A 70,531-nucleotide genomic window follows, 5' to 3' on the forward strand; every position below is an offset into this window, starting at 1 on the left:
GTTCAAAGCTACACCAGGGGAGGTGTAGGAGGAAGTATTTCTTTATCAGGAGTGTAATTGTGTTGAGGAATTGTGTTCACAATAATAAATGATAAATAAATGGTGTCTGCTGCTTTTTCTCCTTTCCAAAGTGATTGCAGTTACATGTGGGGGATGGTAGATGGGATTTTTGGCTAATGCCTGATGATGCAGTTTAAGACAGGTTTGGGCTCTTGTACAGGGATGCTCTTGGGTCTCCATGTGCAGCAGGAGCAATTTTTACTCTTAAGGCAGCCCTGGTGTTTCTCAAGCCATAATGAGAAAGCCTGTGGGGTTTTTATTGCAGAACTCATAGCTGCAAGTCTGGATTCCTTGCTGCTTATCCTTCATTTGGAGTCCAAGGCTTTCCTGTTTTTATGAAGGATGAGGCTCTGTATTATCAACACAGTTTTCAGCACAATTCAAAACACAGCTCCACACTAACTCCTACGAAGAAAATTAACTCTACCTCAGCCAAAGCCAGCACAGAATCCTAAGAAAAATTCCCACAAGAACTAACCTCATATCCCATCCTACTCCAGCTGCAAAGCAGAGGTTTGATATAAACACAGAGCAGTGTCTATTAAGACAGCTTTCCAAAACAAAACCCCCATCCAAACAGAAGGAATTGTGTATGATATTTCCAAGGGCAAAAATGAGACTCACTTCATAGGGAGAGCCATTTCAGTATTCAAGATATGCAAACCTGTGGGACACGTACTTATAATTACTTGATATTTCCCAGTTATTTTTAACTGATGTATCATCTGATGTAAATCTCTTTTTTATAAAATGCAGAGTAGCTCAAAGAATAGAGCACCTCAAATCTTGATTCGAGCAGTTTTTTATCAACCTTTGGAATTCAGCAACAAACTCAGATGAAATTAAGGATCTGTGTCAGATAAATAGGAGATGTAAACAGCTGCTGGGCTGCCTTTTGCATCCTGTAGGGATTTTGTCTCCTTTTTATAGCAGCTCTTGTCACCCAACACGGAAGGATTTTGAGCCATAGCTTGGGATCCCTCAGCACTGTTGCACAGCAGTCAGTTAATAGAAGACATTGTTCCCTGTAATGTACTGCTGTAATTGTTTCAACTGTTTTGTTCAAGTTCTTCAATCTCTCCTCATGATCACCCCCTTCTGCATTTTTAATTATCAATGCTCTACATGAAGAAATGCTGAAGTGTGAAAGATTAGATAAGGAAACATCCAGCATCCAGCAGCCCTTTGCTCAGAGGGGCTGTGATCAGGACTCTTGCACTGATTTGTTAAACCACAGCCTGTGTTTTATCGGCAACACACATATCAAATGCACTGAACACAACAAATAAATACAGCTTCCAGCAGGAAAGAGATCCTTTCAGCATGGTGCTTCTGCTTGCTGGCTCATGTGAGAGAACAAAAGGAGTGAGTGCTTTTTTGCAGATGAGGAATGATGGAATCGGTCTGTGAAAGCAAGACCAGGCTCATTTCGGGTTTGGGGGTGGCTGGTTTGCTCCTGATCCAGAGTGACTCCTGAGCTGGCACACAGATGGCCCCAGCCAGCACCCAAGGGAGAGGGCAGTGCTCAGGGGACCCTGTTCTAAGGGGGACCTGACTCTCATCCAGCTGGGACACCCTTAGGATCTTCTCCCGTGCCCTCAGGCTGGGGATTCCAACCATGCCCTGTAGAGACCACGTTCCCATTCCAATATAACTGGTGAGACTGGCTCTGCGCATACCCTGTTGTTTTCCTGCCCAGAACTGCTGTGCAGAAATGCACCTGTTTCTGACAGATTTGGCTTCATTTTATCACAGAACAATTCCTGAACAACTTGAGCCAAACTTTCCTATGGCCAGAAATGAAGTCTCACTACCCTTCTGTGCAGGTTCACCTGAGGTTAATCTTCAGAGTTTGCCCAGGTGCAGGCTCTGCTGCTCATCATGTGTTGAATGATGTTGGGCAATATCTATCAGCATCTCCAGCTGCCTGGGAGGTCTGTTCTACCTTAGATGGGGACTTCACAAATTGAAGAGGAAAGATATTTTAGCAGGGCCTGTTGTGACAGGACAAGGAGCAGTGGTTTTACATTAAAAGAGGAATGATTCAGACTCGATATAAGGAAGAAATCTTTTTATCATGTGGGTGGTAAAACACTGGCACAGGTTGCTCAGAGAGGTGGTGGATCCAGGGATGCCCCTGGATCCCTGGAAGTGTCCAAGGCCAGGTTAGACAGGGCTTGGAGCAACCTGGGCTAGTGGAAGATGTCCCTGTTCATTGCAACAGGGGTTGGAAGTAGATGGTCTTTAGGTTCAATCTAAACTATTTTATGGTTCTGTGATAGCCATGGCCTCATTTAAAATCTTCCTGTCCTGCAGAAGCAGGGGAGAAAAAGGCATACATGGGACGGTTGGAAATATGTTGAAGAAACAAGATAGAGTGTGCACAACATTTTTAAACAAAGATGAGAAAGAGCTGAGTACTGGTCCAGGAGCCCAACACAAACCTTCCCATTGCTGGTGGGAGATGGAGCAGCTCTCCTGCCCTCTGTTTGTCCATTCAGGACACTCTCCAGCTACTCCTGCTCTCTTCAGACCAGGGGGAACTACAGCTATTTCACAGGCAGCACTATCCACTGGGTTTTCTTAAATACTCTGCAGGGCCTGGCCTGACCAAGATCAGTCGAGCAGGTATGTTCTTCCCACATTAAAGCCAATTAACTCTGGATGGAGATGAGTGAGAGCAACATTTAGTCCAGTTTTGCCTTCTCTGTGGACAGATTCATGTTGGCTGAGGCTGAGTCTCACATCTTTCCTGGAGGCAGAGCCTCCTGTGCGAGTGAAGGCCGGAGCCATTAGAGCAGGGCAGGGCTTTGATCTCAAAATTGCACCACTTGAAATTGCAGAGGAAAAAACCTGAGTTAATAAAACAGCAGGCAAGCCTGCAAGTGAATCACTCCAGCTTCTCCAAAAGGATCAGCCCTTGTGCCTCTGAATTAGGGGGCAGGAGCCATGCAGGACCCCAGAGGCACACAATGCTCCTGATGGGCTCGGTGCAGAAAGAGCAGGGACGTGCCAGCTTTGGCAGGGCAAGATGCCAGCAGAGGCAGGGAAAAGCAGGACAGGGGTGGGTGGGAGTGTGCCACAGCTCTTGGGGAGCAGTGGAGGAGCAGGAGGCTGTGGAGGAGCAGCTCTGTGCAGCCTCCTGCCCTGGCCCCGAGCTGTGGAGCCGCTGCGGTCGGCACAGTGCCCGGGCAAATGGGGCTGGCTCTGCAGCCCAGTGCCATTCAGCAGCTCCCAAACCAGACCTGACTTGCTCCCTGCCAGCTCCAGAGCAGCCTGAGCAGGGTGGATAGACATGCCCTGAGGATATGTCTGCATTGCAGTGCAGAGGTGAGACCTGGGCTGGGTGAGGCAGAGCTGGGCTGGTCCCTGGGAGCCGTGGGGCTGCGGAGCACCCAGGACATGGGAGGTGTGTGCTCCTGGGCTCCAGGCTCTGGAGGAGGAGGAGGGAGGCTGTTCACCCCAAAGAGCCTCATGATGCTTTTGGGAACTGAATCTTGGTGGTGGAAGGACTTTATGGACTGGCATGTGTTGGGCTCATCAGTGGGGTGGCCATGCTGTTAAGATCACATGGGAAAAATCATAAAATTGTGAAATCATTTAGGTTGGAAAAGCCCTTTGAGGTCACTGAGTCCAGCCACTAGCCCAGGACTGCCGAGGTCACCATCAAACCATGTCCTTAAGTGCCACATCTACACATCTTTTAAATCCCTCCAGGGATGGTGACCCCATCACTGCCTCAGGTTGCCTGTTCCAACACCTGACACCTTTTAGTGAAGATATTTTTCCTAATATTCAATGTATACCTCCCAGCCAGCAGCACTGGGAAATGGTAATGCTGAAATTGGGAAAAACACACTGCTCACTTCCTTAGAGTGCCTTGGGTTTGACTGAGGACTCTCAGCCCCTGCAACCTGGCAATGGGACAAACTCCAGCCCTCAGCTGGGTGGTTCATCTCCAGGAAACCAAAACCATCCAAACAGATTTTGGATGACTCCAGAAAATATTTCCTTTTAAAGGTGTCCCATCTCCTGAGTCTGTGCTGCAAATGTGGTTGCTTATTCCTGAAATTCTTCTGTACTAGACAGAAAAAAAAAAAAAAAAAAGGTAGATAAAGAAATGATCAGAAGAAATTTTATCAACCCAAATCACAGGTGATTTTCAGTGGGGTCTTGGGAAATAAAGTCTGGCACGAGTCAGCAGCCTCTAGAAGAGTGGAGATGATTTTCCTCCTGGCAGCTCCAGGCACCTTGGGAATTTCCTCTGCTCTCAGCACCCAGCACTAGATGGCATCCAAGGTGGGAATTTGGGCTCCCAAATGCAGTCCTGGGCTCTGAAACTATAATGGTAGCTGGATTAAAAAATGAGGATTCCCATCTAGATGAGGGGAAAAAATCAGAGGGCCAAGGAGGTGGAGTTCTGCCATCTCCTGCTGCCATCTCACTGTGGTGCAGCCCCCTCCAAGATCTGTTCCACCACCTCAGTGAGTGCTGGGCCACCAGGACAGGAAAATAATGGGACAGAGGGAAGAGCAAAGGCACCATCCACAAGTTAAGGTGCATTCAAACCTCCAGGGTTGCATCCCCCCATCCTCTTTTTCCTCGGAATGCTGCCAGCACACTGCACACACTGCTGAGTGGGGTCCCTCAGTGTCACCCAAGCTCTGCAGCGTGGGGTGACTGGAAATGCCGCTGCTCTGAGCTGGAAAACATTTCCCAGTGAGGGAATTACCTTTGCATCATCCACTGTGTTTACTAAATAAACCAAACTGTCCATAGGCCGTTGATGGGATTTGGGAGAAAGCAGAAGCACCATGAGAGACAACCCTTGCCTGGGAGACTTTTCCTCCTCTTCACCTTGGAGGTGTCTGTGGGATGAGGAGGGGGAGTGCCCAGCATCTCTGCCTATCACCCATCTGTGTTCTCCTGGGTGGAAGGTGGGATTAGCCCCCCCCAGCCCTCCAGCTTGGGAAGAAGATTATTTGCTTTTATCCCCTCTCAGCTATGCCATGGCCATGAACAGGTTCCTCAGGAGAGGCAGCAGCCAGGAAGGGGCTCAAATGCACACAAAGGTGTGAGGAGCAGCCAGGTAATGGTTACATGGCCCTTGGTGGCTGCCTGGAAGTGCAGGAGCCACGGGAGAGACACGAGGCTTCCCCCCCTGCCCTGTCTGCACTCTGCAGGTGACCTTAACAACTTAAGAGCACTGTGGGATTGCCAGCTCCATTTCCTGTGCCCTGGCCCTGCTGAGGAGGGTGCCAAGGTCCAGGACCTGGAGGTGACTTTACAGCCACCTCTCCTGATGGTTTTTACTCTGTCTGGAGCTGAGCAAAGGGTTCTCAGGTCTGAATATCTCACCACTGCCCAGAAATCATTCTCCCTCTGAAACACCTTTGTGCTTTTGTTTTTCTTTTCCTTGTGTTTTCCTGGTGTGAGCACAGCATCAGGCAGGGATGCAGGAGAGCTTTATTGAGGTTCTGCTGGAGGTTGAAATACTTCTCTTCCCAAAAGTATATGTACCTACAAGGAATAGCTTCAACCCAAGCCCTGAGTAGGCAGAGGCACTACAGACTGCTGTTTGTGTGTCCATTCCCTGGGCCTGCAATTATGGGGAAATTGCCATCGTGTAAGCAGCAGCTGTATGAATAACTCTATTATTTGTTATTATTAGTCCTAGATGTGTGTTTTTCTTGAGATCATATCTGCACAAGAAGGCACATTAATAATAGCCTTTTGAACTGGCCAAGTTTAATTTCTATGGCTCGTGAAACTTTTGAAGCAAGGTGCTGTTTATTGCTTTCTTCTGAAATCAAAGCTCTTGAGCAGCAGCAGAGAGAGCTCTGTGTTGTCCAGGCTGAGTTCCTGTGAGGGCAGGCGGTCATGTTGAGCTCACCCTCCCCTCCTCATCTGGCATCAGCAAAAGGGTCTCGTGTTACAGCCTGGTGCCAGCCTATTTTAGGAAGCAAGATTCCCCTTTTATGCAATTATTTTTCATGTGAGTTTAAGTTCTGTTCTCCTTTGCTCTTTTTCTGTTTTGGTCTGTTCTCTCTCTTGCCTTCAGGTGGGGTGTGTGATACAGAGAACAGCAGATCTCAGCCACCAAGGTGCTGTCTGAGTCTGGGAAACAGGAGCAAGAATGGGTCAAGAATTAGGAAAAACCATGGGGAGTGTTCATAAAAGGACTTGGAGCTGCTGGAGCGAGTCCAGCCATGAGGATCGTCTGAGGGCTGCTGAACCCTGGGAGAGCTGTGGGTGTTCAGCCCAGAGATGGTTCCAAACAGACCTTAAAGCCCCTTCCAGTGCCTAAAGGGGATCCAAGAGAGCTGGAGAGGGACCTGGGACAAGGACATGGAGAGGACAAGAGGCAAAGGCTTCACACTGACAGAGGCCAGGGGTAGATTAGATAGCAGGAAGAAATTCTTCCCTGTGAGAGTGGTGAGGCCCTGGCACAGGTTCCCAGAGAAGCTGTGGCTGTCCCATCCCTGGAAGTGTCCCAGGCCAGGCTGGACAGGGCTTGGAGACACCTGGGATAGTGGAAGGTGTCCCTGCCATGGCAGGGGGTGGAACAAGATGATCTTTAAAGTCCCTTCCAACCCAAACCACTCTGAGATTCATGTTTTCTCTTTGAGGGCCATTATTAGGAGCTCTTCATCCAAGTACAGTAGAAAAGAGTAAAATCAAGTTCCTTAATGCCCATCATGACCTAGCAGAATTTTTTGGGCTGCTTGTGAGGTGCCCAGAGAAGCACAGGCAGTCACAGGGCCACCCAGGCTGGCAGTCCCTGAGAAAACAAACCCAAATGAAAGCAGTAAAACAGTGCCTTCTCAGACTTGTGTGATTTGTGCTTTTGCACTTGGGTTTGTCACCCCAAAAGCATTTTGCCCCACTTTCCCAGCAGCTGGTGGCACAAGGATTTGCTGAAGGCAGGAGGGTGTAAAGGTGGGAGAGTGCCTGGGAAAAAGTGGGCAGGTGAGGACGGGCAAAATGAGAACCCAAAATGCCTCTTTTTGAGGAGGGGGAGGTGTCTTTTTCTTTAATTTTTGAATCTCACTGTTTCAAAATAGTCTTGTGGTTTGGAAACAGGAGGATTTTGACATTCAGTGTTTGATGTTGGCAATTCTGATAGAGCAGATAAAGAAAGGGTCTGTGGTGGAGCACAGGAGTTATTTGTGGGCTGTTGGGCAATGACTGTCAGTGAACCTGTGTCTTTGTGTGTTTAAAGTGTAGTCCCTGACATTTACTGCCAATTTTAAAGGGATTTACTCTTTGCTATTTCATAATCCCTGATTCAGAACAAATTTGCAGATTTTGAAGATGAGAAGAGACCATTAATGCCCTAGTCTGAGTCTCTGGATAGCTGAAGCCACCTAATTTCATCTCCTCCTGTACTGAGGCAGATACATTGTGTTCAGCTGCACCACAAAGCAAGACATGAAGGCAGAAAGATCAACCACTAACCCAATACTCAAAAATGTCTTCTAAGGTTTGACCATTGTCACTATTTAAAATAGAGTGAACAATGTGCTTCTCATTTTCCTTAGTCCACCTCCGGGTAGAAGAATAATTTTTACCCAAAAATTCATGTAAAAGCAAGTATTTCTTCATCCTGTTCAAAACAAAGGAAAAGATAAGCTGGATTTATAACCCAGAGAATCTGCTTGGCTTCACAGGGAAAATAGCCTCCTTCTAGTGGTTTGATGCTGTAGTCTGTAAGGCAACTTTGTGTGTATTTGTAAAATCATTTTAACTGCAGTAAGGTAAATATCATAACTTGAACAGAATTTTTTCTTCTTTACAGACATTTCTTCAGCCTTTGGAAATCCAGTGTCCCAAGCAAAATTAAACTGGCAGAGAAAACTGAAGCAAGAAGGGAATTGTGTGCCCTCAGAGAGAAAATTAAAAAGTTTTTTTAACTGGAATTGTGTGTGACAAGTGTGACAAGGCTTGGCTATTAAAAGGCTGTGTTGCAAGATCATTTTTTGGGGAAAGAATTGCAGCTAGAGAGGGGGTGTGAAACAACTGGTTCATGCTGAGTCAGTAAATTGAGTGCTGTAGTTTTGTAATGCACTTTTAACCCAAACTGTGGATCCTACCACTCCTGAGTTTTTGGGCCTGGCTCTTATCACAGAAGCAAACAGCCCCTGTGAAAGGATTCAGAATACAAATGGGGGAGCAAATCCTTTTCAGAACTATAAAACCCTCTTGTCTTTTAAGGAGCCTGAGCCTTTCTGGCAAGACTTTCAAGGCAAACAGTGTCGAGGTCCTCTCGATGAATAGCAACATTAATATATTAGGTGTGTATTATGTAAATCCATGCTTCAGTGGAGCACTAGATAAGATAAATGGGAGCAAAGAGCAGGTTTTGAAGGCTGCTGCTGAGATTTTGTGGGTGTGCTGTGCCACTTGAAGGCTCGGTGCAGAACTCAGAGCCCACTGAAGTCCTGCCCTCCCCGCCTGCTCAAGCAGCTGCTGCTGTGGAGCCATCAAATTTTGTCACCATGTGGCACAACCTTGCTCAAACACAGCACTGCAGGGCTGTGCCTGAAAAACCTCATTTCTCCCTGTTTTGGTGCAGAGGCAGGGAAGCTCCTCCATTGCAGAACTGGCTGTGCCTCACCCTCACATCCCCCTGGCACTGCATGGCACAGAGGGATGACCAGGTTACAGCAAACCCAATCTGTGTGTTGAAGCAAATATTTGGGGAGGGTCCAGCCTGGCCCTGGCAAACACACAGAAATTCTTGAGGCTGATGGACAATGACTTATCAAGACAGAGCGGCTTGGGAGCAGATAAGCCCAGGGACTTGTGCATTGTATACAAATACCTGGCCTGGCCCTCGCTGCTCACATGAGGAGTGATGCTGGAGCTCTGCCCAGGTGAAACTCCATTTTTTGTTCTATAATTGTGCAAAATAGGATGGACAGAGGGTCCCCAAATGTGGAGCCACACGCTTCACTTTTATTTGTGCTGCTTCATCTCTTGATGAGCCCAGATCTTGCTCCACTTCTTTTTTTCTTTTTTTGCTTGTGATGTCTTTCAAAAGCCTCTCCCAGTACCATCCCATCAAAGCAGAGTCGTGATTCACTTTGGGAAGGCACAACCTCGTGTTCAGCATCCCTTTTCCTGCTGCCCCACGGTGGCCACCACACACCTGCCCCACCAGCACCCGTGTTCATCATCAGGGCTTCACGCTTTGAAGGTGATGCCAAAAGCTGTGGGGTGGGCCATAAAAATGGCTTGGTCTAGACGTGGAAAAAGATATTAATTTTTCTTTCACTTTTCACTTGCACGTGGAGCATTTTCAACCAGGTCATTGAGACAGTTTGCGACCAGAAATAAATCCAAGCCGAAAAAATGTCAGCGGACCTGTTTACTTTATAAACCACAAATGTTTGTATCCTGCAACAAATACCTGGGAAGTGCCTGGACCAGACATTACAAACGTGTTAACTACCCCGAGTTAACCAGCAATCAATTCGGGGAGAAAAACCCAAGCTGGACCTCTCCTCTGAGACTGCTCTTCATAACGGGGCTTTCATTTAGGCCCTGGCCTAGCAGCGTAATTAAACCATGGCACATTCTTGACTTTCAAACAAACTCCTGGGAGCTGGCCAGCCCCAGCACAGACCCGGATTTCACCAGGCTGGAAAGCAGGGTGATGTTCCACGTCTTTCACGAGCTGTTGTTGACGGTGGAAACGCCTGCCCGCGGTAGAAATTGGGAATTCCACAGACAGCTCTTCAAGGCTACGCTCATAAACACGTGAAGGGATTTGGGGGAAATATATGAAAATACTGGTCTGTTGAAATGCTTTTTGCAATGCCAAGGTGTATTATTGAGGCCTGAATTTTTTAATAATTAGTGTGCATCAATAGTATTTCAGACTGCTGATTTTTGATTTATTTGCTCATTTCTCTGTCGATACCGGGCCATGACCTGCAGAGGTGCTTTGATGGAGCTGGAGTTTGGCATTCCCAAGCGAATGCTGAGGAATGGCAGTAGATGGTGCTGTTATTCTCTTTTTTGAGGACAGGGATGGCAGACACAACTGTGACTGTACACAAGGTGTTACCAGTCCCCGGTGTCCCCAAATTATAAATCAGACTCCTTCAAATCATGGGATTTGGTCTTTAGAAAATCTTAAATAATGTCCTCTATTACAGCTTCTGTGTTTTGATCTTTCAAATGAGATTTCAGGCTCACATTTTCATGCTGTTTATTGTGACTATGTAATTTGAAATTTATTTCCTTTTTTTTTTTTCATTTTTGTAATAACGTGAATTGAAATCCTCCAATCATGTCAAGAGCCAGCAAGATTTAGGGGAACTAAATTAAATTAGGGAGAAACATCAGGGTTGTGAAACTTTGCGTGAATACAGATGCTGGTTTCAAAACAGACTGGACTTTAAGTTGTTGGCAAATTGAATGTTGCTGACCCTGAGTGATTTGTGATGCCAGGAACGGGTCCCTGACCACAGAATGTCCCACCCCTCGGGTCACTGAGGCACGTGCCTGAGGGCTGACCCTCCTGGCCTGCATCAGCCTGGATCCCCAACTTCCTGGACAGCACCAAACGCTGCATCAGGATGACATTTATCAGCTAATTCTTTTTAATGACCTGAAGGTTTATGAGGCTTGATCCTTCCCAGCTGCACAGGGGAGGGCAGAACTGGGCCCCCTTTGGATTTCACTTTTATTTGCCTTTCTCTGCAATGACAGGTCTAACTCCAGCCTTTGTAAAAATTTAACAGGGCAATGTTGACTGTGCAGGTTGGACAACCTGGCGCCGGAGATGGTGTCCAGCACGGGGACAGGGGCAGGGGACACAGCAGGTGTCCTGCCCTCAACCTCCTCCTGCCATGGGCTGGGCAGGGCAATGCCCCCACTCCCAGCCCCTCTGAGGGTGTTTTCTCCAGCAGCAGCAGCTGGTGATGCTAAAAATACCCCTGAACAGGGTAGTGGTGGTTGAGCTTTGGACTTTTCAGAAGTTTACTGGTATTTTGGCCTCGTGACTCCAGGCCAGGCCACCTGATGTGCAGCACGTAACCCATGCTCCAATTTTCCCCCTCGTGGGGAACAATCTCAGATAACGGATAACAATCAGCTCACTTTCTTATTTTAGGATTGCTGTAGCCATGGTCATTAGCAGCTCCAAGAAATACAATAGGCAGGGCCTGGTCCTCCCACACTGCGTGTCCCCTCTCCAGAAGAGCTGCTGCCAAAATCCTTCCTGTGACAGAGAAGCAGAGTGGGTTCCCAAGGAAGAGCTGGCTGTTGGTCTGAGGGGGAAGGGGTGGCATGGCACTGGGCAGTGCATCAAAATGAGCATCCCAAAGGGCACACTGCAGGCATCAACTGCTCTGCAACAGCATCTCTGTTTGCAGCACATCAGGAAGAGCAGAAGAGTTGCAACCTGAAGAAGAGAAGGCTCCAGGGAGACCTTAGAACCACTTCCAGTACCTAAAGGAGATCTGAGAGAAATGGAGAGGGATTTTGGACAAGGACATGGAGTGATAGGAGGGGGAATGGCTTTGAAGTGACAGAGGGCATGGTTACATTAGGTATGAGGAAGAAATTCTTCCCTGTGAGGGTAGGGAGGCCCTGGCACAGACTGCCCGGAGAAGCTGTGGCTGCCCCATCCCTGGAAATGCTCAAGGCCAGGTTGGACGGGGTTTGGAGCAACCTGGGATGGTGGAAGGTGTCCCTGCCCATGGGGAATGAGATGATCTTTAGGGTTCCCTCCAACCCAAACCTTCCAGGACTCTGGGACACTCTACACCTGTAAGTGGAACAGCCAGGAGTGCCAGAGCCACGTCCTGCCCAGCCAAGGAGCAGCCCCAGGAGCACAAGGATGGTGCTGACCAAGTGCTGCTGCCCAGCTGCCTCTGCACCCCAGAGCTAGTGCTGGATGCTGCACTGATGGAACCCATTGTAGGGACATCTTAAAGCTGTGCTGGGCCAAGGGGAGTGGGATGGGGTAGGCAGGAGCACAAGGACAAGCTACAGGTTCACTCCCTGCTCCAACAAATAGTTCTTTTATTTTAAATAATGTGTGGGATAAACTACTTCCATGAGCCTGAGAACAGAATCTGGAGTCTTCTTCCTTCCCTTCTCTCTCCCCCACCAACCCTGTGCACCTGGTGGAAACACAAGCTGTCACAACCTCTCAAGAAAGAGGTTTGGGTTCCTCTTGCCCCAAACTGGACCTTACTGTCCCACTTAAGCACCCTCTTCTATGGAGAAGAAAGAGAAAAAAAGGAAATACAAGAACATTTTTACTGTTGTTTTTTGGTTTGGTTTGGGGTGATTTTTTTTGGCAGATACTCTTTTCACCAGGATCATGTTGGCTGCCCATGATGAGTGAGTAAGGTACAAACCTCCTCTCAGTTTTTAAGTTCTTGACATGTCATGAACAGATTTCCACATAGTCCTGTCCCACTGATACAAAGATAAAAGGGGCAGCAACAAGTTCATGCCCCTTCACCCATTCCAGGAATAGCCTTAAAGAGATGATTCTCTTCAAATGACGAGACTGACTGAATAAAATTCAATTCCTCTTTTCAAATTGTTGAGTTATGAAATAAATCTGGAAAGAACCAGTGGTACAACAATTTTTGATCTTCTCGGAAACTATATCAGCGTATTCTTTGTTTACCAGAAGTTGGGTCCAGCTGGGGTGGGAAGGTGGTGAAAATCAGTCCTTCTTCAAAAATGCAGAGAAAAATTCACTAATAATACAAACTCAGTTAGTTCAAATTATTTATATAAAGCAAAACCTCAGTCCACAGTGAAAATTTCAAGTCTGACTGAAAGGAAAAGCTGAGGTCTTGAAGGACACTCTTGCATGGTGTATTTGATAATTCCATTTATGAATAAACAATTATTACCAAGGAATCTCTTGCATATTATTGACAAAGGCACAGAAGCTGCTTTTTGGCGCTGCTGACTTACCCATTGTCAAATGTGAACTGGGCAATTGTGGTGGCTGCTGCTCCCTTAAGAAATTGTCCAAGATTCAGATTTGTGTGTCCTGGCTTGCATCAATTAACAGCACAATCTTTTTGTTATGAAAACGCAAACATAAGTAGCCTGAGGGGTCTTGTAAATGCAAATACAAAACAATAATTTCAATTTCCCTGAAAGTACAAGAAAGCCTCTTTTTTATTATTTTTTATTTGCTGTTACAATTATAAGTCTCTTTTTTAGTGTGTGTATTTTTTTTCTCCCTGCTTTGAACACAAAATGGAATTTAACCCCTGGAATCAGCAGATTTGGGAATGTGGGGAGGATGGAGCCAGCTGCTGGAATTTGTGGGCTCCTCTAGGCAGGGCCAGGCTCTGAAGGGTGAGGGGAAGGTGGATGCTTGGCCCCACAGTGGACATGAGCTGGGCTGGGCAGTGTGCCCACAGCTGGGGGAGAATTCCCACGTGAAGATTCTTTCCACTTGCTCCAGGCATCCAAGCAGCCTAAATTAGGCACCCACACCTCTGCCACGCTCAGGGGAAAGACAGAGAGACCTTGAGATGTGTCCTTCGCAGCCAGTTTGGTCCCCTGGGTGGGTGATTGGCACAATTTTGGGCCAAAAGTGATGCTTTTGTATTCAGTGCTATGGGGTGATAATGGGCAAAAGAGTCCCCTCAACAGCAAGGTGGGAGGTGGCACCTGATTTCACATCAATGAGGCATCACTGAGGCTTAATGAAAAAATTGGGGGAACGTCCAAGGTGTGTTTTCCTCTTTCTTTTTACACCACACATATAAAAGTAAAATTTGAAAACAGCCGCTTCACTTTCTTCCTCCCTGCCAGGCTGGCCTCAGTATGCCCGTGCATGTGCCTAAACAGATTCCTGGAAAACCTGCCCTTGCCCAGGCTTGGGCTGCAGTCTGCAGCTCCGGGAGGAGCAGCAGGGAAGGGTGGCCTTGCTGGGGGCTCTCCCTGCCCGGGAAACACCAGGGATGCAGCAGGATTTGTACCAGCACACAGGTGAGAGGCTGAGGTCAAATGCACGACCCAAAACGAAGAGGAGAAGTGGTTACACACCGTCCTGAGCAGTTCCTGGGGTAGCAGCTCCCTCCCCACCTCCTGCACCCCTGCTCAGAGCACAGCATTGCCCTCCTGCCAGCTCGGGCTCCTGGGAAACCTTTCCTTTACTTCCTTGATGATTTTTAATTAGACCAAACGAGCGATTAACCAACACAACAATCCCTCACCCAATCCCTCTCTCTCGTTACGCTCATTTGATGAAGTTGCTGCTGCTGCTGCGGGAGGGCAAAGTTGCCACGGTTCGGCGGTGGCACCTGGCAGGGTGGCACAGCCAAAATTCAGCCCAGGGTCGCCCCGCTGGCGTCTCCCAGGGTCTGTGGGTACCCCAAACATCATGTCCCCTCCCCTGCTTCAGCACACGGAACAGAGCTGGAGGGCAGGGAGAAAAAAGCACGAGAAAAATATTTATAAAGTTATTTGTTGTTAGTTTTCTGCCCCTTGCACCGTTCCCAGCTTTCGGGAGTCCTCCAGCCTTGGATCGGCTGGTTGTTTTCCTTTCCCCCCTGCACTCCTGTACGAACGAACGCTAGAGGCACCCTTCTTCTGGTCTGCGAGAGAAAACTTAGCTCCTAACTTTTCTTTTTTTTTTTTAACTTCCCTCAGGAAAAAAATGTGGACTTAATTATCTGTGTAAAATGTCAGATGCAGGAAAGGGGCTGTGCTTACTTGGATATCCCATCTGAGGCGAAGTGACTGACTTTTTTTTTTTTTTCTTCCCCCTCTTCTTCTTCTCCATTTTTTTTTTTTTTTTTTTTTTTTTTTTTTTTTTTTTTTTTTTCCTGAGGGCTGGAAAGCGCCTCTCGAAATAAAAGTGCAGAACCGAGCCGGTGGCTCCCAGAGCGGCCGGGGCGGGCGCGGCGGGAGCCCCCAGCGCAGCGCAGCGGAGCCCAGCGCGGAGCCCACCTGCCCCCGGGGCAGCATCGCCCCGCACCTTCTCCCGGACTGAGACCTTCATACATACACAGAAACACACATATATAGATAAATATATATATATATATATATATATATATACACACTTTTTTTTTTTTAATCCTTCCCCCGGCTTTTCCTCCAGGACTTTTCCACCGCCTTCGGGACAACCCGCAAACTTCTCACTCGCTGCCCCTTCGCTGCTTTCCCGGTGATTGGGGTTTGGTTTTTTTGGGCTTGTTTTGGTTTTTGTTTTGCTACTTTGATTTTTTTTTTTCCCCTCCTCTCGCCTTGGGAAGACCCGCCTGCCTCTCTCGCCTCCCGTGCCCCACCGGAGAGGCCGGGAGCGGCTCCGGCGGCGCGGGCAGCACCTCCCCGGCGCACGGCGTGCGAGCCCGGCGGCGGCGCAGCTCGGCTCGGCTCGGCTCGGCTCCGAGCGGCTCCCTGCGGCCCGGCACGGCCCGGCTCGGCTCGGCACGGCTCGTCCCGGGCGCTCGCCCCCGATAATGCAGAGCTACAAGTACGACAAGGCGATCCCGCCGGAGAGCAAGAATGGGGGCAGCCCGGCGCTCAACAACAACCCGGCCAAGAGCAGCAGCAAGAAAGCCCTGCTCATCTGCCTCGACTGCCTCTGCCTCGTCATGGGTGAGCACCGCGGGCTCCGCGCCCCCTCTCCCCGCTCCCGCACCCCCTCCGCTCCCCGGGAAAAACTTTTGGGAAAGTTCGGCGGCGGGCGGGCAGAGCTCGGCCGTGCCCCGGCCGCGCCGCTTCCCAAACAAAAGCGCGGAGCGGGGCCGCCGGGAGAGCCGGGCCGGGCGGCGAGCGGGGCAGCCGGGGACCGGCCGCGCCTGGCCGGGGAGCGCGGGGGGCGGCCGGGGGTCCCCGCGGGGAGAGCCGGGCACGGCAGCCCCGCACCCCGGCGCACTCAGTGCGGGTGATTCGCTGCTGTTGGTGCCTCGCTGCCCCCGCGGCCCCTCTGCCGGCGGTGGGGAGCGGCCCGGGCGGTGCGCAGGGGGCACTGTGGGCTCGGGGATGCGCCCCGGGGCTGCCCCCGGCGCGGGCCCCGCTCCCGGCGCTGCCTCGGCGGCACCTCGGCGGCGCCGGGGCCAGCTCCAGGTGGAGGCAGCGCTCTACGCTCAGCCCGGCTCGTGTTTTGGTTAATAATGGAAAACAGCAACTCTTGCCGCTCCGGCTGCCGTGTCGCTCTGCTGGCGGCTTTACCAGCGCTCCTCTCTTTCTCCCGTCTCCCTAAACTCATTCCGGAGCGCTCTCGCAGCCCCTGGCAGAGGTTTGGGTTTGCCTGTCTGATCGATTTTTTGGAGATGCGATGGCTTTTTGGAGATGCTGTAGCGTGGAAGGGAACTGTCAACAGCGCGTCTCAAAAAAACTTTTTGCATTCCAAAACATCAACCCTTCCATTGTGGCTGCGATGCTGAATGTTTAATTTACAGACACGGGCAGGGGAAATCAACCGGCTTCCAACAAAGAGATTAATAACACAACAGCACGTGAGTTTAATACTCCAGACACCACAGTCTTTAAACAATTGTTTCTGCTTAGAGCCCATTTTTTAAAGACTGTCAGTTTGATTTAATTTTTATGCAGTTTATTGATCATCTGGTGTATATTAGGGGGCACTAATACATTAGGAGGGGAGGCATGGTTTTCTCTTTATATTCCCACAAGAATAGGGGCCAGTGCAGAAAGCTTCATCTTCTCGGATCTGGAAAAAATAAAAATACTTGCTATCCCCTATATGAAACTAATATAAGTAGGAACATAACTCACTGGACTTACCTCACTTATTTAAGTAGATAGTCGAATTCCTAGTAAAACAGCTCCTAGGAGTCAGAACTTTTAAACTTTTAGTTACCCAGGTTTTCTTAACTTGGGGCGTTCCTGGCATGAGTAGGTGCTATTTGAATGGGGAAAGGGTTTTGCTTCCCCTTCTCTGGGCTAAGGGTCCTAAATGAAAAAGCAGTTGGTTGACATGTGTTATTCTACTTGTGCTAGTTTGGGTAAACAGGACTTATCAAGCATCACTGGAAAGTATTGTTAGCAGAGAATTATGTGATACAGCAAAACGGTGATTGTTGCTTTGTTTCAAGTTGCTACAGGTGGAAATCAGGAAGTAAACACCAGAGTTGGCTTGTTTAGGGGTTTTTGTTGGGGTTCTTCGTTGCTGTTTTGTTGTTTGAGTTTTTTTTAAGGTGAGGAGTGTTTAAATGCAAGAGCATGAATGCAACAGAAAGTTTAGGTCAGACTGGTCACTGGCAGGTGAAGGGCATGGGTGGGACATGGTGAGGGAGATGATTGTGGGATGAGAGCCCATGATTTGTGTTTGGGGATGGATAGCCCATGGTGTGTGTTTGGGGATGGGCTCTGCCAATACACCCGGACCAGGACCAGGAGTATGGGACCTGCCAGTGGATGACTGGGCATGAGCTGCTGTCAAAGCTGCCCCACTCATGGGAGGCTTGACTTGCTCTTCCCTCTGCCTTTTGCTAGAGTAGACTATGAGCTTATGGTTTGCTAGTACTTGATTCCCATTTTCTTGTTTTAAAAATCCCCAAAAAACCACTTGGAAAGTGGAAAAAAGTTGCCTTAGCTGAATCCTTCCTGTAAGAGAAAGGTGGACAGGTACAAGTTGATGGATATTTATGTATACAGTGGGGAAAAAAAAACCCTAGGTAAGATAAAAAGGAGCAGAATTGGGTGAAATGACTTCTTCTGAGGTGGAGGGACCAGCAGAGATCTAATGCTGGTGCATGTGGGCACATGGCCAGTGGCCTCCAGTGCAGTCAAAGTGAGTTACGCCTCTTGAGCAGCTGCCCAAAGACATTCAGAGAAGCAGGGAAACAGAAGGCTTTTTCTCATTTGAGGACCACTTTAGGAAATATTAAAACTGGCTGTTTGATTTGCAGAGGCCTGTGACGCTGCACTGGCTCCTGCTGCAGGTAATGCCATAATTCGGCCTTGAATTGGTTTTCTCTGAGGGGAAAATAAAAAGAGGGAACTATGGCTGGAATGTTTTTCAGAAATGACACACTCTGTGTGAGGCTGTAGATGTGTACAAACCCTTTGTTTACACACAAATTTAAACAAATTACCCAGAAGACAATTACCATAAACATCTAAGAAAGTCTGAATTAGTAAAGCGGAGCTATCAGGAGCTTCCTTCAGCTTTAATTTGGTGAGAGTAGTTAGAAAGATCCACTTTTGTCTTTCATCCTTAAGCACTACAATGGTTATCTTGATAGCAAATGCATAAAAGGAAGATTTGTATCTTTTTCTTCTTGAGGAGCAGAGTCACTGAGCCAGAGGCTGGTGGAGTGGGTTGGATGAAGATCCACTGCACCAAACCCTCCATTTTTCCTGCATTTCCAACTTGAGTTGAGTTGGCAGGGAGCTGGATGTTCCTGAATGACCAGCCCACTCCTCTAATGAGTGCACTTGGCACTCATAAATCCCTGGGCTCTTTCATGAACAAGAGGTTTGATCGCCGACACTGAGAACTTCCCAGAAATTCTGTGCCCGTGCTTAACTCAGTAAAAAAAGGCAGAAAAGAACTGAGTGTGCATTTATTAAAGCAGGTCATGCAAGGGGGGAAAATAACTTTCTCCATCTGCTTCCTCCTCTTGGGAGGGCTCTGTTTAGAGGATTGGAAGATGCTTCCTGAAATTGTTAGGGCCACAGGCGAGCTTGGTGGTGTGGAAGAGTCCCTGCTGCCCTGTCCCTGTCTCCTGATCACTGCAAAAGATCTGAAAATGTGATGGAGGGGGTCTGGGCAGGTCTGAAGTTCCCCCTGCTGAGCTGGTTGGTGTCTTTACTTTGTAAAGCAGTGGGGAACTCTCCGAGCAGCAAAACGAGAGGCGTGATGGGTGGACCTCACTCCATCCACCTTCATCTGATCATCCACAGCCCATCCCTCTGCCAGGAGTTTCCTGCACCTCCTACCTGGAGTTTGGAGGTGTTGTCTGGGGGAACTGGGGTAACCCTGGCTGGGGCAGATCTCAGGGGACAACTTTCCCTGGTGCCATGGGGTTTTGCTATCCTGCAACAGCCTCCAAACCTTCTCCTGATGCAGGAGACATGGCCAGGTGAGGAAAAGCCTCCTGCCCTGACCCTTGAGGTGAGATGTTTTGGAGCCTGGCCCCACAGCTGTAGCATCTAGGGTTAAATTTACTCCTCTCAGACCTGCTGTTTTCCCTTGGCAGGGGCTCCTGGTGTTCAGCAAGCTCTGAGCAACCACCTGTGCTCTGCTGACGGGTGCTAAGTCAAGCATTTAATCTCGGAAGAGGGGAAGGCTGTGTCAGCAAGGGTGACAGGCCAGATGAGGGTCTTCAGTAGCTTGTATTTGTGCAGCTTGTGCAGGTAAAACAGCTTCCAAAAAGTCCTGCTTGTGCCATAAAACAGAAGGATTTCATCTGGCATACCTGCTTCTGAGGCTTGTGGAAATTGGCTTTATGGGAGCATGTGTTTCAGGCTGGTGGGATGTAAACTGCACATAATTTACTGCCCTTCTTCTTTTCTGCCTCTAATTTAATTTTCTCTCTTCTGTCAATCCCAGTTAATCTGTGCAACACAAGTTTTACTGCCTTGGGAAGCTTTCTTGAAGCAACAGATGGATAGACCTCTTACAACCTTAATATCTCTGCAGCTTTCTCACAAATTTGGCATCTCCTGTAGCGAGCTTGATGCTAAAATGAACTTTGAAAGTAAATGTTTATGTTAGCTGGACCTTGACATGTTTATGTAAGTGGGTATATAATCTTATAATTTGGGCTAACAGTTTAGATTACTCTTGACTTCCCTCTTCTGTGTAGAAAATTGTGTAGTCCTCCAGCTCTAGAAGCAAAAAGGATTTCAGCTCTGCCAGGGGCCCTGTCGCTTCATCACAAAAATTGGTGCAAACAGGCCTGGGATTGTCATTGAAGTGTAAGGTGTGGGAGGAATTGGAGATGAGGAGTGAGGTTAGAGTTATTTGGATGGTGTAAAGCTGGATGTGTTGAGCTAAGCAACTTTACTTTGTTTGGGTTGGGGCTGTTGTTTTTATTTTTAGGACTGCCCTGCTGCACAGCCCTCACTTGTTGCATGGGTGACATCTTTCTGTGCACCTGAAGAAGACACTGAGCCAACCATTTCTTGTTTCCAGCAAGGGACAGCAATACCTGGCTGTACCAAACCAGCTGGACAGTCCCAACCCCTCGGTGGTGCCTTCTCCAGGCTGTGTCTCCGTGTTGAGCCCACAGCACATGGGAGAAGCTGTGTGGGTGGAGAGTTGTCATCATGTTTTGAGCATCCCTAGGTGGGGTTTGGTCGTTAATGTTTATGTATCTCTCCACAACCTGTAGGATCTCCTGGTGGCAGCAAGCTCCTGGCCAGGGATGGCTGCTCTGGAGGTGCTCTGGCAAAGGCAGGTTGGCAGAAGTGGCACCTCGGTATGAGGTTGTTGTGCAGTTGGACTCTGCCAGAACTTGGGAGTTAAAGGAGCTTTTTTTTTTTGAGCCTGGAAAAGCTTCTTATTGAACCAACAGTCAGCACCTAAAGTGTGATACCCATCTGTTGTGCCTCCCTTGAAAGACCAAAGGAGCCAAAGATGACTGGAAGTAAAGGGGAGAGAAATATTTTGGAGGTGTTTGAAATCCACTTTTTCTGCATTTGCTTTGTGAAAACAAACAAACAAACAAAAAAGAGAACCGACCTATCAAAAAGAGATTATTAGTGACAATTATACTTGAGGTGTTAATTGCAGAGCAAGGAAATGCTGTACCTATGGCAGACTGAGTCCTCAGGGGTATAAATCTGTTGGCTTTCCTGAGTTGGTGGAACTTGGCCAGCCTGAAGATGTGTCTCCAGGAAAAGCAGAATTACGTGCAACTGCTTCATGGCCAGGAGTGCTTTGAATCCTGTGTACCTGCTGCTGAGACAGGCAGGAGATGGGAATCACAATTACAGCAGATGACATTTTTTTAATTGTCTGTTTGTAGTGAGCACGGAAAATAATATAAACATCACTCCCAGATCAAACGGATTATTTTTATACCCTTTAAATCTCCATTTAATATGCATGCCTTTCCTAGGCTGCTTTGGTCTGACTCTGTTTGTCTGGATACAGGCTGGTGGTGTCTTCTCCAGATGCGTGTACCACCCAAAAATGGTTTGCATACCACAGCTGGGGAACCTCTGGCAAACCAGGGCCCCTCTTCAGCATCTGAGATAGGCAGGGTGTTTGTGTGGCCCCATCTCTGCCTGAAATGCCTTCAAAGAGGGGGAGGCAAAGGCCCAGCTCTGCTCTGGCGGAGCAGGCTCCATCCTCCCCGTTCCCTTCATACAATGCTCCCACTTCATCCATAGTAATCCAGAAGGGACCCTTGTGGTCTCCCGGCCTGCCTGTGCCTGGAACAAGGGCCTGCCTGTTGAAGGCAGCGTGGGGAAAGGCAGCAGCCTTCAAACCCTCCTCTCCCAGCATTCACACAGCCAGAGCTGGGAACAGCAGCTTCCCTGGCATCCCAAGGGGCTGTGTCCCAGCGGGGGAAGGAAGCAGGGAAACCCCCTCCCAGGATGTGGCTTTCCCCCCTGCCAGCTGAGGTTTTGTATGAGTGCTATCATACATACATATATATATATATATATATTTATTATTTTTTTAAAAAACATTTTCTTCCTTTTTGTTGTGTCTTAGGGCCTTGTTCAGCTCTTTCAATAGGTCAGGTTTCATCTTTTAAACAAACAAACGAAAAGGCTCAGAAATGAGAATGATAAAACCTCAATGAAAGAGGTGAATTAAAGTAATCCAGCGCTTATCCTGTAATTATAAAAGTCTGAAGTCAGTTTTCTGAACGCTCTTCTGTGTTTCCCCCCTTGCCAGCGTGTCTGGAGGCCCAGCCTGTGGCCAGCCTTCCATCTGCTTTTCCAGACACCTCAGCTGGGTGGGTTTTGCCAAAAGCTGGGAGGAGGATGCCCTGTGTGTCACATCTCCCATGGATCAGTGGCCCCCTTTGCCAGAAGAGCATATGCATCCCTTTCAAAGCCCATCTCCGTTTCACTCTGTCCCATGGCATCCACCTTGGAGGGGCACTACCTGCTCCACAGTTTTAGAGCAGGTGGAAAATTCTTTCGTGTGGGTCAGGTGTCTGTGGCCAGGGATGTGTTGGAGCAGCTGCTGGGAAATTGGAGAATCCCTTCTTGCCTCTCAGCTGCACGCAAAGGGCTCAGTTGCAACAGTGGGATCATGATCAGCAGAAGCTGCTCCTCCAGTTTGACCTGAGGAAGCAGAATGCCACGAAAACCAGGGAATTTGAAGTGTCTTTGTTTGGATTTTGATGCAAACAGCTTGAAAGCAAGCCTTCAGCATAAGTTTGTTACCAAGAGAATGCATGAATGAGTTTGAAAATCAGCTTTATCACAGCCGGTTTGGAAGTACCAGAAATTCCTATGGAACTCCATCCTTTGGAGTCAGTCACGTAAATGGGCTTGTTTTTCACATGTGCTGGATGTTTTGGAGACAGAGGGTTGGAAACAGATTCTGCATCAAGTCAAGTTACACGCAGAACATGTAATTTAACTCCAGAGCTTGTGATGCTCTGCAAATGCCTGTGCTCTTTGTGCTGTGTGTTCCTGTTCCAGCCCTGGAACAGAACTGCATCCATGCACGACCTTGTCTTCTCTGAGCACTTGGTGCCCTCCTTCAGGGCCAGGCTGGGGCTGCCAGCCAGAGCCCAGATGGAGCTGCAGCTGGTCTGACACTGGTGGTGACACTGACTCCATGGAGACTGCTCATAATCCTCTACTGCTCTCCCAGAGTTCTGCATCCCTTGCCCAGAAAGATGTGGAACTGTGTTTTTCATAGCACTGAGGAGCTTGGGAGGTGCCTCCAGGTTTTATGGTAAAACACACCAGTGGGCATAACCTGTGTTGGTTGTTAAACACGGCAGATTGGGGCTGGAGCAGCTGGCATTGCTGGGTTCATCCACAGCTTGCTCTGAACACCAAAGGTGCCTGTGGGACCAAGCTGCCCTTCACCCCTTCAGGAGCTTGCAGGTATCAGACTGCACCTCTTGGAGCCTCATCATCTTTTCTGGATGCTGGAAAACAGCATGGATCTTCTTCCATGGTTTTAAAGAGAAGAAGTGAAAGTTACTGGTGAGATGTTTTGGGCAGCCATCGCTGCTGAAAGAAATGATACTCCTTCAGAGAGCTTTTGCCTCCCAGCAGTGTCAGTCTGGTGCTGCACAAAAGAAGAAATTAGCTGCTTTCACCTGTAAAATCATAAAAAATGACTGCCATTTTTGGCCAGCCAGCAGTACCCCTGTGTCTGATCATGCAGGCACTGCACACAGATATTAATCACATTTTTGTTAATTGAGCATTAATATGAAGCTGGGAACTCATCACATCCTCCCAGTGCCTAGCTACTGAATTTGAAAACCAATGTGCCAAAAGGGGTCTGGGCTTCCTGTCTCCTTGACGCTCAGCAGGTTATTTAGGACTTTTTTGGGGGTGTAGTGTGTTGAGCTTTCCTTTAAGCCTGGAGGGAGCAGCCAGCCCAGCCCTGGTTATTGTTCCCAGCCAGCTGACAGTGAGCTCTTTGCTCTGGTCTTTGTAGCAGCACAGCAGCCGTGGCAACCAGTCCCACATCCCAAGCATTTTGAAGGTTTCCAAGACTTTCCTGCAAGTCCCACCACCCTTTAAAGTGCTATTTTTCCAAAGGGTAAGTCGCACACAGCGTGGTAAAATGCTGATAAGCAGGTCTGGTCAGTAACCACTGGGTGCATTTGTGTTCTGAGTGATGCTCAGGGAGTAATTTTGGATGGCTGGTGAGCTGATGGCAGGCAGCAAAACTCCTTTGAAGTCGATAGCTGTGAATCAGTTTGGTGTTAGCAGGTTTCTGGAGCGCCGCTTTGATGGCTGATCAGATGGCCCTTGCTTTTTGGGGAGCTGCTTCTCCCTGAATTCAAGTGCTGGGCTGAGAATCCCTGTGCCAGGCTGTGCTGCCCTTGGTCCTGCCCAGGCACGTCACGGGAGGTTTGTGCCTCTGGGAGTTTCTAATCTGGGGAGCCAGGGAGCAGAAGGAGCAGCATCACCTCGGCGCGTGGGCAGGCACTGGAGCCCGGCGAGGGCACACTTTGAAGGCAGTGTTTCCAGTACAGAGGCACCCAGGTGCCCAGTGGGGCTTTCAGAGCTGCTGAGGCACCTCTGATTCCTTCCTGAGCTCCCTGTTGGAGCTGCAAACTTCAGTACTTCAGTGCTTCTGCCAGGCCTCCCAAAGCATCTTAATCAGATCTTTGGCGACTGTGGAGGAGTCTGTGACTGCCAGGGCTTGGGCTGAATGTGTCCCTAGGACATGTGTGCACCTGTCCTGGGGCTTCCCACCTGAATTCCTGTGAAAACTTACCCAGGTGCCTCTGTTCTGGTGCTTCTCCTCTGCAGAAAAGGGAAACAACTTTGGATTCACCAACTGCAGCAGGAGCTGGCTTGTCCTTTCCAAGAAAAAGAGCTGGAGTTTTTCAGGTTAAGGACGTGGAGGAAAAGATGCACTAAGGCATCTGCCAGTTGAAAATACATTACAAAAATAGATGATTCTCAAAGGGAAGGGCTTGGAGGGGCTTTTATCCTACTCACACTTGCCAGGCTGAGAGAAAGTTCCCTTTGCTGCCTGACCACAAGAGGCTGTGCTTTTTGTAGAGGACTCAGGGTTTTTTTTTTTCTTTTTTAATTTCTTATTAACTTTCATAAAAATTTGCAGCGTCAGTTGCTATTCCCTCAGATAATCCCATTTTTTTTCCCAAATAATCTGGGCCAGATATTTTTTCATCTAGCCCTCCTGGTTTCTTGACCATCCCTGCAGCTTTAGCATGCAGCTGTCATTCTGCTGCAGCTCCCACAAAGCGGCTGAAAACCAAGGTAACAGCAACATTTTGAGTGAAGGGGATGAAATGTGGGATAGGTTCAGCGTATTTCTTTGTCATTGTTGGAGTCCTATTCAGTCTGGAACTGAATAGGAGGCTGATTAGCATGTGGAAGCATTTCTAAAGCATTGGGCTGTGAGGGTTGGGTGGTTTGGGGTTTTTTTTTCTTAAAGGAGAAGTTTTGTGGCATTTCTTTTTTCTGAGCTGGTATGAATCTTTGTCAAATGCAAAACCCATGGAAAAGCCAGATAGCATTTTGGAGAAAGCCTGTTTTGATAAATCACCATGGGCATAAAGAAGTTTTCCAGTGTGTAAAACTCTCAGAGCCACTGCAGAATCTAGGCATGCAGCATGTTTGAAATTGCCAGACAAGTGGGATAGTGTTTGGGATACACCAGGATTGTGGATATAACAACAGGTACTTTGCTTTTGCTCTAGCTGAAGTTTTCTGCCACAAGTGGGTATTGGGTCCACAGCCTGAAAATCCACCTGCTTAAATCTCATGGTTTTGCTTTCACAGGGAAAGATGTAACACTGAGGTAAAATAAAGCTGCCTGCAAGTGAAAAACATCTTCTTCCCCTGTGAAATTGCTTTAAGTCCTGGGCCTGAGGCTGGTTTTGGAGAAGAGGGCTTTCCCTTTAGTGTCAGGGTGAGGTGTCGGGCTGATACTCTCATTAACTTGCTGCAAGATCTGCTGTGTTTTCTCTGAGGGGTGAAATTACCCCCTTGGTGCTGTTTGTGGGTCTCAGCTGGGTCAGTGCAGGAGCAGAGGTCCTGCCCTGGGAGCACCATATCCCTGCCTTTTCTGGGAACGTGGGATTTTGGGGATTTGCCAGTCCCAAGGGACATAGGAGACCCCCATTGCCTGTCTGTATGGATGTAGCAGAGCTGTGCCCTGAGCTTGCAGTGCAAGAAAATGCATTTTATTTCTGTGTGCAGTGGGTGATGGACATGAGGTCTCAGTGAAGGCCTCAGGGAGTGATGGCCTCAGGGAGTGATGGCCTCAGGGAGTGATGGCCTCAGGGAGTGATGGCCTCGGGGTTGTATGAAAGCTCACAGCAGTTCTTGGAGTCAGACCCTCCTGGTGATGTGTGCATGGTCCAGACCTCGTGCCTGGGTTTCTTTGATTTCTTTGATTTCTTTGAAACCAGCCTTGTCTGGTTTTCCTTTCAGTTACACTGGTTTAAGAAAGACAAAACAAACAGTCAGCTCACTGTTGTGCCTCAGTGTCACACAATGGAATGGTTTGGGTGGGAAGGGACCTTAAAACTCATCTTGTTCCACCCCCTGCCGTGGCCGGGGCACCTTCCACTATCCCAGGTTTCTCCAAGCCCTTTCCAACCTGGCCTTGAACACTTCCAGGGATGGAGCAGCCACATCTTCCCTGGGCAGCCTGTGCCAGGGCCTCACCACCCTCTGAGTAACGCCAGCTATTGAAGGCTGATTAAAGCTATTGTTTAATTAAGGAGAACTCAGCTCCTCTGTTCACAATCCATGATTAAAGGATCTTTTGAAGTAATTCTGCAGCACTTTCTCCTTCCCTGCCTTTCTCTCCTTCTCCGTGGGGAGAGTTCCTGGTGCTGAGGGTGCCGGGCCGGGCGGGCCGCGCGCTGCCGCGGCACCGCAAACCTGCTGGCAGAGCTGCCTGCTGCCAAAGGCATCCCGGCCCTCAAAGGCCCTGCAGAGGGGTGGAAGGGAGTTCAATCTCAGGATACGCTGATTTGGAAAGGGAATCCAAACAAAGAGGCTTTTCAGCAGAGGCTGAGGCTTGGCTTCTCTCAGGGGCAGTTTGGGCTTGGGGAAGCATCCGGGAGGCGGCGAGCGGAGCAGGAGTACATGAGCTGGATGCTGCGTGGTGTAAGGTTTCCCAGCACAGCCTGGTTTTGTGTTACAGGCTGGGGAACTGGCTCTAAGCTCTCCTCTCCTTTCTTTTCCTTTTTATTTTCCACCCCCCTTTCTTTTATTTCTGTTGGAAACAAAGGAGAGGTTTAGGGGTTTTTTTGTTGTTGTTGTGTTTTTTTTTAATAAAGGTTCCCATCCCCTGCAGGTTTGGCGGTGCCTCTCGCTGTTGATGCTGGAGGGGGACCTGTTGGTGACTGTGACCTGGAGAAACCCTTTGCAGGGTCCCACGCAGGCCTCCCAGGGATGTTTTATTTTGCTCAGAAAGCTCAGCCCTCTCAGGGGCTCGCTGAGGGCACTCTGGCAGGAGCTGGCGTTCCTGAGGGGACAGACACCTTGTAAAGAAGTTCTGGCTCAGATAAGAGCCAAATTGAGGTGGATGCTGGGGCACCTTCTTTGCAACAGGAGGGATGCAAAGTGGAGGGGGTGTCTGCCAGGCCCCCCGTTCCCACGGCATCCCTGTCCCTCACTGTGACACCTCTGGTGCCACCATGTTCCCGTGAGGTGCCAGGAAGAGCCGAGCGGGGAGGAGGTGCTACCAACCATCCCAACCAACCAGTTGGGGTTTTTTATAGGCACCAGATGGTTTTAATAGAGGAAAGCTGAACTTCTTATGACCCTTCCCCACAGACGTTGTTTGTTGTTTTGTAATTGTGGCCGGGACAAAACCCTGTTCCAGAACCTGCAGTGAATTGAGAGCTTGGTGCCTTCTTCTCCATCCCACCATAAACCCCCCACTGTCCCCACACTCCTCTGCCTGCCCTGACTCCAAATGATCCAGGGGAAGCTGCTGGGCATGGAAAACTTGAGGCTTTCCACTGATCCCTGGCTAAAGAGATTAGCAAGAGAAGAAACCGAAACATCTAAAAGCAAAGCACAAGGAAGCAATAAAATGTCAGGCCATGTTTTCCCTGCTGGTTGATTAAAAATTCTCCTGATAAGCAGGAAAGCTTTCATGGCTGGACAAGACCTGTATCGTGTCAAATCCAGTGAAAGGTTTATTGGAGAAGGATAAAGCGGTGCGAGCGTTGGGTTGTACTTGCAGCCCTCCTGGAATTGTTATCCCCCAGGGCTGAGGAGCAGTGTTTTTTGGAAAAGAAAAAGTCAACCAGAAGGAGATGAGGCCATGCCTCCCCATGGGAAAACCATCAGCAGGGGCAAACCAGTGAGCTCGGAGACCTGTGCCCAGCCAGTGCCAAGATGCTCCACTGGGCCATGGTTTCCCTCTAGCCTGAGAAATCTTGGGATCAAACACAAGACAGGAATGACAAAACAGGAAAACAAAAGGCTTGCTTCCATGCTGTTGTGTTTGACTTCCCAAGGTTTTAATTGCCAAGGGCTGCATGGGGAGCCAGCTGGCTGCAAAGGGATGCAGATCTCCAGTAAGAGAGGCAAAGGGATGCAGATTTCAAGTAAGAGAAGAAAGGCTCCTTTTTGTTGTGGGTTTTTTTATAAATCTTTTGTCAGAGAAACTAACAACTGTTATGTTTTCCTACAGGAGATACAGTTTTGTGTACATTTCCCCTTCAAAAAGTAAATTATCACTTTTAGTTACCTGCTTCCTCAGCTCCCCCAGCTGCTCCTGAAGCTTCTACTGTTATTGTTTTGCTGCCTGTAGGAGTAAGAGGGTGCAAGCAGCAGGAAAGCCAAGTATAGAGTGCAAAGGGTGCCTCAATTTTATAGTTTTCCTCCTTGGAGCAGAAAACCTCTGCTTTTTACAAAGGGAAAACACAGTAGGTAGTTTAACTTGCAAGCCCTTGGCCCATGGTCCAAGAGATGTGCATTTCCCTGCAGATGTGGTTCACAGTGTCAGCAGGATCAGGCCTACCAGTGTGTGGCCCTGGGAACAGGCTGGACAATCCCAATTTTACTGCCAAAACCTTGTTTTTATATGATAACTTGGAAGGAGGGGAAAAAAGGCCAGCTTAAAGTAATAATAATAATAATATTAATAAAAAAGCATGGGCTATTTGGCACGCCGGGTGTATAAATCTCGACATTAGCTACCTGTGAATCATCCAGCAGCACGTTAATTGGTACCCCTCAGTAGATGAGGATTTGGCACCAGGTCTGCATGTAATTACAAGCCACACACAGAAGGACACAGGCAGCTAATGAACTCCTGCCAAACTCCAGCTCCGCTCCTGCGGCTTTTGAAGCCCGCTGGTCTTTCAGCGTTTTGTATGGTAAGCACTGAAAGGCATCAAATCACTCCTTTGACAGTGTTTAGAAAGGGTTGGTTTGTTGAATAACCCAGTCCCTCCAAAGTCCCAAATCTGAGAACTGGAGCATCTATAGGCTCCTTTCTCAACAGAGCAGTAAATAGGCTGGAAATAGAGGACACCCCTGAGGAGCTCCTGCCTTGCTGACAGAAGCCAGAGGGCTCTGGTTGCCACGATGGGCTGCAAGAAAAGAAACTATTTCCACTTAAAAAATGCTTCAAAACAATCCCACCAATGGGATGCTTTTTGTTCCCAAGGCCTGTTGTCTCAAACTGAGGCAGTGCACAGCATCTCTCATGGGTTTGCACATGCTCTGGAGTTCTGAGTGAGGTGTTAAAAAGAGTTTTTGGAGGGTTTCTGCCCTGTTGGGAGGGCAGGTTTTCATGGGGCTGGGTTTGGAAGGTCGTGGTGCTTTTTCATGGATGTTTTGTTGCTGGGATGGGATTTGAGCCTGAGCCCTTCTCCTCCTCTTTTCATGTCTGAGGTGACAAAGGGAGTAGTTGTTGAGATAAAAACAATTTCCATGAAAACCTGCGATTTTCAGGCAAACATACCAGGCGGGTTTCATGGCAGTACCATGGTGAGGAGGAATAATGCAGCTTGGCACGAAGCCCTTCCAAATAAAAAAAAAGGGGGGAGGAGAGGAAACAGAAGAGCCTTTGTCAAAATTAACTGCAATAAAGAAAAAGGGACTCTTATTCCCTTGGGCTTCTTTAACCTTCTTTCCTCAATTTATTCACACGTTCCTTGACAGCAGGGCACAGCATTGTTGCAGGAGGCTGGAAATGGAAATTGGGAGTTGTCCATTTTTGGTTTTAAAAGGCATGGTACATGTTGTGTCCCTTGAGTCAGTGTGAATAGAGCCTTGGCCCTCTCCTGTGCCATTCAGATGTGGCCCAGTTCATCCTGTCCCTTAAAGAAACAGGGTTATGGGATGTCACCTGGCTCCAAAATGCAGCTGTTATGGGCAGGTGCATGGGAAAGGGGCTGGGGTGACGAGGTGGCTGTGCCCATCCTGCCTGGCCCTGTGCTTGCAGAACACAGTGGTGAAGAAGTTTTCAGTGTTACACTGGATTTGCAGAATTTTCAGTTTCTTAGGGGGATAAAAGCACCCAGAAGTCCATGATGGTGTGTGGCACAGAACCATGCTGTCCCAAAAAATTCTGTTTGGCTTTCAGGGGCACAAATAATTCACAGGGGCAGATGGGCAGGGTAGGTAAGTCCTTATGTGCAGGATGGGGTGGACACCTCTGTCACTGCAGGTGATGTCTTGCCTCCAAAATACCCCATTCCCAGCTGCTTTCCATCAAAACTTCTGTGGGCAGGGAGGTTTCCTTGGTCAGCATGGATAAGGCAGCAGTTGGCATATCTCCTCCTTCCCCTGCAAAGTCTCCTTTCCCTGTAATACAAAGCTATTTTAATTAGGACCATGGTTTTATTTATTTTTTTACCATTACCAGCACAGTCTCAGATAGGATGCCACTCCATGCAGTCAAAATACAGAGGAACAAGAAGAATGGTAATATTACACTTTTTTAACCCATTGATAAATAGGCAAAGCCTTTCAGAACTCTGCTCTGGGGACCACCAAGATCAACCCCCATCACTTTAAGGGCCTTTGGATCACTTCCACCCACGTCTCTCTGCCTTTCAGCACTCTGGGCCGTGCTTTATGTCCTGGAAACTCTACCAAATCGCGACTACCGAGGGGGAAAAGCTTCATTTCCAGTTAATCAAGGGAGTTGTGTAATACCATTTTCTCCTGGGGAACTTCCAGAAAAAAGAAAGGAGGAGAGGAAGGAGGGGGAGAGAGGGGAGCATTACATAAAGCAAGTATATTAAGAGGAAATAAATTATGAATTAAAAGTGATTAGTGAACTTTTAAGGAAGAGGTCAGGAGTGCTTTTTGGAATACAAACTTTTTAAGCTTCCAGTGCTTGTATTGGGTTACAGAGTTATAACCCGGCCTTATTTGTGCAGGTGGCTGCTGCTTCAAATCCGAAGAAGGATTTTGCATTTACAATAGGTACATTGACAGAACTGGGTCAAAAAGCTACTGGTGGCAGGCTCAGGGCTATGGCCAGGGGCTCTGCTGCCTCCTGCACAGGGGCAGTTGCTCCCAAAAACATGCTTAATTACAGTGGCACTGCCTGGCCATGGTGCTCAGGAGGATGTTTAGGAAGTTCAGTGATGAAGTTTGATGAATTTTTATTTAAGAGACCTAATGTTGACTAGGTAAACTGGCTTTATTTTGCTTCATATGGTTTGTGTCTTTACTGAGTTAAAAATAATACACTTTTGTTGGCTGCATTACACTGGCTACAGTTTTATATTTCTACCTGTTCTTGTTATGGTTTGGGGTGTCTATGCAAAGAGGAGGAGCCAGGGCTTCTGTGTGGGGATGTTTAAGGGCAAGGAGATGAGATAAAGAATTTTATGGGTTAAAACAGCACCTGCATCTCACAAAATTTTCCTTTTGAGTAGAGGGTGATGGGTTGGTTGGATGGGGCCCTGAGCAACCTGATCTAGTGGGTGTCATCCCTGTGCATGAGTTGCAACTAGGTGATTTCTAAGGTTCCTTCAAACCCAATCTTTTCTATCATTCTGTGATTCTATATGAGCAGAACAGAGTTGGGATTACTTGGGGAAATATTAGTGTTCACCCAGCCAGTGGGATGACAGGGACAAAGGGGAGCAACTGCTTTGCTCAGCCACCGGTTTGGCAGAAATCCCTTTGATTTCCCCCAAAAGAAAGGGGGTGTTGAGTGTTGCTGGGGCTGGGCAGTGGCCTGAGCCCTTCCTCGAAGGAGAGCCCAGAGGAGTGGTGGTGAGAGGCTCATTCCAAACCCTGCTGACCAGCAGAGCAAGCCCTGCTCACTCCATTTGTTATTGGAAGCATCACAGTCACCACAGTGTGTTTTTCACACCAGCTGCTGGCCTTCACCATTGCAGAGTTCACAGGCATATCTTTATTTTTTTAAGTTTTTCCCGTCTCTTCAAGCTGGGTCATTCTAGGTCAGGCTTGTCATATCTGTGAGACTTCCAAAGCACATGGATGTGCAGAGGTGCCTCAAAAGGTGTTGACACTTGGGGGTTTTCATGGGTGTTGCATTTTATCCCTTGCTGTAGACAATGGGAAATGATGGCTTGGGTTCCATCAAGTTTGGCTGGAGCTGGCTCTGGATTCCTCTTGGTAATGTCTTTTATATTCACCCTCTCCAGATTTGCTGTTTCCATCCTGTTCATCTGGAGCTGGCTCTGAATTTCTGTTGGTAATGTCTTTTATATTCACCCAATCCAAATTTGCTGGTTGGCCAGTCTGGTTTAAATCTGTTTTACCCTACAAATGCAGAATTTTTTAAGGTCCTACATATTGTGGCTTGGATAGGACCTTTTGTTCTTATTAATGCATTCCTAGGAATTGAAAATAAATGTGCACTTTAATATAAAAGTTTTTTTAATGCATCAGCTCACGCCAAACTCCCATGAAGAACAACTTAAAACTCTTTATAGAATTCCCTTCTCTTTCTTCCTCTGTATGTGGTCCTTATCTTTGAAAATAGGTGACAACTACTCACTAAAAGCACTTTTTCTCCCAGAAAAAAATCAGTGGCAGCATTCCTGTTGATCTGGAGCTCTTGGAGCGTGAGGCTGGCACATTGTGCTCCAGCCACATGAGGAAGTATTTCTACTCTTGGTTTCAAATCCTGAGGAATTTGCAGTGCAAGAGGATAATTTGGCATTTGGCTTAAAGTATTTGTGTGACCAAGAATCTTTTATGCTCCAGGTTGCACAGGGGGGTATTAACCACAAAGGATGGATGTCATGGAATCATGGAATGATTTGGGTTGGAAGGGACTTTAAAGCTTGTCTTTTTCATGGACAGGGACACTTTCCACTAGACCAGATTGCTCAAAGTCCCATCCAACCTGGCCTTGAACATTTCCAAGGATGGGTTTGGGCAGCAGGTAGAGACTCCTGTCACTTTTGACCCCACCTTTGGTACCTTTTAAAGGCACTTCTCAAATACCTCTGCAGCCTGGGGTCATCAGTGTTACATGGTTGTCCCTATAGAAAATAAATATTTTTGCTTTCTTCTTGTTTGCTATTGCACTAACAGGCATGAGAAGATGTTTTGCCCAGTGCTCCTGATTATTCAGTTCTCACTAAAAACAAAGAAACAAACCCCAGAAAAGTAAGAACCCAGAAAATACCATCTAAGTAAAAATGAACCTGTGTCTGCCACTAGGAAGTCTTTTGGAATCTGTAGCATCTGGTGGACCTAAAATGTTGAGGTTTTCTTTGAAGTTCCTATAATTTAGCTGAAAAATAACAATAATAAAATGGACAACAGAAATGCCACTCTCTGCATAGGAAGGATGCCAGGGAAATTAATATAGATGGGGCAAATGTTCATGAGAGTTACATGAACAAACCTACAGTAAGTAGAAAATTAACTGATTTTAAATTATTTCTTTTTCATTTCCTTTTTTTTTTTTTTCTTTCTTTTTTTGAAAAGCAACCCATTGTGCCCAAGAACTTTTCCAAACAGGTCAAATCAGAGAAATGCAATATATACTGATCCTTGTTTATAGGTTCTTTAGTACTCTAAAGCAGGTACCTGTTTTACCATAAAGTCTAGGGTTTGTTTGTGTGGAGAATTTTCTCTCCTCATGTGTCAGCTGAGAGTAGTGGAACTGTAATCGAGCTGAATAGGAATCTGTTTTGCAAACAAAAATATTAGATGTGTTTCCAAAATACAGGCAGATGCACAGATCAGTCTGCTGGACTGCTGAAATCAAGGTGAAGAACAATTAAGACTTTGCAGGTTGTAAAATAGCAGAGCTGATGGTTAGCTCAGTTGTCTCCTTGTCCTAGTGAATATGTGGTCTCAAATATCCAGATTCAGTCAAAAAACATAGGGATGGAAGCACATCACTGATGCTTTCAAGACCTTTAAAAATGTGAATTTATTAGCTTGATCCAGTCTGCAGTAAGATCCTTATTTTGGCTGATACTGGGCTGCAGATCTGGTCCCTTGAGATTATTTTTTTAGCTGACCACACTTCTCCCATTCCTTCACACACACCCACTGCTGGTGCAGAGCTGGCTTCTGTTTTGATTGACAGCACATGCCTGATGCAGCAGAAATGTGGGAATACTTCGATTTGTTGGGTTATTAACTTTTATTTATGTATTTATATATACATTTATACATGTGCAGCATAAGTTGGCTTCAAGAGTTGATCGCTCTCTCAGCAGTTGCCAAGGCTGGCCTTGCAGTGCTGCAGTTCTTCTCTCAGAGCTTTGGGAAGCCAACTTTTAAAGCCCCAATAAAAGCCCACCATAGGCTAATCTAGTTTATATGCATTTTTAAATATGTACAAATATTGTAAACCAAATAAGGTTTATATGTACCCAAGATCAGCCACTAAGTACTTCAAATAGAGAGACTGTCTCTTGTAGGTACCCAAATATTTACAGTGTGACTTGAGTAAGGAATTAGATACCCCACTCAGCCCTGCCAAATTAATTAATGGTCTTTTTCACTTATTTAGGTAGATGTCTGATCTAGTGAAACCCTTAGAACACCCAGAGCTGCTTGGTTAGTGGCAGGCAAAAGCAGCATGGAATACTTGTTAGAAATTACCACTGCTTAGTTGAGATAGCCAGCAACATCCCACTGACCTGCAGGGTTAAAGAACAAAGATTTAACAGGAAAAAAACCCTAAACCCCATCAAAACCAGACATTTAAAAAGGAGAAGGTGGTGATGGTGCTTAATTTGGTGCAAAGGTGAAGGCTGGGCTGGGAAGATCAGAGTGTCCTGGGTGGGTCAGTGCGCAAATGCCTCTTGCCTTCTTCTCCTTCCACTTTTTGATGAGTGGCCAATGAAAGCTTATCCCCTTTTAAAAATTTTTTCCTCCTATTAAATCTGCACAAGTGCTAACTTTTCAAAGACTCTGAGATTCAAAGTGCTGTACCCAACACAGAGCCCTTTTTTCTCCTGCCTTTGATTTTTATGCACATTTCAAGCTGGTCAGAGAGTACACGGGGGTTTTGTTTAGGCTTGGTGCTGGGGTTTTAACTTTCAAGCTGCCAGCCTTCCCAGGATTATTGCCTATTAACTGCCTCTTCATAAAGGTGCTGACCAAAGAAAGGAATATTTTTTCCTTGGTGCTAGACTTCCAAACTCGGTTGGCTTTATTAAATGGAAAGACAAATAAATTTAAACCCTGCTCTGAAATACCTTAGCACAGGACACCAGCAGTTAGAGGTCACCAAGTCACTTGGACTTCCTCCCAACAAAAGCAACATCATTTTTCAATGTCCAGCCCCACAGCATCCCGCAGTGCCTCACACAATTCCTTAGTGTCCACACCTGCTCCGTGCCACTCGGAGCAGGGCTGAGCCTGTTTGGATGGGGCAAGATCAGTCCCCGAGAGAATTCTGTTATGGTTTGGAGCCATGTTTGATCTCTTGCAGCAGAGCTGGATGAAAGCTTGTGCTTGGGATTTCCTTGTTCTGTTATTAAAGCAAAAAAATCCCCGTTAGACGAGGAGAAGAAACTTTCCTTCACCTTGTGGAGGATGTTACAAGTCAGAGAAGGTAATTTCAGCACTGTTTACCTTTATTGCATTGGAAGAAGCAAATCCCTTTGTTTTATGCTTTAGTTTCCCATGAGATGGGGATAGCAGCCCTTCTCTGGTTACACAGCTCCCTTTAGATGTGCCAGGGTTGTGTTCATGTTTTAGGACATGGTCCACAGGCTTCTGTGTCATTTCTCAGCATGGAAATACTGGTATTAAGGAGGATGTGAGGCCCTTCTGCAGCATTCCTAGAGATGTTGCAGTTGGTCTGCACATGACAGAATGATCAGACCGTACCATTTTTGGAGAAAAGTGAACATCCCCATAGTCATTGTCATTTTTCTGCTTGCCCTGTACATATCATTCACCTTAGTGCAAGTCACTGTCTCCTCAAGTGAACCTCTTGTATCCTCAATAGTTTGGTACCATCTGTAGGGATGGGAAGTGGTGGAGGTTCAAGACTCAACACCTTTATGGGGTTCAGCTGTTCAGTCTGTAGATCTGCAGCCAGGGATTATACACTCTGTGAATTCCCTGTTAAAATGCTGACTCAGAGAAGCAGACTGGGGCAGGAGAGGTGATGAGGACAGATGTTCCATCCTCACAGTACAGCCCTACTCTGCTTGCCTTCCCTTTCCAAGGTGTGTGGGCTGTAAGCCCCACTTCTGGATCCTTTTGCCTCAGGCAGATCTCTGAGTGTGAATAATGTCTCTGTGGTGTTTTGTTCGAGGGATCCCAAAGGCATCTCTCCCTGTGTTTAATTTTCTGTCTTCCAGACTTTCCTCTGTAGTGTTTTTTCTGCAAAACCCATGCTCTGCCAGCCTTTTGGCACCACTACAGGTTTCTCCATGCTGGAACCCCCTTGGCAAAAAAAATGTGGTCGGTGTCCCTCAGACAGCCTGTCCTCCAAGAAATAACCTCACGGAAGAAGAACCATCTTGAGCACAATTTATTGTTTGCCATGGGCTGGGGTCTTCCGTTCCTTGGGTGAAAGAACAGCCTCTCACCCAGCCCTCAAAATCAAAGGCATGTTATGTCTTCTGAGTAATATTCACTCAGTTATAGGGAGTGTGTTTATGTTTCTCATGTTAAAAAAAAGGGGAGGGGAAGGCAAAAAAAAAAAAAAAAAGGGAATCTGAGGTTAGTGTTTTGCTGGAAAAATATCAAGACTTGATTGGCAATATCCCACTAAACCACAAGTTTGTAGGAGAGAAAACAAACCCATTGGATTTTCCAAACTATGCCTATGTGCTTTATGAAAATGTGTCCCATATAGGTCACTTACACTCCTATTATAGCTGTGGGAAGTGTACATATAATTGAAACACGGAAATACTACCCCAAGCTGCTCAATGAATGAAGGAGAAACAAATCTTTGTTATTCCTGGGTTCACAGAATATATAGGAACACTATTGTCTCTTTTTTTTTTTTAATGTATTTTTTTAAATTATTTTTTTTTAGGGCTGGTTTTAGCTTTCAGATGTATTTTATTGTCTGTGGGAACATGTGTTTTACAGACCTGTCATGTGAAAGCCATTAGCAAGAGGAACTGGAGGAGTAACAATGAGCCACGTAACCGTGGTGTGTCTGCTCCCCGAGTTCAGCCCCGCGCGCCCGGCGACGTTAGCGCTTCTCCCCGCCGTTCCTCACCAGGAAACCTAAGGATTTTTTAAGTGGCCCATTAAAACAGGATTGCTGGCATCACAGGCAGCCTTCTGGGGCCGAGCTGGCTGGGCATCAAAACGGTTAAATCGTGGAATGAAGATCAGCTGGATTCACGCGAGATGTCCGGTTTTATTTACCAAATCTGAGCTGGGCGGGCAGTTCTGGAGCTGTTCCTCACTGGTTCTCACATGTGGGGGAAACTGTCCCTCCTTGCCAAGCAGCTCAGGGCCCAGAACTTGCAATTAACCCATTTCCAGAGTTTTTGAGAGGATCTGAAAGGGGCCCTGAGCAGTGGCCTAGACCTCTGTGGAGTACCTGAAAATTTCACTTGAGTATGTGTTATCCCTGCTCACAGGCAGTGGAGGTTTTTCTTAAGACTAAGAAACGCTGTAGTAATCCTGGCTTAGGCAAACCCATTAACATATAGGAAGAGCAGCCAAAGTGGATTGCGCAAAGTGAAATCCAGAGAGTGGTTCCTGTGGAGAACATGGGGAGCATTATTTTGGTGACATTTCTGAACAACGTGCATGGTGCCCTTGCTAATCACATCTAGCAGATGGTGCTCACTACAAATGTGCTGTGGACAGCTTTGGGTCAGACCCAACAGCGCTTCATTTTTTATTTATTATTTTTATTCAGTTTAGAAGGAAAAACCCTCTGATGTCTTTGACTGCTAGCTGTGTAAACAAACCCACAGATACTTAAGCAAGTTAGTGGTCGACAAGTATTCCCTTGTGTAGAATCTGGGTGTGAGACCTGTTGTCTTGGCCCAAGGACAGCTGGAACCACTGTGCATTTGTTTTTCCCCTTACCTGGGTTTCGCTCTGCAAGTGGGAGGAGGGTTTCCTGTACCTTGTGGCTTGCGATTTACTCCGAACATGGGTTTCAGGGAATTTGGGGCTTGGTTTTGTGGGGATGTAGTGCTCCTCTCAATGATGGGCTTAACAGCAAAGATGGATGGGGAAACTGAGGCAAAGGGAAGGAGGCTGCCCTGCCCAAGGTGACATTGTGGTTGGGATACACACCTTCTAGGTTTGAGGCTGTGCTGTATTTGTCTGAAAAACTTTAAAAAATACAGAGTTACGGATGTGCCGCAATTTCCAGGTGTGCCCCCAATACTGTGTGTCCTGACCCATGTTCTTGAGCAGATCTGCTTCCTGCCTGGTGCAAAGATCCAGCCAAGTTGTCCAGACACAGGAATCCTGCGCAGAAGGTTCCCAGATAGTACTTAAAACCCAGATTTCATGTGGCTTTATTGTGATTGAAGGTGAACAGGCTCGGATGGGAGTCTATCAGCTTTTGTGAATGCTCTGGTCCTTGCATGGATGGGTGTCCCACAGCTGCCCAAAGCACATGGTTGGTGTGTTAGTAGGTACAAACAGGAAACTGTCAAAACACCCTGTAAACACAAAGAGGAGCGAGCCAAGGAAGGCTTCAAAGGCAGGGAAGTGATGGGGATGGAGAGTAGCTGGCCGGGGATGGAGAGAAGCCCTGCGGATACTGGATCCTGCCGTGTTTGTTTGCACAGCTCTGGGCTGCTCTGCCCAGCGCACTCGGAGCAGCATCAGGCCCTCCCCGGAGAAAAGTGCCAGATTGGTTTTCATGGCCTTTTGCAGAGGGATTGCTCCAGGGGTCTGTTCCTGTAAGTTAATATTTGCAGCGCACAGGGCTTAACTGGAACCAGGTTGTGTAGACATCTGATAACCATAACAGAGGAGATGCTTTTTCCCTGCAAGAGCAGCTTGGAAAAACAAATCCCAATGCTATTCCCTTTGGAAAGATAGTGATATGGAAAGAAAAGCACCAGGAACGGTGATGTGTGGTTTGCAAGGGGTTTTCTGGTTGAATCTTGCGGGGTTTTTTGTGAGCTGCTTGTTTTTGCCTGTATTGCTGATGGGTTTGGTTGTTGTCTCCCCTTCTTTGTAGCCGGGTTGCCTTTCCTCATCATCGAGACGAGCACAATCCAGCCCTACCAGAGGGGCTTCTACTGCGACGACGACAGCATCAGGTACCCGCAGAAGAACGTGGAAACCATCAACGACGCGGTGCTGTGTGCTGCAGGCATCCTCATCGCCATCCTCGCGGTGAGTCCCACCTCCAGAACCTCCTCCTCTGTCCCAGCAGGGGCTTTTTGGCACCTCTTTGTCCTGCTAATGCTGCCACGGTGTCTACCGGAGCACATCTCCTCTGCGGATTGTTTGACTTTTGTAAGCGTGGAGTTGCAAATATTTACAAATGAAAGCATGTAATGAGAGGAATGAGATTACTCTTGAAGCCTGTAAACAGGCCCAAAGCTGTTTGGGCAAGTCTGTGAGCTTCACAAGAACTTTTCCACCCTCCAGTAAGAGTTCAGAGTAGAGGCAGAAACACTTGAGTGTCAGTAAGGACTTGGCATGGTTTGTCGCTATTCAAATAACTCGTGGTATTTGCCTATTTTATAAGGTTTAAAAAACAAAGAAAGGATACATCTTTCCAGCTAACCAGTGCCTGGAAAATTTAACAGGTTAGTATTAGGTTTTTAAGAGATTGCATATTACAGCCATTTTTAAAAGACAAATAAAACCTTCCATAGGGAGCGTGTTCCCAGAGTCCTCGCTGTAAAATGTAGTTAATGTCCCACCTTCCCAATTCCTCTTCATTTTCCTTCTGCCAGTTTTTCTAGAGCTGTGCTAGGAAAGGCTTGCATGGCAAGAGCTTTATTTGTCAGCCAAAAAGCTGAACTCAGTCCATTGAGCTGAGTCTTCTGATGCCCATGTGTGCCTGGTCTGGGGCAGAAGACAAGAGCAGTCTCCTAGTTGTTGCTTAAACACTTCTAGCTAAGATGAAATTCCCCTATGAAAAGTACCTACATTTTTTTCCTTCTCACCTGCTGCCAGAACAGCTCAGGTGCTTTCCCAGAAGTGGCACCTTCCTCTTGCTCCTTCAGCTGGGAGGGATGGAGATGGAGAGGTCAGAAGCACTTGTTCTCCTTTCACCTTTCCTTTCATGGAATGTCATGGGCAATAGATATTTTAGGATGGCACAGTGCCTGCTTTGGTAATATCCCATCGTCAGCCTTGTGTGATGTGAGTATCTCCATCATTTCCTCATCTCTCCATCATTTCCTGACCACATACACGCACTCAGCAAAACTGCCCTGTCCTTCTGGCCCCTCCCTCCTCAAAACAAGCCCAAAAGGTGCCAGGTCCCCAATTCTATAAACACAGCAGAATTTCACCCTGCAGGTGAATGACCCCTGAGTGTGGAAAAGCCATAAAAATGAAATGGAAAAGCCTCTCATTTTCGCATTACTGCCGGAGCTATCGGCACGCCAGCTCCATGCTGATCCCTAATGAGGCAGTGGCAAATACAGGAGTTGGAACAGAAACTGGAAACATAATCAGCTGCCTGTGTGATCCATCAACTCTCTACCACAAAATAGCAGGTCAATTAAAAGAGAATGAAAATCCCCAAAGAATTGGATGTTTCTGCCCTGGTTTCACTGTGCCCACAACAAATGTAACTTAATAAGGTAAATTCAAAAGCTCAGTTATTTGCTGTTGAGTGACACAAATGGCTAACGAGGAACTGAAGCAACAGATTTCTTTGCTATGGCAGCCTGCATGGAAAATTCAAGTCAGCCTGACCTCCTTTTTCAGATGTAACCCAGATACCAGAATTACTGTAGCATAATAGGAATTCCTTCCAAATCCACAGAGCACTGAGTGCGCTCCTTTGGCTCCTTTGGAAGGCAGGGCAGTGGTCATGAGCACTTCCAGGGAGCTGGCTTTTGGGATGGAGCAGCCAAAATTTCACGCCCTCGCTTCACGTGGCGTCGTAAGCAGTCTGGCCTGGGGTAAAAAGGTCCAGGTCATGTTTTAAGTGGCTTGAGGACACCCAGAGAGTTTGTTAAGTAAACGGCAGAGGAGAGACCTTTGCTTCCTTCAGCATGGGAGAGGATATGCATTTGGTTTTAATATCTGTGTATTCACCGACTTCAGGCAAATTTCCGTGCAGGTGGCACTGGAGAGGCTCGTGCCCCTGGGCTCTGCACTCTCACCTCTCTCCTGACTGCTCTTTGTACTCTAGAAGGTGGCTGGTGTGATGTTGGTGGTCCCTTGGATGGTGGGAAGGGGAAGGTGACACTCCTGAGCTTTGTAGGGGCACCACTGCTGTGGTACCATGTCCCCACAACTGATAGGTCTTGAAGGGCTGTGAAAAATGCCTAATTAAATTAATTTGCTAGGTGACCAAAGTGACACACCTGGATTAGCTGGCTGTTTTACAGTTGAAGGCGATATGTTGCAATGTGATTAGTACAGGGAATGTTACACCAAAAGCAAGTGGCTAGAAAAGCTCTAAAAGTAATTACAGGCTAATTGGATTGCTGGTGATAGCTTATAATAACAATAAAATGGACTTGACAACTGAAAGTCTGCAAAAAGCATTCACAGACAGAAAAAATTTGATATTGGCTTCTCTCTAGTGACCAACTTTTTAAAATATGTGTGCCAGGGAATTGTGCCCATCACCTGGGAATGGCACATGTCCCATGTGGATGGCTTGCCAGGAGTGCAAGGCATGAGAAGAGCCTGATATCTTTAAAACTTGTTTTCTTTTCAGGATGTCCTTCCAGTCTGTGCACATCTGTGCTGCATTAGTTTTTCACCGTCCTGCTTTATCTGGGACAGCACTGCCAAAAAGCCAAGTTTACCCAACTTTTAGCTTCTCATTAAGTTGATCCATGGCTTTCACTAACTGGGGAGGGTTCCTGGGTACCCAGCAGCATTTTACTGAGGGAGTGAAGGCTCCAATTTACAATCTGCTACATGTGTGCAATTACCCAGACCACCAGCGGTGAGAGAAAAATATTAATCCCCAGACTTTTGTTGGTCCCTGTTTAAAATGGTCACATGCCTTTCCACAGGCCAAGAGCCTCAGGTTTGAGTGGATCTGTTTGTGAGTTTGCAGTAACGGCACATCTCCCAGTGTCAGATATCATCCTTAATTTGTCTGGTCTTCCCTCTGTGAATGCCACGAGTTTTGAGCCTCAGCCTTCTTGGGAATTTAGGCTTTTGGGAATGCAGGAACCTCTCTGTCCATCCAGGACAACCTCCCTCTGCCGGCCTCATGCCAGTAGATTTCCTGTGCTGGAACAGGGTTCAAAATGGAGATAAACCATGGTCTTTGGAGACTGTGAGGATTAAAATGATGCAGCTCCCTAAACAAGCCTTGGTCACTACCAGATTTCCAAGAGGAAATCTCAGCTGTGACGTGTAAACCCCAAATGGTGGTGCAGCCACTCAGAAAATATCTGTGCATGGTAGCAGAGCCTGCTCTAGCTTGGCATTTCTTTCTGTTATTTCAGTTGTATCTCTCTTTGATAAAGCCTGCTTAGCTGCAATTTCAGCTGCCTTAGGTCAACCTTTGTTTTTCCAAGCCCCGGTACGAGTCAGTTCAAACAATGATACAGCTTCAACTCTTCTTAGTCTAATTGCCATACTTTTCCAGTTTATTAGTTTCCAAAGGTTGTGCCAAGCTTTTAAAAAAGGTAGGCAGGGGAGCCTCGTCTCCTGCTTGTGGCTGGCAGGCTGCCACGCCAGGAGGAATATTGCTGGCTGCCCCAGAAAGGGATTAACATGAAGGCATTTTTCTTGACAGTTAATTTTACATATCACAGTCCCCGTGACTACAGAGAGGCAGGGACAAGGGGGCATCCAAAAAAAAAAAAAAACAAAAAACAAACCCCACAAAACCTCTGCCTCGATTTATTACTCAGGTATAAAAACATTTAGAGTAATGAATGAAATCCTAAAGCTGTAAATCTGGAGCTTAAAATTTAGGTGCGTAGCGTGACGGAGAACAATTTAAATCTTTGGCTCTTTGGGAGAGGTGAGACATTTGGACTTCATTTCACAGCCTGATTTTCATTAACCTGCCTCCTAAGAGTCATGAGTGTGACAAGTTGGATCCTCTGCTCCCTGACAGTGATTTATGATGATATTGCCAAACCTCAGCACCCCTGACACAAGAAAAACATAATCTGCTGCCATGTGATGGCAAGACACCTTGAAATGCCCCAAAATAGCTGGACTTTTTGGAGGCCTTGAGAGGTCTGAATTGGGTCTGCTGGCAACAAGTTTTGGGTCAGAATCTGAAAAATTTGGGGCTTTCTGTTTCTTCCCTTGTTGTGTTAATGATTTTAAGAGAGGAAGATAAGCAGGATGTGGGTTTATTTTCCTCCAAAATCAGTTTGATAAGAGGGTGGTGGGTCTGGCCTCTTCTTACCAACACCCACTAATTCTTCATCTGGTTTTTGTCAATTTTCTTCTCCCACTATGCTGGGGTGTTATTTCACTTGTGTAAAGATGTGCCAATGTGCTAACCCAAAATTTACTCTCTTGTTTTGTTTAATGGATTTTTCCATAAACAACATACCAAGCACTGGGAGGGATGAGGGGAGGATGGAGAGACACTGGGCCATGGCTTCTCCTTCTTCACTCCAGAAGCAGATTCCTGGTTCGAGATCCCAGAGCTGTCTCAGCCCTGCATTCACACCCAGCCTTCCTTTTGCCTATTGGACCCCTGGATGCTGAGAATTTTAAACTTTCTGTGCTGAAAGGAGCAGACCCTCAAGAGAACACTATATTTGACCTGAGGCCGTGGAGAAGGCTTCTAAAATTGAATGACAGAACTGGGATTGTGGGTGTGGAGTTTGAATAGGAGTGTGTAATATCACAGGGTGGAAAACTTGGAGTTTAAGGTTTTAGAATATAGCAATATATATGGAGCAAGATGCAGGTTTTAGGGCCATGGCTGGTCCTTTTTCTTCACCTTCTTCTTCAAGGGTTTGGGTGTTTTTTTGTAATTGGACAGAAAAGTCCACGTTGCGGGACATGATGGATTGGTTATTGGGTTAAAAGTAAAAACAATCTTGGTGTCATTTCTTAATTGGATAGTTTAGCCCTAAAAGACCTTGTGGAGAAAGATAGTTAGCCATTTTGTAGCTTGTTAGTGGAGTGCTGTAGAACTCACAGCTTGTAAGACTCTAATATAGATAAGAAATAATACACATTTGAGCCTGAATACGAAGTACCATCTCCAGAGCTCCAGTCCCAACCTTGACAGAGGCAGAAAGGAAGTTAAAGAATTGACATTTGCCCAGCGTTTTTCCTGCTCTCTGACCTCTCTGTTGTGCTTCCCTCGCAGATTATAACGGGAGAGCTCTACCGCATCCACTACCTGAAGGAGAAATCCCGCTCCTTCATCCAGAACCCCTACGTGGCAGCTCTCTACAAGCAAGTGGGCTGCTTTGTTTTTGGCTGTGCCATCAGCCAGTCCTTCACAGACATTGCCAAAGTGTCCGTCGGGCGCTTGCGGCCGCATTTCCTGGCGGTTTGTGACTTGGATTTCTCCACCATCAACTGCGCCAAGGGAGTTTACATCCAGAACTACACCTGCAGGGGGAGTGACAGCAGGGTGCAGGAAGCCAGGTGAGAGCCCCTGGCACCAGGGCCAAGGGTTGCTGACGCTAAATGTGGCTCGGGTTTCTCTGTCTGCAGTAGAGGATTCGAATCTGAAACTCAGAGTGGGGTTAGATGGGATGTTAGGATGAAATTCTTCCTCTGTGAGGGTGGTGAGGCACTGGGTGGATTGCCCAGAGAAGCTGTGGATGGATGCCCCATCCCTAGAAGGCCATCTAGGACTGGGATCTAAACAACCTGGTCTAGTGGAAGCTGTCCCTACCTATAGCAGGGTGGTGGAACAAGCTGGTCTTTGATGTCCCTTGCAGCACAAACCATTCTAGGATTCCATGAAATGCTGCTTTTTCTGCGAAGGCCGTAAATCCGTTTTCCAGTGGGCAGCAGTTTCCCTTGGGAAGTGTGGCACTCAGCTGAACAATATTTCTTTTCCTTTCTCTTTATCCTACGCTATTGTTTCACTGAGCTGCTGCTCTCTGTGGGAATTCATCCCCAGAGCTGAGCTCATGGTGAGCAGCCCGAGCTGTCCCATGTGTCACAGCAGAGCTTCTCCTCAGGAAAGGAGAAGCCAGTGCCTCCCCTTGGAGCTCTATCACATCCATCAGATGCCCAATTTTGACTTTTCCAGGGGCACATTCCACACACTGCAATCAAATTTCTGGAGAAGTTGCTCTCTTCTCATTTCTTCAGGGTTTCCCGGTTATTTGAGGCGAGATGATGATTATTGGGTTATCCTGAAATAACTGCTGTCCCCTGAGTAGGCCAGGAAGGGACAAACAATGCAAGCATCCTGTCCATCCGTTTGCTTTCTGCCTCACCAGCAGGCAGGGCGGAAAACAGGGGTTTTATAACCAAAGGATTGGGGGTTGTGAGTCCCTCTGGTTTGGCACGCTCAGATGCCACAGGCAAGTCACCATATTGTAGAGAGAATTGTAATATTGAGGATTGTGCTGGCTGCTTCTGAGCACCTGCTTTGTTTTGCAGGAAATCCTTCTTCTCCGGGCACGCGTCCTTCTCCCTGTACACCATGCTGTACTTGGTGGTAAGTGACCTCACTGAGCTGATTGATCCTGATCCTCCATCCCACATTCCATACCAGTAATGCCAGGGTGAGAGTTGGACATGGGAAATTGGTTGGAAAAGAAGAGTCTGAGCTGTTGGTGGGAGGATCCACCCTCAGTTGCTGTGGTGTTTTTTAGGATAGAGACTCCTGGGATGATAGCTGACCTGTGTGTGCAGCTTTGGGATGTGGCCAAGGTGGCAATTAAATCCAAATCCTGCTAGATTTGTGGATGGCCTGTTTGCACACTGAGGAGAGTTTGGGGCGAGCCGGAATGTTTCGTGGATGGAGGGGCAGGATGTGCTGAGTGGCCATGTCAGGAGGTGATGCCTGGTTCCAAAATGTGCCAGCAGAGCAGGTGGAGCAGCCTCTGCCCGCCTGGTTCCGGTGGGGAGGGCTGGGACTTGTTTTCCTTTGTCAGTGAGAAATGGCTCTGCCCTTCCTGCGCCTGGGCTGGGGCTGGGGTGGCTGCCAAGGTGCTTCCTGCCAGGACTGCAGGAGGCAGCGCTGCCCACACGAGCTGGACACACACACACCCACCCTTCTGAGAGATTTGTGTCTGGTTTTCCTTTTTTGTGAGTTATTTATTTCATAAAAAATCAAGTTTTGTGTTGCCTTTAAGATTTGTGCTCCTCCTCCATCCCTGGTAATCTCGGATTTGTGAGCAGAGGAACAGCACTGCACTGATAAAAACATGAAACATGAGCTTTTATCTATCAGCAGTGCTCCCCCCATCCCTTACTCTCTGAAAAGATAAGTGACCACTGCTCCCTCCTGCCTTTTCAGCCTTGGATCCCCTTCCCTGTGAGCAACTCCTGTAACTGAATCACTGAGCTTTCCAGGCAGCTGTGGGCGGCGTATTAAATTCTTTCTTTGTTTTCCCTCTTATTTTGTTCTTGGAAAACTTTTGAATTTCTCCAGCAAATGTTTTGGCCGTTTCCTCCCAGCTATTACAATGAAGAGCTGCCTTGGTGATGCTTTACAGGAGGCTCAGCCCCTCATAAAGCTTTCTGAGCTGAGTTTGGAAGCCATCGCTCACAAGGGCAGTCATTTATTTCTGGGGAGGTCTCAGGGCAGTCAGATAAGTCAGTCCTAAAGGTATTTTCAAGCCCAGCATCTGGGAACAGCAAGGACTGCCAGTCCCTATTAAGGTGGTGATGGCTTCTCTATTAGGGCTTGACCCATTTGCTGCAGTTTTCTGGACAAACTTTGTTTTTTTCATGTGTTTTCTGAAATTCCATCACTTTTGGAGCAGGTGAGAAACAAATGGGAATACAGAGCTTGGGGGCCAGAGACCCCAAAACTGCAGAGTGCGTTCCAAGTTCCCACAGGATGCACAGCAAACCTGCAGGGCTCATTTTCCATTGCTGCTTTGCACCAATGCCTGCTACCTGATGTTGTTTTTAACTTTGCAACAGGCTTTAGAAGTGGTGTTTAGCTCCTGTGTGATGCCTCAGAGCACAGAGACGCCTCTGGTCTCTCTTTGCTGCCCTTCCCTGTCCCATATGGGAGCACTTGAGCTGTCAGCACTCACCAGACTTTGCCCCACACTCCCACACCCCCAGGACAACAGGCTGCTCCACTTACTCCTCTCTGTGCAGGGGGCAATCCCTTTAAAATTACTTTATTTTTAATTTTCGCCTTGTCCCAAAACTGTGATGTGGCTGGTAGCAGACTCTGCCTGACCAGCTGTCCAGTTGCCTTGTGTCTTAAGAAGTCAGGAAAAATGACATCAAGTGTTTGGTGATAAATTGAAGGGAGTAAAAGGCAACTTGAGACAAGACAGGTGAGGCAACAATGTTAAGGCTCTCTTCCACCTAAATGGTTCAGTGATTCCAGCTTGTCTAGCAGCACCCTGCTCTCCATCTCTCCAGCTCCCTGGTCACTGCCAGAGCCTGACAGAGAAATCTTGTAGAAAAAGGGAGGCAGAAAATCTGACACGTTGGAGAGGCTGATAATATAAAAAAAAATAATTACAAGAAAAAAGAGATTATAGTAAGCCAGAGGGATTTTATTTGATGTGAGATAAACCCTGCTGTCTTGCCCACCTCAATGAATGAGTTGGGGTTTTGAAAGCCTGCTTAGAAACGTGGCATCCCCCATGCCAGTGCCTGCAGGAGGTGTGTTTGATGGGTTTAATCAGGGAGCCATCTCAGTCAAGACAAAACGGGTGCTCCCTGTTCCTGGGAAGTGAGGGCTGTGCTGCAGCAGGTTGCTGCCTACAGTTTGGAGAGCAGGAGTGTGCCAGGAGCTGCTGCAGGGCTGGGGGATCTGTGGGGCTGAGCATGTCCTGCAGAGGCCTGGCAGGTCAGCCGTGTCCCGAGTGTGTTCCTGGTTGAACAATACTTCATATTTCAAGGATAAGTCACTTCCCGCCTTTCCTGGCGTTCCCTGGCTTCACTCTCAGAGCCCATTCTCAATTAAAATGTTTTCAAGTTTGCTTCACCTGGTGGAGACGGGTGCCAGAAAATTCCAGTCAGTCTGTGGAAGGATCCATGGATTCCCAGGCACCCCGCAGGGCTTTGCCTGCAGCGTGGGGCTGGATTTGTCCCGAGGTTTGGTGAGCAGTGGGTGAGTGACCACAGCTTCCCCATTTCCTGGCACAGCAGCAGAGCCCTGTGCTCTCCATGGGCTCCTAGTAGGAAAACACTCATAGATGCCAAGCCCTGGAGGGCTTTGAGGGAAAAGTCCCAGGGAAAGGCACTTGCAACACTGTAAAATCCCCAGGGATTTAGTTCTGAATGCTGACACCTCAGGGCTAAGTTTCTCGCAGCCTTCTTGTCACCAGGAATACTCAGTTAACATCAGGCCTTTGTATAAAAAATTTAAAAGGGGAAATAACTCTTGGGTAATCCTCTTTGTCCTAATTTTCCTTGCTTTGTTACTCCTTGGCTGAGCAAGCTGTAATATGTATTTATAGCAGGCTGAGGAAAGAGGAGGTATGGAACAGCTTATTCCACGCAGCCCTCTGGAGCTGACCCACACCTCTTTGTCTTGTTTCTGTGGATGTGGGGGAGTCTTTGCAGGGAGCAGTGGATGCTTTCCACTCCCCTGCAGCGTGTGAGACCACAATGCTGATTTATTTGCAGCATGAAGTTGCCTGAAATCTCACAAAGGGCGCAGAAAAGCTAAATTTAAATATCAGGAAAGCTGAATTAATATCCCTCAGCAATATTGGCTGATTCTGGATAAAATGCAAGGAAACCCTGTGTATTTAATATGTGTCAGTGGGTGAGGCAGAAGACTTCAGAATGGATTGTGGTGAGTTCTACTGGTGTAAATGGAAAATGAGAGATGGAGCTGGGTTTATGTGTCAGGGGAGTGTGAGGCTTCTCCCTGGAACTCCTTGCTGAAGGGTGGAGAAAGTGCCCTGGTACAGCTGAGCAGTGATGTGCCCTTGTGGAGGAACCTCTCTGGTGGTTGTGGACTTGGAGTTGAGTTTAGTGGTGACCTAATGAAGAGAATAAAATGGAATTACATCATAGGCCAAGGCTGAGCTGTGAACTGAGCTGCTGGGGATATTTCTGATGGGGTGAGAGCGTGCTGTGCACTCAGCAAAGGCAGGGAAGAGGCAGACAGCACATGCTGAGAGGTCTTTGCCCATCTCCTGTCCTTCCCTTGAAGCCAGCTTAGTGCTAAAAGCAGAATTCTGAACTCCCCAGCCTCCAGCTGGCTTTTTCCAGCCAGGGCAGTGCATTACACTGGGATGAGTTTGGGGTGAGGGGGTTTCGACCCTGTAGCATTTGGGTACCACTCTGCTTTCAGATGGGGCTGGAGAAGGAATGGTGCAGGAATGGAGAAGAAGGTCACTTGGGGTCAGACAGCCAGGAACAAGCCCAGCTGTTTCCCAGAAGGAAACTCCAGGTGTGCCAGAGGGGGTGATGGAGCCCAGCCCTGCAGCAGGAGAGAATTATGGAATTTCTGGAGAGCAGAAAGCCCCAGGAGGCTGGAGGTGATGCTCTGAGCCTGTGGCCCCTGCCAGCTCCTCCTGGCTTTGCTCAGAGGCTGTGTGTGGCTGTGGGCACTCCCCAGCAGCACTGTGGAAGTCCCCTGGCACAGGAAGAGTGATGTGACATCCCTCAAGCCATCTGCTTTGTGGTAACCCAGCCTCTGCCAGGAGACAGCGGATGGGAACTCCAAATAACTCCCACTCTGTGTGATCCCATGTCACCCTCCCCTGCTCCTGTTGGTGCTCCTGGTTTTTGCTGCCCTGTGATGATCTGTGGTGGAAATAACCCTGGTTGTGGTCTTACTCTTCCACCCCCTCCCAGGAAGGGCTCCATTCCAGCTCCACATTCCCATCCAAATCTGTCAGTCTGTAGCAGGCAGCATTTCAGATTTGCTCCCAGGAGAAAAAAAAAAAAAACAAAACAACAAACCAACCAACCAAACAAACAAAAACAAAAAAAACCACCGAAACAGCAAAAGCACCTTCATAAGCAGATTTTCAGATAAATTTCCAGGAACTTCCCATTTCTTGGTAATAGCACTAATTCCTGCATTAGGGAAATTCTGATCCTTTCAGCCCCTAAATTCTGCTTTCACTTTTTGACCTTGTCCTATTAACTGGGTTTTTCTTTCATACTGAGGGCAAAGGCAAAGTTTGGAACACCCCAAGTCTTAGCTTGAAAGTATTTAGGAGATGTTGGTGTTTGAGAGCAGCTTTTGTAACAATGCATGCTCATAAAATGCCTGTGGAATATGAGGAGTGCTGTTATGCTCTTTTTTTGTCCTTATGAATGGGGAATAAAGAGCAATTTTTCCATGGCCTTCATTGTGGCAGTAAAAGGAACTCAGCTGAGCTTCTCACGCTGGTGTTGCAGTGTCTGAGAGCCACAGGACTAAACCTGTGGGTTTTAGTTCTCCAAGATACTCAGGTGTTGGTGTGAGTTGGGTGCTGGGGACTTGGGGGACACCCAGCACATCCCCTGTGGTGCTTTTTGCTCCTTTTCCAGGGCTGAAGATTGCACATGAGTGACACAGTTCAGCCCCAGAAGTGCCTACTTCATTGTGTCTTCAAACTTGCTGTTTGCTTTTTATTGCTGATTTTTAATTAATACTTTGCACCCTCACCTCTAGATGACTTCTTTAGTCCAGGCTTGTGGGTTGGAAAGATCTGAGAAGGGATTTGATAGGACAAAGACAGAAGATCAAAATAAGACATCAGGTTTCAAGAAGTCTTCCTGGTAGAACTGAGAGTGATGGTTTATAATATATAATCCTTGGAGCTATTTTTGCTCTGCAGCAGCAGCACACTGGAACCTGAGTTTTGCACTGTCACCTGGGCTGAGTTGAGGCTCTTGGACATGAAAACAGACTCATGGAATGGTTTGGGGTGTGGGATGTGCTCCATGGGGCCGTGGCTCTGTTCACAGGCTCGGACTGGTTTGCAGATATATTCCCCAGAATCACCATGTGCATTTGCCAGCACTGAGCTGTTCTGGTGCTGCTCCCTTCCATGTTAATTGGCTAACAATCTGGATAATTTGGAGCATCTGCTCCATTCAGACAATGTGATGTTTCATTTCTTCTGAAGAGCCCAGTGTGTGTTCTTTCCAAAAAGGGACAGATACAGTGTTTATGCAACAGCCAAACATACTAAATTGGCTGAAATGATGCTTCCCCTTATCAGCTTCCCAGTTAGTTCTGCTTTTACAGGTCATTTTATGCTTTTATGTTCTCATTAAGTTATTTGTGGTTTCACAGAACCCAGTGAGAGCTTCATCCCCTTTCATACCAAGGCTGTGCAAACTGCTCCGGGTGTGTAAAAGGGATCATAAATGGGGAGTACACCCCTTTGCAGCCCACTGATGTTACAGAGCCCCTTGAGGGACAGGGGTCTCACTCCAGTGCTGCATTTAGGAGCAGAAATGGGGAGGGAGCAGAAATGGGGAGTGCACCCCTTTGCAGCCCTCTGATGTAGCAGAGCCCCTCGAAGGACACAGGTCAGACTCCAGTGCTGCATTTAGGAGCAGAAATGGGGAGTACACCCCTTTGCAGCCCTCTGATGTAGCAGAGCCCCTCGAAGGACACAGGTCAGACTCCAGTGCTGCATTTAGGAGCAGGCAGAGCAGAGCTGCAGGGCCGGGCTGCAGGAGCATTTGCCAGGCACTTTCACACCCTTTGAGCCTAACTGCTCCCCGAGCCTGGAGGCTGCTGCGGCGTCCCTCCCTTCCCACAGCCTTCCTCCCTGCCTCATCCCCGGCAGGAGCTGCTGTTTTCCTGCCCTCTCGTCCCGCCCAGCTTCCCCGTTCCCACAGGAACCGGCCGTGCCCGGTGCCGCAGCGGAAACGGGCCCGAGATAGTCACGGCAGGGCCACAATGTCTGCCTGACATCACCCCAGCACCCTCCTCTCAGCTGGGCTGGGGCTTTGCTTGGCATTCCCACCCCGGGAGGGAATTCCCAGGCCATGCAGTGGGGCAGCTGCTCTGTGTGGGGCTCGGGATGGGAGACACAATGGGAGCATTGGAGGGTGGCGTTGTGCACGTTGTTGGTGGTTGTGGCCATGTCTGGCAGTTCTTGGGATGGCTCTGAAGGTTTAGCATGCTGCTTTGACACTTCTTTTCTCTCTGAGAGATGGTATGAGTCCTTAATTCCCCAGTTTGGGACCTTGGTTTTGTTATGTTTAATAATGCTGGGGAGGAATTTCTTTACTGGGATGCGGTGTTGTGTTCTTTACTGGGAGGCTGAAGCAGAGCTGGGGTGCAGGGGGTCCCAATGTCCTGTTTCTGGCTCACTGAGGAAGGGCTGTGCCCATCCACCTCTGTCCTCATCCCCTCCACGGGTTGAAAATCCCTCCAGAGGCCACACAGGTGCAAGGAACATCCTTCCATTTTGCCAGCTCCCCCTCCTTGAGCCACAGGGCCGTAGCTGCCCCACAGCCACCCCCACAGCACAGCCACTGCTGCATTTTGGGCAAATTTGTGCAAACTAACGCAGCCTTTTTTGTCTGTTTGTTCCCCTCTCTTGCCCCAGTTCTATCTGCAGGCCAGATTCACATGGAAGGGAGCCCGGCTGCTCCGTCCCCTGCTGCAGTTCACCCTGATCATGATGGCCTTTTACACCGGGCTGTCCCGCGTCTCCGACCACAAGCACCACCCCACCGACGTGCTGGCAGGCTTTGCACAGGGAGCCCTGGTGGCTTACTGCGTGGTGAGTGGGGAAAGCTGGGCAGAAACAGTGCTGGGAAGGTCCTGGGGGAATAGCAGGGTCTTTGCAATGCCCCAGTTCAGCTCAGGTGGTTCCCTGTTACAGCTGGGGATGTGGTCCCTGTTACAGCTGGGGATGTGGTGGAGGCTCCAAAGGCTTGGTCCAGGCAGCTGGGGGCACTGAAGGATGTTCAGCCCAGGGAGGGTGTTTCCCTCTCCACCAGAAGCTTTGGCTGTTCTCAGTGGCACTCAGCTGAACAATATTTCTTTTCCTTTCTCTTTACTCCTACACTGTTGTGTCCCTGAGCTGCTGCTCCAGCCCCAGAATGAGTGTTCTCAGTTAGTCTCCTTAGCAAGGTTTTCCACCAGGAGCTGAGCAGAGAGTCTGGGGTGCTTGGCATTATGGCTCTTTCACACACAGTCCTTCCAAAAACTGCTGTCAGCCTGACCAGGGGAGGCTGGCTGATGGCTAATGGATTTTCAGGGGGCAAAAGAGCTCTTAAAAAGCAGCCAACAAAAGCTGTGCCCGCTCCTCTTCAGCTGCTGGGCTGGTTCTCGTGCCACTGGCTCTCCAAAGGGTGACCTGATTGCACAGCCCTGTAACTCAAAGTGACACGTGAAGATGTTTTGAGTTGGCAGGATGGGGGGAACCAGGTCAGGCAGCTACCACACAGACACAAAGGAGCTGGGGGTTGTGGTGGTTTCTGTGTCTGTGTGAACTCCCCAAAAGCAAGATTTTAACAGCTCACCACTTTTTGTGGGTTTTTTTGTTGGGGGTTTTTTTGTTTGTTTTTTTTTTACTGTTCTAAAAGTAAATCAGCCTTGGGAACAAGGAGTTAAGTTCACCAAATTACATTTTGCAGGGAGAGAAAATAGGTTATTTATGTATTTCCCACTCGTTGATATTATTCCAAAGCCAAAACAAAAATGTCATTGTTGGGACATTTTTATGGAGTATTATTAACTCTGTGAGCAGTAGCTGTTGGGTTTTGCCTTTGCCTGGTGCCCACATCCCATGCAGGGCTGGCAGATCCCCGGGGGAGGTGGGAGAAGTGTGTGTCTTTGTGGTGGGAAGTGGGCTAACAGCCACAGTGTGGAAGGGGAGTGGGGACCAGGCAGTCCATCCCTGGGTCCCAGCAGTGGTTCCAGAAGGACAATAGCTCTCCGGATGCTTGGGATGGGTGTCCGGATGCTTCCTGGCTGGGACAGAGAGCAGCAGGCCTGGCTGTCCCCTCCCAGCCCTCCGGCAGCTGGGAGCTGTGCTGGGAAGGGGAGGCTGTGGCAGGGCTGGGATAGTTTTCCTGTGTCATAGGAAGCAGCTGCCTGGAGTTTCCCAGGCAGGCTCGGGTTTGCCTGCGAGCCTGGGGCAGCCTGAGCTGCTCTCCCAGCCTGCTGGAGGAAGGGGCAGTTGTGTCTAAATGCTTTGCAGGGATGGCTCAGTAACCTGGAACATCTCAGGCTGCATCTTATTACTCAGGGCAGGCTTTGAGCCCAGCCCTTGTCCCATTCCATCAGCCTGCAGAGAAACAGCAGTGTACTGTTCTCCAGAACCTGGATTTGCTTGTGGGAGTCTTTGCCTAGTAGGGCCTGGCAGACTTTCCTCCATTTTGGTAGGTGGAAGTAAGGGACAAGAGGAAGAGTCATCCCAAAACACCCTAGAGTTTGCACTGAAGGAGCAGTTTAGGAGCTTTTTGCTGAAATCCCTGGTAAGTCCTGGGGGTTCTTGCCCAGCTCTCCTGCACAGGCTGCTCTGAAACAGAGGGAGGGACCTGGAGACTCATCACCTCCCACCCTGGGTGCTCCCAGCCACCCCTTCCCCCAGCAAAGCCTTCAGGGTCCACCCTGGTGATAGCCAAGGGCTGTAAAAACACCACAGTTACCAGGCCATAATTTTCAGTAGAAACCAATTGTGGATTTCATCTCTGAAGGCTGCCCGAGCTTAAACCCAGGTCGTGCTGCAGCAGACACGTTTGTCTTTCAGTGCCTGAAATAACAAGCAGAAGACATTAATGTCAAGCACTTCCAGCTGATGAAACATTCAGACGTGGAGCCAGGGTGAAATACAGCGAGGATTTCTCAAATAGAAATAGTTTCTCTGTGCCTTGCAGGCAGCTTGCTGTGTGTTGTGTGGTTTATGTCTCATCTGAGGGAGAGGGAGAAGGGGAGATGTCAGGAGGACATGCTCCCAGCGTTGCTCTGGTTAGCTCAGAGGAGTTGTTTTAACCTCTCTGTATATGATTAAAAATGGCTTCAATGGGATGAAAAGTAATAGGAATTGTTAAGTGGGAATGTGAGATACTGGCTTAAAATGCTCTCAGTCTTCTCCCATCAAGTTTTCTTTATGGGTGGAGAGCACCTTCTACAGGAAATGGAGCTAATCCAAGTGAAAAACTTAGCACGTTTATTAGTCCTTTTTTGTGTTAAACAGTTCAAGCATTAGGAGGATTTAACACACTTTTAACCCCCAAAGATCACGTTTCATGATTCCTATAAATGTTTATATAACCTCCAGCCATGTTAAAGTGAAATACAGTTTAAAGAGAAATGAAACCCCTTAACCAGCCTTTCAGTGAAACCTGAAAAGCAGCACAGTAAAATCTGAAATACCCAGGATGACACTCCACCATAACTCATTCCTGTCAAAAATAAGGACCAGACTCAAAGCAATCCCCAGATGCTTCTTGCACTCAGCAATCCCCTCCCATAAATTGATTTGTCATGGCTATCTTGGTGCAGAAGTTGGACACCTTTTTGATTGAATCCAGCTCTCAGATGTGGACGAATGAGCGAGATGGCACCAAAATTGTACCAAACCAGACTAATGGGGGGTTTTGCAGTTATTAACAGCCCAAAAGAAAACCAGTGCCAGAGCAGTTCAATGTAGTTTTACACTGGGATGCTGCAGCAGGGGGCCAGACTCCAGCTTGTGATCCTTGGGAGCATCAGCTGGATCCCTTATTTACCCAAACATACAAAGGCTGCCACTTGAATGCCCTGTAAACAACTTTATCAGCTCTGTTACACAACCAAACAGCCAGAATCCAGCCCATACATCAAGAAAAGAACTGTTTAGTACATCAGCTCCTTCTCTGCTTTTCCACAAAGCAGCACCAGCTCAGCCTCCTCCATCCCTGGTTAGAGTTGTAGGAGTAAATTGCTGTGCACAACAGCTTTGCTGTCTGTCCAGCTTGAGCCTTATCTGCTGTGCTGATAGGGGCTTGCAAAAGTTCTTTGCAAGGACACCTCGACCTGCTGCACAAGGCTCTGGGTGGTTAGAAAATCTGGAGATGCAGGTAGACCAAACCTTTGCTTTCTCCCTGTCTTACCCAGCCTGGAAGTTGTAATCTAATAATTTTTCTTTAAACACTTTGGAATTATTTTTTTCCCCTGATTTGTCTGGGTGATTAAATGTTGCATTTGAGTGGTGTAGGAGAAAAAAAAAACCAAACACACTGCTGATTGCTACAGCCATGTGCTGCTCATCCTGGGATTTCAGCTCAGCAGACCCATGGCTTCAGTTGGGATTATTGGGTTTTAAGGCTTTCTGAGATGAGCTGTCTCACTTAGGCTGGCAGGGACAGTCGGTGGCAGGACGGAAGTTCAGGGCTGTGGCACCAGGTGACAAAATGATGAATCCTTGCCACTTCTAGCTCCATCCAGAGGATCTGTGCTGTCTGACTCTTTTCCCTTCTGGCACAGGGCTGAGGTTTGGCAAGGGTGAAAGTGCCCCGGTCCTGGAGGACTGATAAGCGTCATGCTGCTGCCAAAGGAGGATGTGGAAGTTTCCTCCCAGCACTTTGTTTCTTATTGTGTTGCTACCTTCCGAAATTGCCAGGCACTGGCTTTTTCACATCCGGGAGAGGGGTTACATCACGGGATATTTAGGAATAAGGAGTCAGGAATAGATTCTTCTCTCTTTAGCTTTTGGCTTCCACCAGCCTCCTTCTCTGTACTGGTGCCTTGGTGGGGCATGAGGAGCATGGCTCACCATTGACTCACTGCTGATAGCTTTTAACACAGCTTTGACTTGAAAGCTTTTAATTGCCTACCTGATGTCTGTCTGAATGAATTGTTTCACGTGGAGTCCATCCCTGAAACCACTCAGGATGAGTCAGGCCAGCCCTTTGGAGACCTTTGTTATTTTATTGGAGTGCAGGCCATGGATCTGTTTCCTGGCTTTTCAACCCGTTCAGCAGAGGTCTGGGTGTTGCACTCGGTGATGACGCAGTGAGAAATCAAGTTGTTCTCTCATGTTTTTGCAGTTTTGTGAGGTCTGAGCCTTTTTCTCTGCTGTACAGAAAGGTGGTAGCAGGCGCTTGGGATTTCACAGCTGTTACGGGTGGGCAATCAAAAAGTGCTATTTTTGCAGCTTAAAGATGTGTATATATTCTGTAAACCAACTTTTGGAACAAACCATCACCCATTGTCCCTAAGTTTGCCTTTTCAACTTATTCCTGCAGGTGTTTTACGTCTCAGATCTCTTCAAGCCCAAGACAAAGACTTGCCTGCCTCCACCTCCCATTCGGAAGGAGATCCTTTCACCTGTGGACATCATTGAGAGGAATAATCATCACAACATGGTGTAGAACTTCGAGGAATCAGATGGGTGTTGTATTTTAAACTTTTTTTTTTTTTTTTTTTTTTTTTTTTTTTTTTTGCAAAAAAAAAAAAGTGACTGCTGACAGCAACTACCTGCTGCTCTCAAATCTCATCAGACAGTAGAATGTAGGGAGAGACTTTCTTGCCCGACCAGTAAAGTCTTACTCTGTGGTCTTTTCAACTTGTGACATTCGGATGAAAGGGGTGGTGGTGGTCAACTAAGGCAAAGGCGACAATGAGAAAGGAAAAAAACAAAAACCCACACTACACAAAAAGCCGAACAAAGAGAGGTGCCGGAGTTCTGGATGTGCAATTGGTTTGAGTGTTCATGTTGTAGTGAACACCAAATTGTTCCCAGCCCAGTGAACACTAAGGGATTTTTGGACAGCTGGCCATCCTAGATTTTTTTCTGACTACGAAGATTTCCAACGCCTGCAAGAAAAAAATCCAACTCACGACTAAATTGTATAGCACTACATACGAGCAACAGCACTGAGTCAAGACCTGGGATTGGTTTGTAAGAGTTGCTTTTTTCTCTTCTTGATCCTAGTTTATTTTTGCCTCCTCTCTTCCATACTGTGACTTAATTTAGAAGAAGCTTGCCCAGTCCAAGGTCTCCGAAGGTCTCTGTTCTCTCTGCTCACACTACACGCCTCTAACGAGCGGCCCGAGACGCGCACTGAGGCTGGAGAGCTCCTTCCTCCGCACAGAGAAGCCACGTTTCCTCCTCCCCGCTCGCTCCCTGGTGACGGCTCATCCCACCTGAGCCCCCCTAAATGAAAAGAGCATCCTCCACTTCCCAGCCCTTTCCCCCAGAAGAAAAATCCCAGCAGGTTCCATGCACGGGAGCCGGCGATTTGCGCCGGGGGATGGCGGCTCTGCCGAAGACTCGTTCAGTTCAGTTCAGTTCAGTTCGCACTACGACCCCCGGGGCTGAGTCCTGGGGAAACTTTTATTCTGCAGTTTTGGGACGGGCTGCTGGGCGGCACGTCCCGGCCTGGGTGTCAGTCGGTTTGTGCATCCCATCCTCTCCTCCTCATCCTCCTCCCTGGCCACCCCGGGGTGCGCCATGGCAGTACCAGGTCCTGTGCTCCGCTGGGTCGCTCCGGTGGGAAATCAGCTTTGCCTCTCTCGGGTGTGATGATGGCATTTTTTTTTTTGCCCAGAAGCCACAGGTGCTTGGTTTGCAGCCCTTCCACGAAGCGCATTTGCAAAGGGATCCCGCAGAACACGCAGAACGGCCATTTGCACATCCTTCTCACAGAATCCGTCCTATCATTTCAACTTATAGCAAGCTATGATTTTTTTTTTATATTATAAATATTATATAAATAATGTATAAAACCTTAAAAATTAACTATGTAAAATATTATTTCTGAAACAATTTTAGATATATCCACTATGACTATAAACTGTGTCCTGACCTGTGTTATTTACATTTTGCTGCTTAAAAAAGCATTGAATTAATTTTTTTATAGTCAACTAAAATATTGTAGTTCTGTGGTAGTAATATTTTAATGAAAATAACTACAATTAGAGACATTTGTATAAAAAAAACATATTAAATTGTCTGTATTTTTGTAATGTTCCATTTTGTAAAGAGAAGAATATTCAAAGACTTTTGTAGAATACAAAGTTGAAGTTTGTATCTGCGAAATTATTGCTGTATAAATGTGCTTTTTAAATAAAAGCTCATAACACAACTAAACATCCTGGTGCAAGCTGCATTCTGTCTTTGGGTTGCCCTTTCCTTGACAGATAAAGAGGGTCCTTGCCTAGTGGGACAGTTGGAAGTGTGATGTGGATGTTGGATGGCATTTGGGGTAGTGATGGTGCAAGAGAGTAGCTGGATAAAAAGGACCCGATGCCCTTTTTGATGGGAGTGATGAGAAAGTCCCTCCAGCTCCTGGATGGGGGCACTTGTGGGTTTGCATTGATCTTCTCTTTTCTATGTCCAGTCTTAAAGCAAATCTCATTTTACTGAAGGCATCCCTTTTACTTTAACAATCTTATGAGCTTTAAAGAAATGTCATGGAAGTAAAATTAGGTCTGAAGAACCCCAGCCCAGCTGCTGGCTGTCCTGGACAGCCCCTACCTAGGAGGGCTCCCAGCTATGCTCTGCACAAGCACCTTTCCCATGAAAAGCAGGCACTTGGCAGCTGAACCAAACTTTTGCAGCTTGCTGGGTTGCCAATGTAGGTGGAAGAGGATAGAAGAAAAAATAAAAAAAAATCTCACAGCAACATGTGCTCAGAGAGGAACATGAGCTCAGCACACAGTTATGAGGCAGCCTGGATTTTTTTATTATTGCTTTTTATTTTTTTATTATTGTTTTTATTTTTTTATTATTGTTATTTTCCTCCTCCTACAGAGGCAAATGAACTTGTTGGTGGTGACACACGGTCAGAGCCGCGTTTCGACCACTCCTTGAGCGAACCACATCAGCGAGATAACACGGCACAGAAATAATATGCAAGAATGCATGACAGGAAGCAAATACCACATCAAACTGCAAAGAAAGAGCAGGTGGAAATTAAGCCAGCAGAACTGAGCTAGCACTTGCTATTATTATCCTAATTAGGAGTAAAATTTTATTACGCGTGGAAAAACTTCGTAAACCCGCACCTGTCCCAAATGCAAAGGGCGTTTTCATGGTGCCACGTGTGATCTGAGCCTGGGTGTTTGGAGGCTGAGGTTGTTGCAGAGGTGAGACTTCAGCTTCGGGGCAGTGGCTGTGAGGACAGGCTCTTAATCCCCAGTTTATCTCCCAACTGCATTGCCTGGGTGTAAGTAACCCCCACGGGAGGAGGAAACACTGCCCCGTCTGCCTGTGGAGCCCTCCATGTGCAGAGCCAGCCCCAATGCAGCAAGCACTGGGCTGAGAAAAGTGTTTGCTTGCATCTTAACCTCAGCAACTTGGAAAAAGGCAGGAATACAGATGTCTGGGTGAAAGAGGAGGGCTTGGAGAAGGGTCAGAGGGGAAGCGGAACAGGAGGTGATAAGAGCCCGGGTAGGGTAGCAGGGCTGCTGCCTCACGGGATCTCAGTCAGGATGTGTGGGTCAGCCTGGAGAGAGGGAGAAAAGGCCTTGGATAAACCTAGGGAAGGCAACAGGGTTGAACTCTGAAGTGTGGTGCTGAGCATCAGCAGTACCAAGGCCTGTTTGTGGATGGTTGAGCGATGGTTGTTTCCCCCCCTGATTCCTGCCTGCCTCTCCCGTGCTGTCCCATTCCATCCCATCCTGGGGAGGGTAAGGGCAACTTTGCACAACTGGGTGGAACTTTGGTGGGGCTCACCCCTACTCACTGCCTGGGGACTAAGAGAAGTGATCATTTCTGGCAGCATGGGTGGAAAAAGGCAAGGTCCACAGAGATCTCTGGGCTAGCCAAGCACAGAGGAACATTCCAGTAATAGAGGAGGCAAAAGGACTGATTTTAAATGAGCATTTCAATGAAACCCCACAGAGAAGTGAAAGCCAAAGGAAAAGAGTTGTAGGTACCGCAAACCATGAGTGTGGTGACAGGATGTATCTACTGCCACAGCTTCCTGAGGGGCAGGAAGGAAGAGAAAATAAATAGGTGAAATGGAAAAAAACCCAAACCCAAATCCACATGAGCGCTGGGATCCTGAGGCCACCACTTACTGCAGTGTCTGCAGGTGCAGCTGGAGCTTGTACTTTGCACTGCTGTGCTGCTTGGTCCATCCTGCTGGGATGCTGAGCAGCCAGAACCCTTTGGGGTTTGCATGCTGCCTCTCTCTGCAGCTCTCCCAGGGAGACAGACGGGTGCACAAACCCAGATGCACTCACGCAAACAAGACATGTTGCTGGAGCCCGGGGCTGGGTGCTGCTTGTGGACTTCAGTGCTGCAAACACCGGGCTCTGCTCATGCTGATGCTAATCAGGGGCTGCGGAGCACCCAGCTGTCTGCCTTTGATGCTGGGGCCTGGCTGGCAGAGCCTCTCTGCACAAGGGGACGTTCTGGTCAAACCTGTCTTTTTTTGCACTGAGACCGGTTGAACACGTTTTCAAAGGCAGGGATTCGTGTGTGCACCTGACTGCCATGGGAGCAGGTCTTTTGTTCCCGGGGAAGGGAGGTTTACGCAAGCCCCAGGTCCGGCTGTGTCTGGGTGCACCTAAACAGCTTCACTCAGCAAGAATGCCTTGGCAGCCTGCAGAGGCTGGAGCTGCTGTACTTCTGCTCAATGATTTTAGGATATGAAGCTCTCAATCAAGGGAGGGGAGGGAGGAGATTCGCCCCACAAGCAGAGACCTGTTTTTCTCATGCTCCAAGCCTGCCTTGTTTTGGGTGTCCGAAGGTTTCACCCGGCTCTTCACAAAGCCGAAACCAACGCTCATCCGTGGAGCCAGAGGATGTGCTGGGCTGAGGTCCTGCTGCACAGGAGGGCTGGTGTCAAGCCCACATCCATGGCTGGGGTGCAGCACCTCTGTCCCTGGAGCCAGCACCCCACTTCAGCTGCATTTCCCCCCTCGCCCCATCTTTGCCTTGACACAGCCTGTGCCTTCATCCACCATTCTCCTCTCAAAAGGCAAGCGATTCCTCCCTTGTGTTTACCTTTTCCTCTGGACACCAGATCAGAGGTTCAGATTTTTAGGAATGAAGTGAATCACTTGCCTCCTGGCTTCTGTAAACATGGTCCATACGCCTGCCCTCAGATAGGAGCTACTGCCCATCTCCTCCAGACGTTCCTACCCTCATTCCCTTGGTGCCATGTGATGCTCTGGGCACAGCCCTGACTGCTTGGATTACCCAGCAAAACCAAACACAAGTTGTCACCTTCACTGGAGGAAGCACAAGGTAGAAAACAACCTCCTGTTGACTCATAGTGGGGGGAAAAGACACACAAACAAACCCCAAAACCCAACAACTTTCAATTATCACCTTTGCACGCCACCCCCACTGGCACCAGCCGGCACAGGAGTGCCTGCGTTAGCTTGTCTCAAGTTACAATTTCCTCGGGGCACAGACTACACCTATGTGTGTGTTTGGGTAATAATGACCCGACTGGTTGTGATGAATCCACGCCCCATCCTATCTGTAGCTAGAAGGGAGCGAAGTCACCGGGATCATCTCCCAGTTTCCTTAGAAAGTCTCGTTCTGCGAGTTCCTGCCCCGCCAGAGTGCCACCGTGACGGCACCTCGCAGGCAGCTCTGCTTTTAATATATAGTGCTGTGGCCTGGTGGAGCGTTTAATTCTTGTCTTGAACCCAGAAAATCACCGTCTTGGCTTCTTTATTTCTTTATTTTTTTCCCCCATTTCCCCATCAGGTGATTCTCAGAGCTGCGTTTTGGGGAAGTGCGAGGCTGCCCGGTCATTCGGCGCTGGTGGCAAAGGGCTGAGCACCTGTGGTGTCCAAAGGCATGAACTCTGCAGGGTTTGATCTGACTTTGTGCAGAGGGTTCCTAACCAGCAGGAAGAAAAACACCTTTTGGTGTTTTTGTGCAGAAAGCTGAGGAACAGAACCACCAAAACACCAAACTGCACACACGCATCCACGGATGGGATGAACGGGAATTGTGGCGGATTCAGCTCGCTCCTGAGGTCTTTGAAAGGATTCAAAATATATCAAAACTTGAAATAAATTGTGACTTCTTTTTCCCACCTGAAAAATGAATAAATTGAAACAAAGCTGTCTGTTCATTTGTACAGGAACTGGTGTGAAAAGCTGGGCTTTCCCACCACGCTTTGACATCTCCATTTCCAGGTGTGTGGTGTGAGTGCATGTGAGCTGAGGTCAGCCTGAGATATAAATTAAATAAAGGAGCATTTAATTCTTGCTAGGCTGATCTTACCCCTGGAGAAACACCATGAATGGGACAGAAAGAATGGTAGTGTTTCCATAAGGAACTCAGAAAGAAAATAAAATGTTAAAAAGAGAATAGAAACTCTTTTTTATCCAAAGAAGAAAGGGAGCCAGATCTCCTGTGAGCCCCATCCTTTCAAAGGGATCTGCCTTCTGCACAAGTGCGTAATTTGCTTATTTTCAAAGAAATTTTAGTGATGTTGAAGGCAAATTAATAACACTGCTCCAGCATCCCAGGGCTTGTCTGAACAAGAAAAGTTGTTAATGTTTAATATGAGGTAGAATTTTAATCCATTTCATTAAACTGAGTAGATATTCTTAGTCCATTTTTAAGCAGGATTAACCATGTTTACCTCAAGTCAAGTAAGCACAAGTATAATGTCAACTGATACAAACCTTGCTTAAATTAAAGGAAGAATACTACTGAGGCTTAGGGGAGGGAAAAGCCTGTTGAAGTTTTTATTTAAAACAAAGAAATGGGGATTTTTTTTTTCTTTACAAGGTATTTCTTTCCATGGGAAAACAATAAAACCCAGAAAAAGTCAATGAAAGTTTTGCTTGTAAATGATGAGACGATTGCAGCTGAAAAAACACTGCTTAATTCAGGAGAGGTAATTCTTTTCAGCAGGGCCAGCCTAAGCATCCCCTTGAGTGGTTCTGGGGGAGCCTGGGCCTGTTGGACTTTGCAGTTCCAACTCACCCACCTAGGAGTCACCAACAGTGCCCAGGAACAATTTATTGATGCTCAGCCCTCTCTCAGGAATCACCCAGCAGCTCTCAGATTTAGCTTTGTAGCCTATGGCCAAAGTACTGCAAGTCCTTTAGGAAGAAATCCAGGCTCAATGTGGAGGTGCCAGATTAAAGGGGATTTACCACATCCCTTGGCCAGCTGTCCCACCAGCTTGTTGGCCTCACTGTTAAAAATATGTTAATACTTCCCTTGGTTTTCATTAATAACTGCTTTTGTGTTCCCATGCCCCATATCCCTTTAATTCATTTAAAAAAAAACAAACAAAAAAAAAAAACAACCCAAAAAAAACCCAAACAACTTTTTATTATTAAACTGTGCTATTTTCCCACAGCTGAATCCCCTGGTTAACTTTTCAGGGGGGTTCCTCACAAATAATGCTTCTCACTTTAAAACTTGCTTAGGTTTTTTTGCTTCCCCTACAAGAACATAAGAAATGCTGCAAGTTAACACAAAGTCAGTGGGGGAGGGACCAGCTGGGGACCAATTTTCCTTTGTACAAGCAATTAAGTAGGAGCACCTTCTGCTTGTAGGTCAGATTTAATCTGATGCTCTTCTAGAGGAGATTCCTGATGGGGTCTTACCCCCTCCACCTTCCAGGCCCTGGGAGAATAAAGGCTTGAATAAAGAATTCACCTTCCTTCAGCCTTCTTCAGTCAGGCCCCTTACCTGCCAGACCTGAGCTCAGGGTACCCCTGAACAGCAAATAACCCTCCCCATTTTTTGTTTTCTGCAGCTGCAGAAAAAGCCCTTTTTAAAAGTGAACATTAATGATATCCAATGCATGAGTTTCACCAAGCAGCGTTGAGGGTTTCCAAGCTAGTGTGGGGTGGGATAAATCACTTTGTACTTGGCATAAATTAGGTAGGACACTGTTAGGCAGGTAAACTGGGTCACTGTGAGTTAGGGTAGGCTGCATTTGGAAAAAATCTTTGAGGTTTGGAGGTGACTCCTTGAGGCGATGTGAAGCTGCAGGGTTAAGTCATGGAAAGGAGGTTCTGTGTGGATTGACAGGCACCTTAAAACTCACACAGCACAGCTGTCTCCAAACCACCTCAGCTTTCCAAAGGAGCTACAAAGGAACTGGAAGTTACCTCTGTGCTAAACTCCTGCACTGCAGCTGATGTTCCAGCAGAGACAAATGCAGATGTGACCTTGCAGTGAGCACAGAGCAGCACCCTGGGCTGAGGGTGAAGAAGCTGCACAGGCACCAGTGAATGCCAGCTGAACAAAAGGCTGCAGGACATTTTCCACCCACCCCGTGCTGCCAGGCTGGAGGGGTGAGGGGAGGGATGCTAAACACAGGGTAACATCTTCACTTTCATTTATTATGGACAAAACATTCAAATAACTGTGTGCCTGCTCCCTGCCTGAACTGGCATGAAAATAGGAAGACAATTGCCTGGCTGAGCCCTTGGAGGAAGATTTGAATAAAGAAGGCAAGTTTACTGCAGGCACTACGCCATGCATGTCTTATCTTGCTGGGAAGCTCTGGGTTAGGCACCCAGCAGGTGGATTAACTGTTCAGGGCAAAGACATGGAAAGCAGCTTTCTTGCAGGGCAGGTCTCCATCCAAATGAGTCCGAGGCAGCGTGGATTAGTGCTCCAAGTGATGAAGGAGCCGGCAGAGCTCCCTGGGAGGGGTGTTAGCACATAGCGGGACAGCCCTCGACAGGCTGGCACCTCTGCTGGCAGCCAGAGGCTCCGGGAGGGAGCAGCCTGCCCGTGGCCAGCCTCCCAAAAACACACACTGTGCTTTAATGGGAGCCTAACACTAACACTGCCAGAGCAGGACCTGTAATGAGCTTCCAGTTTGCCTCAGGACGTTTTCTCCCAGCTTGGTTGTATTTATGAGCAGCTATTTTTGCTTAAGTGGAGAAAAGGGGGGAGAAATGGCATGGGCAGAGCTCTGCTTACCCCTGCACCCACAGTGGTAGAGGGGTGACCTTTTTGGGTGGTTCATGTCCTCTCATCGCCCATTGCACTTTATTCTCTTTTTTTTAGGAGGGGAAATATATATTTTCACAGATGAAAGCCAGGCAGTCAGGGGGGGTTATTGAACAGAAAATGAGCTTAAGAACAAAGAGAGGCAAAATGAAGGTGCCAAGGTGAGCAGGAGTGGGTTGAGGCTGGGGCATGGAGGTGGGTTTGGCTGTAAGGCAGTCATCCTGCCCCACCCATGGAAAACCTTGGGTGGGTGGCTTTGAGCTCTGCAGGAAGCAGGGGCGGGTGGCAGGAGTCAGTGGCATTTCCCCCCATCTGCAATATCAGCCAGGACAGGTAACCTTGTGAGGGGGAAGCCAACCTGCTGGTATTTCTACTGACCAAAACTGCTTGGTGTTTCCCCTTGCCATTCCTCATGTTATTAGGGCAGTTTTGAGTTTGGGGTTTTCCCGTGAGAAATTCCAATATTTCACTCTGTGCTTTCCTTCTGAATTGAGTCAGAAAATCAAAATATTACCTTTTTTTTTTTTTTTTTTTTTTTTTTTTTTTTTACCCATGGAGTGAGAAATTCCAAACAATCCCCATTAGGAAATGTTAAACATTTTTTGTGCAAATATGTTTGCCCATCTAGTGCAGCCCCACATAGCTCCAGACACTTATCACAGAAGAAGTGCCCTTGACTACAACATTACTTACAGCCTCAAAGCAGTCAAGGAACACATTTTTTTTTTTCCTTCAGTGCTTCAATATGTGGTAGGAAAATAAGATTAATTATTTTAAAGTGTGGTGAGCTCGTGTTCACTGACAGCAGCTGTGCAAGTGCATTTGCTTACCAGAGTCCTGTGAGACATTGCCCGGAGTGTCACTCCTGAGCTCAGGAAAAGCTTGGTCCTCCTGGCATTGCCTCTGGGTGCCTCAGCAGGGATTACCTGTCTCCTGCTCCCCTGGAGCTGTGCTAATCGATGCTCGGGGTGCAGGGGATGCTCAGCAATGGTGAGGCCATCCCCTGCTGAAGCCTCTAGGGAAGGTGCTTTTGTTGGAACGACCCATTTCCTCTCCCTAGAGCAAGGCAGGGAGGTAAAGTGGGAGCAAATATTCCAGCAATGATGAAGTGGTGGGGTTCAAATGACTCCTCCAGTTACACAAGTCGCCCAGCTCTGGTTTCACGTTTGCTTTGCTGTGTGGCATCTGCCAAGCACCCAAAGCTCCCAGCCGATCCCGGTGGTGTTTTGTGAGGTTACTCAGGCACTCTGCTCTTTCAGATTTTAACAGGAGCTGGTGCTAACTGGGCAAAAGAGGTCTAAAGAGCCTTTTCTGTAGAGACCCCAAGTGCTGAGCATGAGCCCTGAACACTGCACCCACACTCTGCTGCCATAAACAGCATGAATCATAGGACGCTTCGTCTGCACAACCCATCACAATCTGATAAAAGTCAAGCAAAACATCCTTCACCTCCTGCAAATAACTCAGAACAGAGTCAAAATAAGTGCCAGCAGAAAGAGCGTGTTCCTGCAGCAATGGGATTTCCAGGAATGCTGCTTTCCTTCCCCAAACCCCTCTGCTGTCCGAGGGCTCTGGGTGTTGGAGCGAGCCGGGGTTGAGCCGCAGTGAGAGCTCGCTGCCCGGCCCAGCAGCACATGTTTCACATTAAGGAGCTGTTTGAGGGGCCTGTGTGGCTTAGTGGATAAATTGTCAGGTTTGTCCCCTTGCAGCTCACGTGTCCAGAATAGCCTGTGGTCCTAAAGGAGGAGAAAACCCTCACCCTAAGCTCGGCAGGTTTCCATCACGGAGGTTCGGCTCGGTGTGAAACAGCCGGCGGGGCAGAGGCCAAGACTGCAAGGTGGACCCGTGAGAACCCCCAGCCCCACCTCATGTGGGACCTTGGCAGAAATTTTAGGATGTGACAGTGCCAGTCCTGCCACCTACAGCTTCTCTGGGGGTGCCCTCCTCCATCCATAACCTCGGGAGCAAGCGGAAACGTGGGAAAAGTGATGAAAACTCATTGGAACACAAGCTCAAGGATCCAGCCCATAAATAGCAAAGGAAGGAGAGATAAATACTAGGATAGTCTTTAAATATCTGCGAAGGAAACCAGCCAGGAGCCAGTTTGGCTACAGGGAAGGCTGGAAGCTAACATGGATGATCCTGATCTTACCCAGTGGCTAAGTGGATTTTTAACCACCGTTTTCACAAAAAAAAAAAAAAAAAGAAGCTGAATGATCCGGTTCATTTTCCTGGGTGGGGGAAAGGACTGCTAAAAGCCTTTAATAGCTCCTGTTCAGGCAATCGTGATTATGAGCAGCTGGGAGGAAGTCAGGCCTGAAGTATGAGATGCCAGACTTGAAGGTGGTAAACAGGGGCAGGGGAATATTTGTTTTGACAGCACGCTGCTCAGTACACAGGAAACATCGAGCAATGAGAGGGACGACTCTGCACAGGAGTTCCCAGTCCTATATTTAAGAGCAAATCAAACTAAGGGAGGACCCTGCAAATTACAGACATCTACAAATAACCCCAGACCTTTTGTCTCAGCTTGGGAAGATCCTGAGGACACTGATAACAGACACTGCATTGCACAACCTTGGGAAAGAGGGGGGCTGGTGGTGTGTCCACTCTGCCCAGGATCTTGGCTCTTGACTCTGGTTACAGGCTGCAGGGGAAGGTGGAGAAAGCCCAGGAGAGGATAATTATGGAACAACCTGTTGATGGAGGAAGTGGCTTCCCAACCTCCCTTTACTTAGGGCCTGAGCTCTGCTCCAAAGCAGGAAGATTTATAGCCCTCCCCATGGCTGTGTTGTGTTCTCCTTCTGGCCAGATTAGTTTAATGAATGCGAGGTAGGGGAAAAAAACTGCTGAAAAGCAAATCCCCTACAGCCATGCTGTGTCACATCATTAAATAAGGACACTTTTACTTAAGAGGAGTTGTTTGACCCATAATTACAACTAAACTCCCCTTTGGCTTTTGGTCTGTGAGGGCTTCTCCTGTAATTTTAACTAGATGCAACCTATGAATCCTCACCCTCCATTTTCCAGGGCAGCAAAAAGTGATTATATAATATTAAACAGCAGCTGTTTTTCAGGCTGGAAGGGGCTCTTCACTGCTGTTATCCACAGCCTCTCTCTGAAATCAAACACTCTCTGTAAATGTCAGATAGCTCTGAGTTCTCATTCCTGAGGTCTGCACACAATTGGTTGTGGCAAACACAGGCTGAAAGCTGACCTGGCCTCTGTGACACAATGAGTATCGACTGGGAATTTCCAAATCCCAGCATCACTGGGGAATCTGGAGCTCAGGAGATTGTGAAGGTGTCACAGTGTCCTGAAGCAAGGGTTAACAGCAGTATTTACTGTCCCCCAAGACTGGATTGGGCATAGCAAGAATGCAGTGGCGTGTTTAGCCTTGTTGCCTCATCACCATTCTGATCTAAACCAATTATGAATCTATAAATCAGCTCTGAGGTCAGCAGGCAGCTTCTTTGGTGATAATAATAATTACATTCCTTGCATTTACACTGTATTTTTCACTAGCAGATCACAGGAGACTTCATCAAAGCAGGCAGCAGTCATTGCTTCCCTTTATTAGCAGCAGGGAAAATGAGGTGCAGGGAAGGTAAACACCACGTTTGTCCCAAACTCGGGGTCAGGAGAGGGGGTTGGCAGGAATTAGGAGCTCTGTGGGACCATATTCAAAGGAGAAGCCATAGCTACTGACCCACTCTTTAAAGGGGATTAGCATGGTCTGCCTGAAATCTGATGGTGAGAAGACAAATGGGAAGTCCTGGATTAAATGCTTCAGCTTTGTCCTTTACTTGTTCTTGTTTTCCTCCAAAAGAAACATTTCATGGCGACCAGCTCTTTCTAACTCACCTCCCCTGAAGAAAGGTTTCTTGGCACCACAAGCTGCTTTGTGGTCCAAAAATGTGTGTATTTGGCCACAAAGGCCTTTGATGGAGGTGTGGGAACCCCAGACCTGTGTCAGAATTCATGGCCAAATCTCCCCATCCTTGAAAAAACTCCTGGTCATGGTCTCACTAGATTGCAGCTGGTCTGGGCTGCTCACAGAAGTCTGGTTCATCCAGCCAAAATCACTTATTCCTGCTTTAGCTACTGCTAAAATAATAATAATAATAATAAAAGTATTTAAAAGTGTTTGATCCCCCAGTGTTTGGATTGTGACCAGTTGTGGGACAAGACATGAGCTGTCTTCCTTTCTGGAAGCTTTGAAAGGTGTTGGTCTCACATCCACTTCCCGGAGAGCAGGGCTACGTTCTGATGCCTCAGCAAATTTTTCTGCTTGTCCTCATGTGGGAAATTTCCTGTCCATATTTAAGCCTTGCACAGCCTCTTTCTGCTGTCACTCCCTCTAACAATAGAGTTGCAAAAAAGGGAGTAAAACCCAAAAAGACAAGCCTGTTAAAATGTCCCCTGCATTACACCCTTAAGAA

At 47.7% G+C, this 70,531-nt stretch overlaps 1 protein-coding gene and 1 long non-coding RNA gene across 2 annotated transcripts; both read left to right on the plus strand.

Annotated features, from left to right (window-relative positions):
• Positions 1 to 3,153: 3,153 nt before the first annotated feature.
• On the plus strand, positions 3,154 to 8,033 carry LOC115483925 (uncharacterized). Its single transcript, XR_003944674.2, has 2 exons — positions 3,154 to 3,390; positions 7,859 to 8,033. It is a non-coding gene; the product is annotated as an uncharacterized LOC115483925 (long non-coding RNA).
• Positions 8,034 to 15,461: 7,428 nt separating this feature from the next.
• Positions 15,462 to 57,623, plus strand: PLPP3 (phospholipid phosphatase 3). The gene is made up of 6 exons (XM_030226317.2): positions 15,462 to 15,660; positions 39,230 to 39,387; positions 44,492 to 44,775; positions 45,748 to 45,805; positions 52,800 to 52,976; positions 57,433 to 57,623. Exons 1-6 carry the CDS (start codon positions 15,522 to 15,524, stop codon positions 57,556 to 57,558), a joined length of 942 nt encoding a protein of 313 aa, XP_030082177.1. The 5' UTR covers positions 15,462 to 15,521; the 3' UTR covers positions 57,559 to 57,623.
• Positions 57,624 to 70,531: the final 12,908 nt, after the last annotated feature.

Source organism: Serinus canaria, chromosome 8 (genome assembly GCF_022539315.1).
Source record: "Serinus canaria isolate serCan28SL12 chromosome 8, serCan2020, whole genome shotgun sequence".
Classification (NCBI taxonomy): Eukaryota; Metazoa; Chordata; class Aves; order Passeriformes; family Fringillidae; genus Serinus; species Serinus canaria.

Coding starts and splice junctions, on each gene's coding strand:
- PLPP3 (XM_030226317.2), top strand. CDS start 15,522: ATGCAGAGCTACAAGTACGACAAGGCGATCCCGCCGGAGAGCAAGAAT. Junction 44,776..45,747: donor AGCAGGGTGCAGGAAGCCAG/GTGAGAGCCCCT, acceptor TTTGTTTTGCAG/GAAATCCTTCTTCTCCGGGC. Junction 52,977..57,432: donor CCCTGGTGGCTTACTGCGTG/GTGAGTGGGGAA, acceptor TTATTCCTGCAG/GTGTTTTACGTCTCAGATCT.